General features: G+C 47.3%; 2 protein-coding genes across 2 annotated transcripts in view; both read right to left on the minus strand.

The window, feature by feature from the left end:
• Positions 1 to 1,023: 1,023 nt before the first annotated feature.
• Positions 1,024 to 36,979, minus strand: Hadh (hydroxyacyl-CoA dehydrogenase). The gene is made up of 8 exons (XM_038310755.1): positions 36,779 to 36,979; positions 19,258 to 19,386; positions 18,758 to 18,915; positions 15,907 to 16,033; positions 12,400 to 12,489; positions 9,456 to 9,528; positions 2,973 to 3,089; positions 1,024 to 1,839 (listed from the first exon to the last, which is right to left on the minus strand). Exons 1-8 carry the CDS (start codon positions 36,905 to 36,907, stop codon positions 1,721 to 1,723), a joined length of 942 nt encoding a protein of 313 aa, XP_038166683.1. The 5' UTR covers positions 36,908 to 36,979; the 3' UTR covers positions 1,024 to 1,720.
• Positions 36,980 to 46,704: 9,725 nt separating this feature from the next.
• LOC119801007 (cytochrome P450 2U1) overlaps positions 46,705 to 58,957 on the minus strand; it is a 13,171-nt gene continuing 918 nt past the window's right edge. Inside the window, exons 2-5 of the mRNA XM_038311423.2 lie at positions 54,124 to 54,759; positions 51,625 to 51,786; positions 50,152 to 50,319; positions 46,705 to 49,162 (exon numbers count right to left, since the gene is read on the minus strand). Of these exons, the coding sequence (XP_038167351.1) occupies positions 48,984 to 49,162; positions 50,152 to 50,319; positions 51,625 to 51,786; positions 54,124 to 54,759 (1,145 nt within the window). The 3' untranslated portion in view covers positions 46,705 to 48,983. The remainder of the gene's footprint in view (positions 49,163 to 50,151; positions 50,320 to 51,624; positions 51,787 to 54,123; positions 54,760 to 58,957) is intronic.

Genomic DNA, 58,957 nt, shown 5'->3' on the forward strand with positions numbered 1-58,957 from the left:
TATAAAACGGCAAAGGGGTTCAGAGGCTGAGCCTTCTGAACATCTGGCAAGATCAAAGTGCATTTCAAAATGCCATCCAGAAACAGCGTGGCGTCTCTCCCCACCCTGGGAGCCGACGGTTGTACCACTGAGTTCTCTCTCTTTCCTGAAACTTGGTGGTTAAGAGAGAGCTAGGCCATCTTCAGGACGAGTGCCCACATCCTCTACAGACTCTGGGTGACAAACTGAAGCCTGTGGGCCAGGGGTCACAGCAAAGGTCAAGAGCTAGCCTGGGAAGAAGCAGAACCCTGAGACCACAGGTGACCTAGAAACGGTGGGGGAGGGGAGAGAAGAATCAGAACGTCCCTCCTGGGTCCAGGCAATATATAATAGCATCAGACAAGTTCTAGTGTGTTGGTAAGCACAGATGTATATATGTGTGCGTTTTCTCACTTTGTGACACACTCAAATTGTTTTAAATTAATAAATTCCCTCTTATCAATCATGAAATAGGAAAGAAACTCAGCCAAAAATATCCTGACAGAACCATGGCCTGAGACAACAAGCACCTCCACCTGTTTGGGGGAACAGACTGCCCGAAAGTTTACAGTCATGATTTCCAGATTTATTCTTTTGTATTTGTCATCAAAAAAATCCAGATCCAACCCGGACTCTGCTACTAAACATCTGATGACCTTAGACATGAAAGGTCACTCACTTAAGCTCTGCTCAGGAAGCCACTGGACCTCGGGGCTCCTGATGTCTTCCCACACTCTATCATGGAAGACACTCTGTCAGGCCAATGATTAAAAGAATCTTATGTTATGTTATTTTACTTTGTTGGCAAAGAAGAAACAGATGTTCTTTTTTTAAAAAAAAAAAAAAACCCACTCATTGTACCCTTATTTCTGTTTTACCGCTAAGAAACGTGGAAGGGCCAGGCACGGGCCAGATTCAAATACTCTGCTGTTCCTCCCACGCTGCCACTTCAGTACCGGCCAGAGGCCGGAGAAGAGGGGCCCCGTTTTATAATTATTTAAGCAGTTTATGATTTTAAGTTATATAGGTTTATTTATTTCCGTTCCCATTTTTACAGAGTAAAAGATCGCATTTTAATAGAGTCAATTCCTAGGCACTTGGGAGCACTGATTTCTCATGAGCAAACAAGAGGGACAGACAGCGATGGATAAGGTTTGGATGGCCACGAGGATAGGCCTTTCCCTGGACACCAAGCTCACGTGTGCTTGCCTGCCACCCCAGGAACCCTGTCCAGATGAGAAGTAAACAAAGGCAGAACATGTTCTCCATGCCCAGAATGTAGGCTAAGGCTTGAGGCTGCTGCAGACTGCAAGGGTACCCAGGCAGACAAGGCCCTTACATGCACCGGTAGGCACAATGGCTCTTATCCCCTGGGCTCAACACCCATAAACTTGGCATATTCACTTTCAGAAGACCTGAGTGAATGAGTCTAATTAATGCTTTTACAAAAAAATAGCAAGGTTCAGAAAAATGATGCTCGCTCTAAGGCACAGAAAAACACACAGAAGCGAAAAGACTAAAGCAGAGAACTAGATCTCAGTGGAGGAATCTTATTACTGCAACTAGTCAAACGATTACTTCAAAGAGACTGCAAGGGAGGGCCCATTGAGCAGCCCATGGCGAGCCTCGCCACCACCGCCCAGAGTGCGCTTGTCCTTGTCCCGTGGCTGGCTGGGGGTGCTGCCGAGGGACTCCTGAAGTATCACTTGTATTTGTAAAATCCTTCTCCGCTCTTCTTGCCCAGCTTCTTCTGGGCCACCAGATTATTCATGGAAGAACTGGGCTGAAACAGGGGGTTCGCTGGGTCCATTTCATGCCACCCTGTTGAGAGTAAGGACAAGGGCTTACTTTGTTCGGGCAGTCTCAGGGCATGCCTGGGGCACAGATATGGGCCAGGCAGGCCATCGTGGCAGAGATAAAAGGCAACCTTTGCCGGCACAGCCAACACTGATCCTAAAGCGGGCACGCCACTATTTACCCGTGCTGCTAGAAGCCTGGCTCCATTGCAGGGTGCCTTGTTCCCAGGACTTCCTCCACACCAAGGCAAATGCCCACAAGCACAGATTGAATCTCCCACTAACTGGCTGGCTTCCCAAGTGGGAGAGTTAGTGCTCCAGATCCCTGTTACATCCTGCGTTCTACGCCCACTGGAGCACACAATCTCACACATTCTCAGATTTCCCCTGTCAACATCTAAGACCCTCTCCTCCCTGATATTTAAAGGGGTTTGGTGAAAGGCTGGAGCAGTCTGCTCCATTCGACTTCAGAAGCTCAGCCAGGTTAGTAATGATTTTTATGCTGTCTTCCAAACCACTCGCCTTTAAAAACCGTCTGAATGGCTTGACTTCAATGGTGGTCACACAAATCAGCTCACTGATAGCACGGCACAGTGTACCACTGGCAACATCCTGTGTGAATCTCTAGCTTGCTGCTACGGCTGAACTCGCTTTGCTCCCCCAAAGGCTGAGGATTCCCAGGGTGGCAGTGCGGAAAACGGTGGAATCTTCTTCAAGAGCTGGGTCCTGAGAAGGCACTCATGAGACTCCACCCACCCAAGTGCAGTTATAATTTTCTCAGGAGTGAGCCAAATCTAGTGACTAGATTCCTTCTTGAGAGAGTGGACCATTACAAACCAGGGTCATCCTGTACCCTCACCATAGCCCTTTCTGCACATAGCTGTTTTACTTTGTAGCCTCTGCCATGTTGTGACAGAGCCAGGAGCATCTTGTCACTTGGAGCATCTCCAGCTATCAGAGCCACACAACTCTTTTCCTTTATAAAGTATCCTATCCTCAGGCATTTGGTTAGAATAACACAAAACGGCCTAGGGAAAGCAGGACTTTGAATGTCTTAAGAACCCTTGCAACTTTTTCTTTATTAACATTACAACTTAGAGTTCTAAGAGACGATTTCGACCCAGTTTTTAAGACGAAAGAAAAGGTTTTCATTCCTACCATCCAAGATGAACTTAGTAGTATCCAGGCCAACGTAGTCAAGAAGTTCAAATGGCCCCATGGGGTAGCCAGCTCCCAACTTCATGGCCGTATCAATATCCTCCTTAGATGCATCACCTGCAGAGAAAGGGCAGCCCTGAGTCACCACCACCTCTCCTCACCTCTCCCCAGGCCTGGGCTGTCCAGAATCACTGGGATCATATAGACGCACACACTCAGAAAATCACTGGGATTGTATAGACGCACACACTCAGAAAATCACTGGGATCATACAGACGCACAGACTCAAAATCACTAGGATCGTACAGACACACACATTCAGAAAATGTCCAGAAGTCTGTGTTTCTGGGGTGGGTAAGACTGCCACATGCCACATGTCACAAGCTTTTCAAGCCATCTGCAGCAGATGAGGACACCTCTAGACCCTGCTGCCCAGTCCACGGAGTGAACAGCCCAGCCCTGGGAACACTGGCTCCCTAACAGCGTGGGACTTCCCGAGTCCAGAGTCATTCACAAAAACGTCATTTGATATTAGAGTCGTCTTTTGTAAATGTGGGTCTCAAACACACACACATGCACACACAAACATATATATATATATATATACGTACACACACCCATACACACATACATTCGCACACACAAACTTGCACATGCACAATATGCTTAGGCTTCTGTTTATGTGTTACATGTATATTTTTTAACTTCCTTTGTTTACAAATAACCATTCTTCTGGGCCTATGTTCACACAGTCAAGGCAACGGTTTAAAGAAAGCCTAAACAGCTAGAAACACGACGTGCCGTTTGTTCTGCAAATCTGAGGACGGTTTTCAAAATCATGCTAAGTTGGCAGAAGTGTTTAGGTACTTCTCTAGAATGCTGAGTTCCTTCCTGCTCTTCTAAGAAACACAACAGCTCTCCCATGAGCCTTGGAAACTGGAATTAGTCTTGTGTCTAGAGTTCATCAGGCTGTCCTTGAATATGGGTCTGGCTAACTAACGTCAGGGAAGGTGGAGCCACTGGGCTGTGTGGATTAGCCAAAGACGAGGGTTCTGAGCCGTTTCCTTAGAATTCTCCCTATACCGTCCTGCCGAAGGTCACAAGATGTCTTTGCGGAGAATAACCATGCTTTCTGCCTCCAAAATCAGAAACCGGAATCACCTGTATTACATGGCTGTCTATCTAGAATTTTGTTTAAAGCATAAAGTAGTGGCCGTTAATATGAGCGCTGAATGAAGGGCTAAAACAGTGTATTCCACACCTAGACATGACAGAGGTCTCAACTGGGGCCCTCTTCCTCAACAATAAATACTTCCAAATCTAACACCACATTTTTCAAAGCTCTAAAATAATGCCAGAGGATGTCAGTGCAATCTAAGGTGATTGCAGCGCCAGGCACAGTGGCTCATGCCTGTAATGGCAGCAGCTGGGAAGTTGAGGGAAGAGAATAGTGAGCTCCAGGACAGCCTGGACTGCCAAGTGGGACCCTATAAACACACAGAGAGACATACACAAACACACAGACACACGCATGCAGAAGAAAATCCATGTGATTATTTTCTTTGAGTGATATTAAGTGCTTGGTATAATCTTATACTAGCATAATCCTAGTACTAGTACAATCCTAATTAGGATTGGAGGGATGCTGGGGAGTTGACTCTGTGGTTAAAAGAAATCGTTCTTGCCCAGGACCCAGGTTCAATTCCCAGCACCCACACGACAGCTCAAAACCAGGCACACACATGGTGTACAGGCATACATGCAGGGAAAACACTCTATCATTTAAAAAAGAAATTAAAAAAATAGAATAAATACAGTCCTCCCCTCTACCAACTGAGCTATCCAAGGGCAGCACAAGGAAGAAGGCTGTTTACCTCGTGGACACCCAGCGGACTCTGGGTGGGCTGCTCCTTAGTGTAATCTCAATACAACAATTCTAACCTTACACAAACTGCTCTGATGTGCTCGAGAAATAAAAAGGAAGCACTCCGAATCATTTAGGGAGCCCAGCCTCTCCCCCCCCCACACACACACATACAGAAAAATATAAGTAGAGGCATCTGAGAAATCAGGCTTTGAATTTTACGCCGTAGGAAAGCAAAAATCGCCATACACTTATGAATCTCATCAGGTGGTCTCACACAGCCCATCCTCCCTCCGGGTCCCATGGCAGGGTGGGGAGTCAAACCCAGAGCCTCAAGCCTGCTGAGCAACCACTCTAGCAGTGCGCTCTATTTCCAGCCCTGCTTTACTCTATGTTTGTATCTGTTACCTACTGGGTTCTCGACACTTGCAGAGACAACGGCAAAGCAAGTTAGTGGTGATGTAATGGAGGAGGAGAGGGGGCAAACTCAATGCAGCATCTGAACCAGCTCCACAGCCCTCCCTCCGCCCGAGGCCCAGGTTCCAAATAGAGCTGGACCGACACCCTAGACGGACACTACAGCGCATGCGCAGAGGACACGGGTCGGCGCAAGTAGCTGGGCTCTGACTCCGCAGCTCACATATGCACTGTTCAGGATGCGAACACTGAGGTGCTACAGTTGCATTCAGGTGCCAGAAGTAACACCCTGTCAGGCTCCTGCCCCAGGACGCCTTCCTGCATGCTGTGCCCTGGGCCAATCAATAAGCCTCACTTTACCTTCAGGCCTCAGCCTCTTCCTTCGGGCTTCTGTTCAGATGGGGCCAATCAGAGCCTCGCCCTACAGTGCCTGGAACAGTAGCTGCAGGACTGGGAGCCAGGGCACCTCTCACCCAGTCAGGGCCTAATCAATGACTCATTTATATAGGTGGTGTCCCCTCAAAAGAATGCACATGCCCGGGGGACAGACATCTAACAGCAGCTAACTTAACCTAAAGCCATTTAATCACACCCAAGTGCCCTAAAGGCAAGGCTATAATTCCCAAGGCAGACCCTCACTTGAGGATTATTGCTCTGTTTCCAAAATTACAGAAAGCATAAAGCACTGTTAAAAAAAAAATCAGTAAACATCTACAAAGTTAACAGAATTCTAAAAAAAAAAAAAAAATCTGTCTTAAGTAAATCAGAGTAAATAGGCAAAGAGAAAAAAGACAGAAAAGCAATATATACAATATGTATATACCAAGGGGTCACGAATGACGTATTTAGATCAGTAATTCCTAAACTCTTGTAGAGTCCAGTACTTGAAGAGAACCTGATGCTCCTTACACACACACACACACACCACACATACACATGCACACAAACACACCACATACACACACAAACACATAACACACCACACACACATACACACACAAACACATACACACCACACACACATACACACCACACACATATACACACAAACATACCACACACACACACACACACACACACACCACACAAAACTCTGCTTCACTCTTTCTGGCTCCCGTGACTATGGGGTTCTTACCTCAGGATAATGAGGAGACTCCTCCTCAGAGAACTCCCCAAACCTGGATGGGTGGAGGGCTGGGCCTGAAGACTAAAACCAGGGACCTGATGCCACAGCTAAGTTGGTCTCTGACTCTCTGGCACCACCTGCCGGCCAGTTTCAACATTACAAGTCTTAGCTGTATACAAGTTACCAGAGTACTTGAGCCACGGTGAGGCAGGAGTGTGGCAGTGGCGATTTTGTAGGGCACCCTACGGTGGCTAGAGGGTAAGCTCATGACATCACATCCCTCCTAAGAGAAACTAACCACATGCCCTTGTCACCCTGTTGGAGCTGAGGGGGCACATGACAGGGACTGCAGGTTCCCAAGCCGCTCTGACCCTCAGAGTTGGGACTCTGTGCCCATCTGGCCTCCACCAGTCTGAAGGAACACACAACACACAACTGTGAAAGAAATGGCAAAGGCTGTTAGAGGTCAGAGGTCAGAAATGCAGTGAGCCTCCATGAGGTTCTTTCTACACAGGATGTGAGAAGTGGTGGGCATTCATGGTATATCGGCAGCTGCTCAGTTCTCTGAAGCCTCGACTAAACAGTATCCCATATGTCCCGGTTCAGGCGCTCCTTCAAAACAGCATTCACCAACCTTCAGACACACAGACACACACACACACACAGAGTGCACCAATAGCACAGGACAGAAACATTCTCCCCGAGCTAGGAAACAAAGCCAGAGCAGAGTCAGAGGCCAGGCCCCAGCAGGGTGCATGGACAGAAACAGGGAACAGTGTCTTCCCACTTTCTTAGCAATATAACACTTTCTCAGCAAGCAGGGCCGAGGAGACAGGCCTAAGAAAGGCATGTAGTAACGTAACCAGGGTAGCTGCCTGGCTGAGCCGAGCCCCATTATAGGGGCCTGGCAGGATGGGGCTGGGAGAGGAAGGAAACAGTGATGACAGGGTGGCACCAAGGTGACAAATGACAAGCAAGAGTGGGAGGATCTAGATGCGTCAGTGAAAACGCAGAGCTGTGGATAAAGGCCAGGGTCTCGGAGCGCATCTAAGCACACATTGGCGTTGGCCAGGTGAGTAGCCAAAGGAACACTAGAAGAGGCCTGGAGTCCAGAGCCCAGTGTGAAGCTGCAAACCTGGACCCACATGACACTTAGCAGCTCCAGGAATGAACAGATGTTCTGCCATGAGATCCAGCCACAAAGAAAGAGGCTGCAGGACCAGTAATGACAGGCCACCCAGAGAAGCACCAGGAGCAAACCAAAAGCAGCCCGGGAGCCAGGTCCTGCCTTTCCTGGTGCGACACAGTGGTGGCTAGAAATGGTGAGGGGCAGCGGAGGGCAGAACAGGGTCTTTAACATAGCATCCGACACTTGGCACATGGGAGTGGTATCAAAGAGTGGGGTGTTTTCAGAGAAAAGAAAAAAACACCACGAGAAGGTGCTACATTCTAACATTACATTTATTAGAGGGAAAAAAAAAACCCACAAATGTCTTTCAAGGTAAGCCAAAATGCCACATACTTTCTTTGAGGTGTAATTAGGCTCATTTGTTGAAGATAAACATAGAAGTGTTGGTTTGATCTTGGAGTAAAATGTAGGCAACGGCTCCCAGAAAGCACGGAGGCCAGTTTAATATTTAAAGCCGGTTTTGAGGAGGCAAGTGTGCTTTCATCTGCTCGGAAGAGCTGGTGTGAATGGTTTGTTTGGGAAACGGCATTCTTGAGAGAGCGTAGAGCTTTCGTAAATGACGTCACTCAAGTAAACGATAGCACTTGTGTTTTACCCATCCCTACAGCTTTCTGGCTTGCACGGGAGACATCACACACTTTCCTTCTCAGAAACGGGAAAGAAGTCAGGCAGTAGGGGTATGCATCCATCCTAGCCATAGACCATGTCCTGAGGCTACAGCAGACAAAGTCATTGTCTGTCAACAAGAAGTGGACACTTCAGGCCCAGGTGATGGCTCAGCAGGTAAAGGTGCTCGGCACGGTGCTAGGCGCGGTGACTCACACAGCTAATCCCAGCACTCGGGAGGCAGAGGCAGGTGGAGCTCTGAGAGTTCAAGACAAGCCTGGTCTATAGAGCAAGTTCCAGGATGAGGAGGGCTGTTACACAGAGAAACCCTGTTCTCAAGTCACGCGCACGCACACACAGAGTGTGCTTGCCATGTAAGCCTGGAGACCGGAATTTGATCCCCAGAATTGCATAAAGATAGGAGAGAACTGACCCTACCAAGTTGTCTTCTAATCTCCATACATACAACATGGCATGACATGCAGGCATGCACACACCACACACACATACAAACAATTGTTTTTAAAAGACGGGGACACTTTAGATCATTCATGAGGTGCAAGGCAGGGCTTCATGACATTTTTCAATAAGGACATTGTCCCTACCACGCATCAATTCTATCATTGTCCCATCTCCTGTCAAACAGCCACAGGTTTTCTACATTAAACAACTTTAAACAACTAGTCTGGTTATTTTTCCATTACTAACTCACTATTTGTAGTACTTAGTGTGCATGGGTGTGTGTGTCTGTGTGTGCATAACATGTACCATGAATATGAATGCATGTGTATGAGTATATGCAAATGTGTGTATGTGTGTGTCTACTTGAGTGTGTGTGACATGGATCATGCATGCATGTGGTGTGTATGTGTGTATGTGGAGTGTGTATAACAAGCATCACGCATGCATGTATGCACAGGTTGAGAAGAGGGCTGGGGCTGGAGTTACATGTGGGTGTGAGCTGCTCGACACGGTTGCTGGGAATCCATTTGCAAGTCATTTCTCCCTCTCCCCCCAAGCAGTAAACTTTTAACTAAATGTGGTGATCAAGGATCTAGATCTGCACTGTCTATGCCATTGCCGCAGTCTGGACTGGAGGCTCACAGGGGGGTCTGTGCCTTGGGAAACCCAGTGGCAAATGTACTAGGGCCAGGGCAAAGCTGAGCTTAGTCCTGCAGATTGAGAAAGCAGAGACCCCCCCCTTCCCAGGTTCCCCGTAGCCCAAGCCTTCCTGCACACAGACTGAGACCCGAGGGCCTTAGCCTGGCCTGGGACAGGTACCTCGCTCGTGCAGCCTGACGGCTTCTATGAGGTATGGCACCAAGAGACGGTTCACAATAAATCCAGGAGTGTCCTGTTGCAGGGGAGAGAGGGAGACAAGTGACTTCATTAAACTTTACATTCTGTCTAGGGTAGACCACTTCTTACCCTGGAGTAGCTGCCCACGTTCATGCCTTTCACATTTCCAAACGCGCTAAGAAGCTCCTTCATCCATCTCCTACAGCAACATCCCCTCTTCCACCCTCCACTCCCCTCTCAGGAATCCCTCCATTCTTAAACACCCCTCCGAAAAGCAGCATTCCCCAGCTTCCCCAGAGCCGCCCGGGGCAGCTCCGTGTGTCTCAGAGACAACCCGACTGCACACTACACAAACTGACCATCACGGCAAGAGGGTCCAAGGGCCCTTTCACCTCGGCACACCAACAGCAAGGCCTGCGCTGTCTCCTCTGGGTGGGGATGCCCAGCAGTTCCAGCCACTTAGCCAAGACTGTACTAGTGACACTGTGCTGTTCGCAGACAAAATATGCCCTTCAGCATCACATCAGGTTTTCTGAGGAGCTCGGCACTAAGTACCCGAGAGCAGGAAGCATAGCGCGCGCGCGTGCGCGCGCGCACGCACACACACACACACACACACACACACACACACACGCTGAGCGAGCATGCAGCCTGCATGGCAACCTGCTCCAGCTGAAAGTTAGTTTTTTCCTCCAGCAAGGGCGCCAAAGAGCCGTCCTAAGCTGGTCTACACTTCTTTATACAAAAGCTAGAAGGGATTTAAAAAGCGTGTTGTAATAAACGCATAAACCAGTAAGGCCACTGTATTTTCAAGTATTACTGTAGGTCCCCTAGCATTCCCAGAAACACGGAACATGCTGCACAGCTTTAGAATGGCTATGACTGCCCTGGGTGTTAGGGCTTTCTCAGCTACACCTTACAGGGCCACTGTACGTATGCCATCTGTCCCTAATGGGAACATTTGGTCGCACCGCACATAACTGTATCTGTCTTTAACAAAAGCATTTGTGATCCTTGTCCTATGTGACGGCCATATATTGTAACGCCATCTATTGGAAACCCCGCCTCAAAAGCTTGAATAACTGTCCCACAAAGGCTCTCAGAAGGTCTCAGGAGGTCATACACAGAGGAGAATCCCAGCCTGTGAACTTCTACACCACCCTACCCCAGTCACTACCTTCTTATGCTGAAACGCTTTCTCCTACAATTTCTGTTTTCTCTCTTTACTAGAGAATCAATAGTCGGAGAGTGCGAGCAAACATAATAGTCACTGGTGTGGCTATGAGACTAATTACTTTTCCTTCCTGACTGTAGACCAAGTACCCGAGTTGCCTCTTTGGCTTAGGAAGCCTATACTGCTGCAAGGCTTGTTCAGAGGACTAATGAAAACTTTGTTTTTGTTTTGTTCGTTTGTTTTTAATATAATACTGAGTTCAAAATTAGGAATATTTTAGAAAGCTAAAGTATGAGATGAGCCATAATGGTGAGAAATCATAGCCAAAAAACCTGACAACTGACTTATCAAATGCTGACCAGGGTTTGACACAACAGGAAGACTGTGACGTCATGAAGAAACAACACCCACACGGGTGGAAGCCAGGAAGAACTAAGGCAAAGGGAGACGCTGAGGTGACCTGGCCATCACGTCAGCAGGTGGCCTCATCTTCCCCAGAGCCTGGAGTGGCTGGCGGTGGTGGCACAGCACCATCTATAATCCTAGCACTTGGGAAGCAGAGGCAGGCAGAACTCTGTGAGTTCGAGGCCAGCCTGGTCTACAGAGCTAGTTCCAGGATAGCGAAAAAAACACAGAAAAATCTTGTCTCAAAAAAAAAAAAAAAAATCAAAGACAAAAAAACCAGCCGGTGATTGAGGGTGGGGTGATAAATGGAGGTCAAGTTGGCCTTCTTACAGGAAAGCCTTCACGTGCCACTGAGGAAGGCCTCCTTGATGTCCCTCTGCCATGTTCATCTCCTCCTGTCTGAGCACCCTGTGACTGTCTGCACCGGTCTTTCCAAAACCCAGGCCTTCGTTTTCTAGGGGGGGTTTGTGTCCACCAGACTGGACTTGATGTACAGGCCTCTGATTCCCAGGGCTCAGAAACGGCTGGAACCAATGGACCCACAGAAACTGTTTATAAACACAGCTGCTCATCAACAGGCAGGAGTCAGGGCCCAGACAGACTCCTGGGTCTTCTTTTTAACTGAAACCTGGGCTCCCCTCTCTCAGAATTCACATATGGTGGCATGGGGGGTGGCTTAGGGGTCGGTCACAGTCCGGCCCTTCCAGGACATGGAGAGACGTGCTGTCAGCAGTGGCCACGGCTCACACTGTCTATTAGCAGTATCTTCTAGCAGCACACCTGTAAAAAATCACCTCTCTTCCAGACTGTGTGCAGTCTGTCCCCAGGGGTCCATGTGTTGGTTCCCAGGAAACAGAGCTGACCATTTAAGAGATGGGCCCCAGAGACAGATACTCAGATCGCTGAAGGGCTTGGGCGCCAGAAGGGACCACTCTTTTCCTGAATGGAGTTCTTTCCACCGACCTGACCCGAGCATCTCTCCGACTTGGACAAAGATGTGTTTGTTCCTCCAGAATGATCTCTGACCACTGTGACTCCGCTTAGCCACGAGGTCTTCCCTAGAGCTCAATTGATCCTGGCTTGGTGCCCTGGAAGCTCTAGAACTGCAAGTAAATAACACTCCCCCGTCTGCAGAGGTGTGGAAGGATTTATACTGCTCACAAGTCTCCAGCCGTAGTGCTGCTCTTAGCCCAGGACCCACACTCGGAGGAGTCCTGCTGGGATGGTCTGAGAGAAAATGGCCCCCCAAAGGAGCGGCACTATTAGGAGGTGTGACTTTACTGGAGTGGGTGTGGACTTGTTACTATAGTAACAGAAAAATAAACAAAATCATTCCGCATACTTTACCTTGCAAGAAACAGGATGCTTTCCTATGGTTTTACAAAAGTCGATCAGAGATTCAAAAGTCTTCTGGCTAGTCATCGGTGTTTTAATGACCTGGAAACACAAAGAACACAAAGCAGGGACTCAGGACTGGAGAGTCAGAGAAGCAGTGGACCAGCTCAACGCCACTGAACCAAAGGCTCTATCTACACCGGTGACAAAAAACATCTTTAGTTTTTATGCCAGTAGGCGTCTCAAGCCAGAAGCAAACATCCGTGCAAGACACTGGGGTCTGCAGAATGCACAAACCCAGTGGTTAAAATTCAAGTGTGTGTTGCTGGGTGGGGGTAAGGGAGTCTTTCAGGTACTGTGATCCAGGTGTCTTAGAGTTGAATTCCAGCTGTACCGCTTTACTGAATTTGGCATGGGACCCTGGGCACGTTTCTTGAAACTGCAATGGCATTTAAACCACTCTGTCTGCATCAAGGAAGCTGAGGTTAGAAAGAGTAGGCAGGGGTGAAGTGCCAAGCATGGCACCTGGTAGAAGGAAGGGCCAAGGAGATACCAGCTCTGCTTCCTGTCATTGCTAATGGGTACAGGACGGAAAATCATGTGGAGTGGGTGGGGGCTTTGGTGAGAGGAGGTGGTGGCTGTCCTTAAGGTTCTTCTGCTGACGATGACGGGTGACACACCCAAAGCACGGCCATCTGGATCTCCAGATGACTGTCTATTTCGCGGTGCCACCCGCTGCCACACGGATGCCCCAGCTCCCAGGCCCTGCACTTCAAGAGGGTTCATCGGGGAGGAGAGCTTTCATTTTAACCAGTAGGACCCCAAAGGCTGGGGCTGACAGACCACCTGACCTTCCCTTTAGGGCACACACACAGCTGCTACAGCACTGGAATCCAGAAGAGGTGGCACCATGCATAACACCTCAAATTATAGCTCTCGGAGTCAGTTGTGGGGAGTTAGATTTGTGTAAATGGAGAGCCCAACGTGAATTACACACACCACATATGCACACAAGTTTGTTTTTGTTTTGTTTTTCTGAGACAGCGTTTCTCTATAGCTTTGGAGCTTGTCCTGGAACTAGCTCGTGTAGATCAGGCTGGCCTCAAACTCACAGAGATCCACCTGCCTCTGCCTCCCGAGTATTGGGTTAAAGGCGTGTGCCACCAGCACCCGGCTGTACATAAGTATTTTCAATGGCAGTTAAGAACTTCAATTAGAGTCATAATGAGGAGCCTAGCTCCTCCAGTAGACCCTTGCAGGTGTCTCCATCCCTTCGGTGAAATGAGAATCAAGATACTGGATGTGTCCCCTGTAAGAAGACAATCGGATCTGGCTAAAGGAGCTAAGTCTGTGCGGGGATGAAAGGAGCTACATGAAAACCACCAAGAGATGGAGACAAAGACAAAATGGACCAGAAACTCCTGTGAACCGAGATCTTCAAACTATTTCTGAGGGAGCCTGGAGGGAGCCCATGCCAGCCTTGGATCTTCAAGGTAAGCTGCTAGCTTAAAGGGGTCAGCGGCTGAGGTCTGGGAGTTTTGTAAGCATGGGGAGTGCACATGATCCTTCCTGCATCCACCATCCATCAACACAGATAATACACAGCCCCTCCCCACCCAGCACAAGTCCCGCCCCCAGGGAAGGGAAGGGCTCCTTGGCTCACCAACAGCACACAAAAATCCTCGCCTGGAGAGGGGAGCTGGGCAGTAAGCCCCACACCTAGCTGAGAAACAAAGGGCAGCTGGGAGCTGCTGGGAGCTGGGGAGTAGGTTTGCTTTAAGGGTGTGGCCCCTGGTAAGTCAATTATGTTCCAATGGGAAGCCACACCCCAATGAGGACACAGAATTTGAAGGATGGGGAGGGGAGCTGGGCCTGGAAGAATTGTGGGGTGGGAGGTTGGGCAGTGGGGAATGTGATTTAAATCCATCATCTGAAATTCTCAGAGAACTAATAAAAAGGAATAAACAAGCTATACATATTCAAGAGAATGGGACACTTTCATAGACTACTTTCTAGAAAATGATAACACTTGCTAAGTACTATCTGTTACCCAAGACCCTACATCTCTCAAGACACAATGTGAAAGATGCTTGCTCTTTACAGGAACTCGACAGAATGTACTACCTGCAGGCCGGAAACCCACGAAACCTAGAACCTACACTCCACGAATCACTAGGCGCCAAAATGAACACCCCCCGCTCCACCACTTTCTGCAGAAGGGTGGATGGCATCTTCTACTTCCCATGATTTCCCACACATCTTCTTTTCACCGCTCACTTCCTTTTCTAAAAATCGAATTTGCATTATGTGTTTAGATGTTCTGACTGCACATATGCGCCACGTGCATGCCTGGCGCCCACAAAGGTCAAAGACGGTGTTAGAGCCCTTGGGACTGGAATTACGGAGCTGCGGGCTGCTATGTGTGTCCTGGGAATCGAACCCAGGCCCTTTGGAAGTGCAGCCAGTACTCCTATCCACCGAAACATCTCTCCTGCCCATGGTGAATTCTTTAATACCACACTAGAAGAATAGAGGAACAATGTCCGGATAGGAAAGTTCCCGCCGCAGGGAGATCGGACATGCCACTCAGAAAAAAGAAATCATGGATATAGAGCAGCCAGAACAGATAAAACATGCTCACGTGGGGATCAGCAGTGAGGGAGACAAGAGGCAAAGGGCTGGGCGAGAAGGCAGCCATGAACAACTCCCAGAGAGGCCCCGCCAGTGTCTGGAGGTTTTCCTGGCTCCACATGGCAGCATCCCCCACACTTCGCACGGTAATAACTCCACAGCCTCAGACCAAATGCTGCTTTAATAGCGGTCGTCCCGGAGACCCTGTAATTAACCCCTTTAAAGGGCAAGCTGCCACACTTCAAGTGCAAATTGTCTGCCGTGACTCCATTTCCCAGCGAGTGAGCAGAAGCCGTCCAAACAGGAACACTGGGCAAGCGCTGGGCAAGCCCTGCCTGGCCCTGCCTTCTCCCTCTCGCCTCTGAGGTCAGGAGGCTCAAGGCTGCAGGAAGCTGCTTTTAATAGGCTCTGATCTCAGCGTGGAGATGTGACTCACCTGAGACAATACTAAAAGGACGGCTGCATGGGACCAGGATTCACACCAGGGGTGACACACATCATGTCGGACAAGACCTGCATCTCCAGCATGAGCAAGCTGACCTCAGCAAGACAGCACGAAGGCGAATAGATCTCGCCTCTCTCGTCTTGTCAGGGACCCTTAGTGCCCCTCTCTCTGTCTGATGCCCCTATCAGCAACGTCACTGGAGACCCAAGCAAGTCAGTAACAAACCTAGGATCATAAAGTAGAGGAGTCTCCCAAGATAGCAGGTGTTGCTTCCTTCTTTGGTCCTGAAGAGGACAAATTGTGGCAACAGCAATACCAAGGGGTGACCGTCCAGGTTCCTGTGAAATTCTGTACAACCTAATGCCCAGTGGGAGGGCAGGCAACTAGGAAACAGGACTGTAATAGCCAGAGAGCAAAACACAGAGGACCAGACGCCCACTGACCTCCACAAGCTTCATCATGGGGACCGGGTTGAAGAAATGGAGGCCAGCAAAACGGTCTTGCCGGGTAGTGGCATTGGCCATGCTTGTGATCTGCAGAGAAGAGGTGTTGCTGGCAAAGATGGTGTGTCTGTGGAGAGAGAAAACAGAGGAGAAGCAGAATGAGTCCCACGGGTGCCCATGGGTGCCCACGGTCCGAACTGTGGCACCGCATCCTCCCAGGGCACAGCCAGGCACTGCAGATCTGCTGGACCACCCTGCTGAGGAGGGCCGTCAGAAGGCACATCACCACACAGTGGCTGGAAGCCAGTGATTGCCCAGCCTGGTCTACAGAGCAAGTTCTAGGACAGACAGGGCAGCACAGAGAAATCCTGTCTCAAACAAACAAACAAACAAAAAAAAAACAAGACAAAACAAAACCTGTGTTTGCAATTGCAATTAACTTACCAGCTCATATGCATGACCTTCATCAGGCTTTTCTGAAATTTTAGAAACTAAAGTTCTCTTATCTACATATTTCAGTTTTCAGGAGATGTAAGAGAAAGAGGGGAGAAGCAATTAAGAAAGACCTACTCAGCCTAACACAATGAAGTGATCAGACTCATGAGAAAATGGAAGGATGGCCCAGACATTTAGACCAGACCATAAAATCTGTACACACTCCTCAGAAAAAAGTGGCTGAGTACACAGGAGCACAGGACAGTCCCCTCTAGGGAAAACCCTTCACTTTATCATTAGATGAGACTTAAAATGAAAACATACTGCGATGAGCATGCTCAGAGGGAATTTTACTCACACAGAAAACCTGGGAAAGGGTGTATGTGTGCACTACACAAGACACATGTTCACAGTACTGTGCTTACAGGCCATCCTGAAAAGGCACTTCTATTTATTTAATATGCAAAGAATCTTAACTTATAAATCTCAACTTAAAAATTCCATACTGCTCCTTCTCAAAATTTAATTCAAAATTTAATAATTTAATTATTAAAGAATAGAGTGGAGAGCAAATACTCCAGCTGGATGGCTTGGCTTTCCTGCAGCGCCACCTTGTGGATGACTCGCAAAACAGCAGGACGACCTTTAGCCCAGTTGGGTCTGGTCTTAATACCCAAGGAGAGTGGCCCTTTCCGATCTGATTATCGGGGGAGGGGGGTGTCCTGACTATCTAAAGTGATACTGTCTATCCAAATTCAGGGGCAGGCAAGAAGAAAGCATCTGGGGAAGAAAGAAATCAGAACTTTGGAAAAGAGAGGAGGGTAAGGGAGAGGCCAGCCTGGGAGTGGTCACCTACACTTGCAATCCTAGCTCAGGGGTGGCTGAGGCAGGAGGATTGTGAGGTAGAGGCTGTCGTCTTGGACTTGTGAAGACGCTGTCTTGGCATTGTGAGTAAGCAGCTAAGGGATGAGGCTCTCTGAGGTCTCAGGTCAGGCGAGCCTCCTTTCAAGGAACTGGCAGGTGTACCTTTCTCCACCTCCACGGATGGCCAGCTACTTAAAAGCTAAGGTAGCACTGGGAAGGTCTTCTCAATTTTCTATCTCAAGAACCTTAAATCACAGGTTGTAAACCTCAGGACATCCCAAGGTCAGATGGAGAAGGAAGTGGTGCCCTTCCGCCCTTCCCGTCCCTCCATGGACACCAGGGGGCTTTTCGCTGCCAAGGAGCAACCTTGCAGCAAGGCCAAACTGCTTAAGGAGAACAGCGAAAGGCATCTTCGCCAGGCTCCTCTCTGACTTGAGAGCCAAGCCCAGGACCGGAAGTTGTCATGTGTTTCTGCCATGCTAAACGGACACAATCAGCAGCATGCTACACAGAAGACAAGACAGAACCAGGGCCTCTCCACCACCAAGACATACAGCCCAGCGAGTCAATACGCAGGAGATTCTCTTTAGTCATGGATTACCTGTGTTTCCCTGAGAATTACTTTTGCATCTAACCTTACTCCACCTTCAGGTCTAACGAAGAAGAGAGAAGTATAGTTAAGAAGGCCGCAAGTCAAGCACATGTCAGTTAATTGGTCAGCTGTCATAACTGCCAAAAGCTAAGAGTCAAACATAACTGGAGGCCCTAGATTGTGACCCTAGACTGTTGTCACCTGGGCACAATCTTACTAACACCAGAGACCCCCACAAGCCTGGAAACTCCTTTATGACCCGGACGTGGCTGTCTTTTCTCTGCTATCCTCACGGGAACCTGGTGGATTCGATGTCCACTTAATGCCCCTAAAAGGGTTGTAACTAACCCCAAATAAAACTGGAAACAGGAGTGTTGAAGACTGATTGCACAAATTGAAGGCAGAGTGCCTCCAATTAAACCATTCTGGCCGGAATCCGAGGCCTTATCGGTGCTGGCCGCCAGGGGGCAGCACAACCACATTGGTGACTTCATTGACTCCCCACTGGAAACTTTACCCTCTCTGAGGAGTGGATGGGGTAGGAGGGGAGAAGGTGGAGGGAGCGGAAGGAAGGAAGGGAGTGGGAACTGGGACTGGTATGTAAAATGAGAAAAAATTGTTTTTTAAAAGATAAAAAAAAAATCTTAAAAAAAAAAAAAAAAAAAAACATGCTGCCTGGTAACTGGTGCCTTCTAGACTCCCACAGCCCTGGAAGGAGTCCCGTTTCTTCTATTCGCAAGTCACACAAAGGTCTGCGCCCCCTAGCGGTTACAGGAAACACTAAGGCAACTAGACACCCCCCCCCCACCCCGCCCCTCCTTCTTCGGACAAAGAAGGGAACCCAGCGGTTCTTCCCCAAGAGGTGCTGGGGAACAGAGAGCTGGGTCTGCTGTCGGAGCCGGAAGTTCAAGAACCAGGGCTGGGGCTTTCCGAATCCAAGCAGGAGGTTCGGTCACGTACTCGGCAGCGAACTTGTCCAGCCGCTGGAACAGCTCATTCTTCAACTTCAGATTCTCCACGACAGCCTCCACCACCAGGTCCGTGCTGTGCACGATGGAGGCTGCATCGGTGCTGGTGGAGAGGCAGCTCAGGGTCTTCGCCACGTACTCGTCGCCAGCCTAGGCAGACAAGAGGGGGAAGAGCGCATTCACTGGGCCCTGCCGGCCATGGTCTTGGGTGACCCCTGCAAATGGGTTCTTTGACGCCCCCCCCCCAGAGAGTCACAACTCACAGGTTGAGAAGCACTGCATTAGCCCCTCCCTAGCAGCAAAATGGTTGACTCCTGCGTTCTAATCAGCCCCAATGGAATGTTTAGTGGCGTATTACATAGGTTTAAACAGGTATAAGTTTTACACAATTAGCCACAAGCACACACGGTACGGTGAAGCCCAGCCCATGCACCCCCCCCCAAAGGTGGAGCCGTCAGAGGACTGGTCTTAGGGACACTTATAAGTACTTACCTTAGGGTTTTCTGCGAACTTCTTCTTTGCCATTCTTTTCAGACTGTCCTCAATTCCCTTCTTGGATTTTGCCAGGATGTCCTCTGTTTGGTCCACCAATACTACCGTATGGCCAGTTGCTGCAGCCACCTAATGAAAAAAAGAGTTTAAAGAAAAAAAGAAGAGTCAGCTTCAATATTCCATGTGACTTCTACCACCTGTACTTCTTGCCTGGCATGGTCCTAAACCACACAACAGATTCTCACAAGACGCAGAAGTGGGGTGTGAAGGCCACAGAAGGCCCTTTCCTATAGAACCCGTTGTTCCAAGAAGGAGCTTGCATTTTCTCCTTAGAGCTGAAGATTGGGTACAGTTCCACCCAATTTAGGGACTCTGCCCCCCTTTGTTCCCTTTGTTTCCTGTTCTGCAGCCCTTAAATAGGAAGTAGGTGAAACTTAAAATTCTAATCACCAAGCCAAAAAAGAGACTGTCCCCAAGAGCTATTTAATGACAAGATACAAAAGGGAGAAAAGTCTATGAAACCCAGTTTACAGGGGTTGGGATTCCCGATTTCCTGCCTTCTCCATTCCCCCTGGGTGGGTAAAGTCCCCCCAGCCAAACGTGGGTATATTGAGCAAAGCTAACCAGTTAACAACCAACCAGCTTGGTTTATACACTGTCAGCGTCAAATCGACCCCTTTAAACAGGTTGCCAAAAGCTTGGGCGAGGACCATAGTCCTGCTCTTTAACAAACTTCCTGCTAGTTTGTCTAAGACACCGGTCATTGACTCACCTACATACAAGTGCAAGTCAATCAAATCAGCATAGGAGCAGAAGGACACACCTAGCCTACCGCAGACATGATGTGACAGCTAGCACCGATGAGAGGCCCCTTGGGACCCACAGTACTCACTAGAGCCCTGACCTTAAGACCCATGGACATTGGTGGTGTGGAAAGAGGGGTGGACTGCCCAAGAAGTAAGGCAAAAATGGCAAGTCTTAAACCACTGTCATCGTGGAAGATTCTTGAAGTCAATCAAAGCAGAAAATAAAGACGGAAAGGAACAGAAATAAATGAGCAGCATGTAAAGGGAAACAGGTTCAAATCCCAAAGCAAGCTGTCCAATGCAAAATCAAGATTGAAAGGCAGGTTTCATAATACCATGACATCCGGGGTTTCTCCCAGGCAGCTGTACAGGTCTGAGCCTGCATGGCCTGTGGGCTGCTTCAGCCACCCAATGCCTGAGGGCCACAGAATGAAAAAAACGTTGTTGAGACTCAAGGAATGACAGATCAAGACAAAGGGGACAAGAAGGATGCGTCATCTTGATAAAAGACAGACATACAGTGAGCTCAGCTGTCAGAGTAAAGCCAAACTCTTTTCCAAAGCAGAACACCCATGGACCCAGCCCAGCTTCTCTCCAGGAAGCCAACAAGTCGAATCCTGCACAAATCAGTCTCCAATTCAGTAAGTTCAAGGTGAATGGGCAGGGCAAATTTAGTCACAGTATACAAAGGAGCTGATACAGTACCAGGTCTGCCTTCAGGAAAGCTGCTCGCGAAGCTGACCCTGGGCTCACATCTGAAACTTGGGTGTAGAGCGAGTTCCCTCCATCCTCTGACAAAGCAGCTTATGCTACTGCAGGCTCTCCCGAGACAGTGCAATTTGGAACATGCCAGATAGCAGGTGATATTATGTCCATCATCCAGTAAAAACCGTGGGTACCAAGTCTCTAGCTAGTACCTCTCTCGACACCCTTTACACTTTGTGCCACATCTTGCTGCTGAGGGAACTGCACGTGTCCAATGTAACTGCGATGGGGGAGGGGAGAACCTTGCAAGCTCTTGCCTGATAAGTGACATACCCCAGTGGCCCTTCCTCTTTGCCACTAGTACTTTATACCCTTTGTGGTAGCAAATTGCCACCAGGAGAATGACAGTATGTGGGTCCTGTGGTCCCTTCTCTAGTATGGAAAGGGCTAGTAGAGAAACTTTAACCGAAATGAATAAATTTTAAGTTCCTGGTTGGGCCAGGCAGGTACCTGAACTGCTCTGTGTTTGGCAGTTGTGATAAGTCACTTGACTTTGACAGACAGGAGTGACGGCCACCAATGCAAAGCAGGGACAAATAAGCGGCTGCCTTGGGGACCTTTTGCTCTTGTCTTGACTCCTCTGAAATACAATCCCAATGGCATTTGAAACAAGTGGTTTTCATAGTTTCTCTGGACTTCTGCCCTTGATCATTCCTCGAGGTGACCAAACAGGATCCCTGGGCTCCTACCCACCTGCATCCCAATCCAATGTCCCCTCTTCATCTCCGTCAGGAAACTGCCCAGGTCTTTCCAGCTCTTAGAGTTGAGTGGATTAAATACTTATGGCACAAGATAGTGCCAAGCTGATGGGAATGGCGACAAAGAGCAATGGTGGCGAAAGCCTCCTACATGGGGAGTTTATAATCTCATTTGTGAATGCGTCAAACCACCCACAGTGAAGCCTCCAGCGTACCAGTGCACCCACAATGGCCCAGCACCCAGAGAACAAGCACCCACAATGGCTCAGCACCCAGAGAGCAAGCACCCACAATGGCCTAGCACCCAGGGAACAAGTACCCACAATGGCCCAGTACCCCAGAGTAAGCACCCACAACAGCCCAGAACCCACCTCTGGCTGATGTCACCTAGCACTTTTTGTTGGGTTTCAGATGAGTCGTGCCAGCTTCACATCTTTAAGCAGAGCAAAGGAAACCTACGGGTGCTGTGCAGGCAACTGGCCAAACGCAGCTGTTCAATCATGGGGAAACTACATCTCCAGGCAGTGTTCCAGGAGAGTGAAATACGACACGCATGTTACATGATCATGTCAGGGTGACTCTGTGTAAATCACTGCTTATGTCTCACTGATTCAGAAGACCCAGGAGACACTGACTGATACCAAGACCAACGCCATCTAAATGCTCAGGTTCCATACAGTCCCTTCCAACAACAGAAGGGCCCTAGAGACACAGGCCAGCAGCTACTTGAGGGCATCATCATGTCTTAATCTACCTTTGCAAACTTCAAAGCCAGGTCCATAAACAACACATGGCCTGGTACACACCACATGCTTCATACAATATCCACGGGATTGGGAGACCAGTGCTCCCTGCTTCCACCACTCCCCTCCACCCAGGCTTCATCATGCACCAGTGGGAAATAAGCCAGAGATTTACAGAGTCACTCCGACGTGATCATGGCACCTCTCACTGGTGAGTCAGTCTAAAGGGGTCACTGCAGAAATGGATGCTGGAGCTAGCAGTCTGGCTCGTGGCCCAGCGAAATCCAGAAAAGCTCCATGATTCTCGCTGCAGACTAGCCTGACCCACTCAGGCAACTTAAATACGGCTAAGCCGCCAAGACCTCCAGAGAGCCAGCATGCTTCTTCCTGAATTACTGGTGGACTTGTGGGATTTTTTTTTTTTTTTGTATAAACCATTGGATGTAACATTCCACACCTACTCTCAACCAACAGAAAAACATAAATCTTTTTAAAAGGAGAAAAAATGTAACAAGAACTGGAAGGGGCGTGTACTGAGAACCTGCTGAGCGCCAGGATCGAGGCTGCATTTTCCCAAGACTATTTCTGACTAACCCAACAGGTTTGGTGAAGCAAATGAGATCCATTTAGCAAAAGATGCCATCAATACAAAAGAGGCTAAGCCTTGCCCACAACTACTCAGTTAAGCCATGAAGCCAGGATTAAGTTCTGAGTCTGCTTGGCTCCAGGACGTGTCTTCCAGTAATCAGAGGCACACATGACATTTTGACTATCTGCTAAAATAATCAGCTTTCAAAATACAATCGTTACAAAATAGCATTTATAGAATGGAAACTACATTTATATTCTCTTTCAACTCAAGAAAGAGAATAGTAACTGTTACAGGCTTGATTACAATACCACCACTGAAAGTCCTGCTAAGTAACAAATCAGTTTCCCCCACTGATGTTCTGATACATGTTAACAGTTCCTATGAAACTAACCTTGCTGTTCCATTTGATACATGAAGACAATGGAAACTTACAGAGAGTTGTATAGAGTTTTTCCTCTGAGATTAAAACATTGCACCTGCCTGATGGTGGTGGCACAACCCTTTAAACCCAGCACTTGCGAGGCAGAGGCAGGCAGGTCTCTGTGAGTTTGAGGTCAGCCTGCTCTACAGAGAGGGTGCATCCTGCAGGAGGAGGCTCCTTAAGCAGGAAGGTAAACAACTCAAAACAGCTTCAGGATGTCCCTGAAACTGACCAAATTCTCTAGACCCTTTCCTGCCAGAGTAAGCAATAAAAGCCGAGAGCCCCTCCTCAGACTCAACAAAGTCAAACTGAGGAGACTTCCAGGCAAGCCGAACTGCACAAGAAGACTCAGCTGCCTGGAAGAAGCAGAAACCAGCTGAGCTGCCTGGAAGAGGTTCAGACCAGCAGCAGCACCTGGAAAGGGCACTCTCCAACCTGCTGAACTGACTGCTGTCTATGCAGTGTGCTCCAGGTTCCTAACCTTGTGAGCAGTCACCCATGCTGGGGTGGGCTCTGGTGATGCAGCTATCTTTTGAGTCATTTCTGCTCCTGTAAGAAACCCCTCACCCATATCCCTGTAAGTAACCTCAATAAAACCCACGGTTCACCAAGTTGGACTTTGGTAGTATCTGTACTTTGGTCCGTCCTGGTCTCCCTGTCTGGAATGAGCAGATGTGGGTGTTGCATCTCCCCAGGAAAAGTTGCCACACAACCCAGAAATTAATTAGAACAATAAGTCTACAATTATATGGCTTCAATCAAACATAATTATGACAATGTAACACTGTGCTAGGCTGGGAAGCTCAGTTCTATGGACCAAAAGTGCTTACAAACTCATCATCACATGCCTGTGACTGCCCATCCTCCCACTTTTTCTCAACCTTTACAAAATGTCACTGAAAGAGGGGCTGTGACTTTACAGGGTACAAATAATATTATGCATGCAAAGGTAGAAAGGATACTGATGTCTCAGATCTCCTGATTGCTGAAAACACACCCCCATATCATACAGAACACACAACGTTTAATTCCAGAATCATTGATTGAAAAATTATAAAATCTCTGGGTTTCCCCCACCCCACCAAAAAAAAAAAAAAAAAAAAAAAAAAAAAAAAAAAAAAAAAAAAAGCCTGAAGATCAAAGTTCAAGAAACATTGTGTATTAGCCACCTCTCATGCTGCTGCGATGAAAGCCACTTAAGGGAAGAAGGGCTTATTCTGGAGAAGTCACAGTAGGATGTTGAGGCAGCTGCTGCGTCCTAGTCAGGAAGCAGAGAGTAGCAAATGAAAAGTGGTCAACCCGCTTTCTCCTTTCTATGCAGTTCTCAAACCAAGCCTAAGGAATGGTGCCACCCACTTGATGGTGGGCCTCCCACCATAATCAACCTATCGTGATAACTCCCCGATGGTGGGTCTCCCACCAAAATGAACCTATCATGATAGCTCCCCACAGGCATGGCCAGAGGCTCCCAGGTGATTCTTCCTTCCTTTCTTTTTTGGGGGGGAGGGGTTTTTCAAGATAGGGTTTCTCTGTCTGTCTTGGATAGGCAATCTGTAGACCAGGCTGGCCTCAAACTCACAGATATCCATTTGCCTCTGCCTCCCAAGTGTGCCACCACCACCAGCAACTCTTTCTTAACAGTTGATCTCCTGCTGTGGTGGTTTGAAGGAGAATGTCCCTCATAGGCTCATATATTTGAACATTTGGGTCACAGCTGGTGGTGCTGTTTTTGGAGGTTTAAGAGGTGTGGTCTTGTTGGAGGAAGTATATCACTGGAGGTGGGCTTTGGAACTTAAAGCGGTCAGGACAAGTCAACAGCAAGCCATGGACTGGGAAGGAGCGCATGGGGCCCTACCCATCTGTGCTGAACGATTGGCTGTGGAAGAGAGGTCATTATCATCAATGCCTGTTCTTCACTGGTGAGTCTGCCAGGCTCTGCTGCATAATTCCATGTTCATAATCACTCACATGGCCCTGGTTACACTCAGTGGGTCACAAAAGAAAGTAAAAAGGCATGAACATGGGAGAGGGAACTGGGGGCGGAGGGATTGAAATGGGTGGAAAGGAGATAAGAGAGGGTAGGGGAGCTAACAATAACCAAGTGCAAGAGCAAACTTAAACAATGAAGAAATAGATATGACCCAGGCAGTTAAAAGTTATCAAAACTTACACTCATAGGCTCTGCCCACACATGGCCCCATTTGCAATAGAGAGAAATGAAAATAAAGATGAAATATCAAGTCATAACTTCAGGAGGTTACCCAAGTGCACACTGCGCTTGAGCCCTCCCACGGATGGAATCCCACAGCGGGAGTTGCCGCACCATGGAATGGAGCAAGTCCACTCTTACAGTTCTAAGGGAATTTCTCAGGGTCTTACGTTTTCACTGTGTCCAATATGCATAACACACAACATCTGTGTGAACTGATGTTATCAGTGGGCTTCTGGCCACCGGCAGGCTCTTAGCTGAGCTTTGCAAGACTCAAATACCCAAGAAGCTGGAAATCCAATGCAGTGGTGATGGGCGGGCTTAGTATGTGTGTGACCCTGGGTTTAATATTCAGGACCAAAAGCGTGTGTGTGTCTCTGTGTATGTATGTGCACGCACACACACATGCATGCACCTGTGTGTTGTTATTTTGTTTAAAGTAATTAGACCAGGGATTTGAGAGATGGTTCAGTGGTGCGTGCTTGCTGTTCTTGTAAAGGACCTGAATATGGCCCCAGCTCCCTCTACTGTCCCGCTACAGGAACTGCAGATAATTGGCTACTGTCGTCTGTGTTCAGCTTTGGCCCCAATGAGTGGCATAGGAAGGGAAAGACCAGAAGATTATGGGAATGCATTCATTAGACAAAAGTCTTCTGCAGGAGGGGGTCCATCTCTATAGAACAGAACGTTATGAAGTGAGTGTGGCTCTCTCTTGCTTCTCTCCTGGTTGAATCCACCTTCCCTCCCACACTCTCACATGGGTTGAAGCAGGAAAAAACCTTCACCAGATCTGGCTGCCTGCCCCGGGACATTCCAACAGACAGAATAAGGAGTTTCGCAAACCACTTTTCTTTAGAGGAATAGAGAACACATTGAGACAGTGGCAGATTCCCAATAGTTAATCCATGTTCATCCTTCACTGTCACATTTCATGTGAAGGTGGGAGAAAAGGGTGGACCTTAAACAATGACTGCAAAGTCGGTATACAAGGGAAAGCCGACTGGTAAAAGGGAAGGCTAGAAAACCCCATGTTAGCCCAACAAAATGTGGCCACTGGTGAGGGTTCACAGGCACTCATGGCTGATGACGACTTACCTCCAGCTCACTACAGCACTAAAATACCCATTCTTATTAAGATACTAAGTATGCATAAGATACTACTCAGACATGCAATGCATAAAACCATATGTAGAACTACATATAACAGAGCATGCATGAGAAAGACTGCACAGTGTAAGTGACCCAAATAGTCCATGCTATGCAAATGACCCAAAAAGCCCAGGCTGTGTGAGATAAAGGTCCCCACAGTGAAGCCATTGGAGCTGCTGTACTTTCTGCTCTGAAAAGACTGCTTCCTTGGAAGTAAGTATGTTGGTGTTAACGTATTTTCTTTGCTTGTCCTAGGACACTAGAACCTTCCAGAAGTGCCAGTGACCTCAACATCTACCAATGTCAATGTCTGCATAGATGAAGTGGGCAATGGGATTTCCACTCTGAAGCTGCAAACTTCTCGTGTGCCTCCTCTGGGCCCTGAATTGACTCTCTTTAAACAAAGGTTTCCTTCAAGGCCACTTTCAATCTTCTCCTGGCTCTACAGCCCTTCCTTCTGAAATGCCAATCACTCCTATGATTCCAACCATCCCTGACACCGACGTGTTCTATCCTTTGCTGTCAACATCTTACCCCTAAAGCCAGCTCTCTTTAACATGGCTGGTACCACTGTTCTGCGGAGCAGAATTTCCTCACAGTACTTTTCCTTTAACCCCATCTTTAATTTTCCTTCCCCCCTTTTAAAAAGTGTATATGATATAGTGTATATGCATTTTCAAGTGCATGAGTGCGTGTGTGTATGCATGCATCAGTGTGTGTGTGTGTGTGTGTGTGTGTGTGTGTGTTATGCACACACGAAAAGGCCCTAGCCTGACATGTGGTATATTCGGTGATTGCTCTCCACCTTTTATACTAAATCTGGCTCTCTTGTTTAACCTGCAGCTCCCTGTCTGGACTGATCTGGCTCGCCAACTTGCTGGCGGGACCACTGGAACTGCAGGTGAGCTGTCGCACACCTGAATTTTATATGAATTCTAGGGATCCCAACTTTGGTCACGACATTTGCACAGGAAGCACTTTACCCACTAAGTGGCCTCTCCGGTCATCTTTAATTTTTATCCAACAGTTTCGTTCATTACTAAAAAGCCAGTTCAAATGCTAACCTCTCCATGAAGTCTCTCAACCGGTATCTTTTGTTTCAAAACCCGATAGCCAGGTGTTTACTGCTCATCTGATACTACTTTACACCAAAGCAAGCTGTTTCAGATGGGTTCTTAATGTGTCTGCTTTAATGTTTAAAATCTCTAAACTGATTCGGTCTTTTCTTTAAGGCATGTTCAAGCTCAAACACTTCAGAGCAGGGTAACCTGAGCCCACATTTTTCCTGAGTCACACAGCACTTCCACCTTCCCCAAATCTGCACCCAGCATTCCTCTACCAGACCTGTTCTTTCCCATCGCTGCAGCTGGAGGGGCGGGGGGACTCCAGTTCATGCTTCACAGCCCAGCATATAGGCCAAACCTCCTTTAACGAAGCTCCTCCCTGTGCTGAGAAGAGGAAATCGCCTCACCGTGCCTCTTCTGATGTACAGAAGCAGCAGATCATCTATGGGAACTACTGCAGGAGAAAAATCACAGTCGAGCGCCGAGCCAGCGAGCCAACGGCTCTCAGTGGCCGCTCGGTTACACGACGGCACCTCCAACCCCAGAATCTGAACATGAAATGGCAAGGTTGTTTTGGGATTTTTGTTTGTTTTCTCACTAAAACTTTCAATTTTGGTCAATAGGCAGGAGAAATTCCAGCTGTGACAGATGAGTGATAAATTAAAATCCGAGGAGTTGGCCAACAATACTTTTGATATTGCGGGGATTATTGGAGGGCCACTGCATCATCCGCTCCAGGTTGTGAAGTCACTGTCACCACAAACACAGCCCTGGGTAGTACAGGCACACCCCTATCCACAGGACAACTGGAATTTCCAGTAGCTGTAAATTTCATATATACAGAGCTATACATACCATCTGTCTTCACGCGCGCGCACACACACACACACATCCCTTTTTCTTTATCATTAGAAGGTACATTCTCTTGTCACAGTATCATTTTAACTGCCTAGATGTTTCCCCGGGGAGATTCTCCTTTGAGAAGTACACACCATGCTCTCAGTGGAATCTACTTTCTTCCTCGATGCCGCTGACTCTTCACCCTTGCATTTTAAATCTATATTTAACAGTCTTCACAAACTAAAACTTTGTTCCAAAAAATAGAAACACAAGTTTCCTTGGGCTAAGGATATAGCCAGCAGTCTTAGATTCGACCTCAGCCCTAGCCCACTCTTCATCAAAAAGCAAAGCAAAGCAAAGCAATTATTTTTATTATTTTTATTTATGCGTTTGTGTGCCTGCCTGCTTGTCTGTTTGTTCACCATATGCATTCCGGTGCCTGCAGAAGCCAGAAGATTGTGTGGGAGCTAGGGTTATATAGCTGGTTATGAACCGCTCGATGTGGGAACCTCAGTCCCTTGCAAGAGCACCAAGTGCTGTTAGCCACTGATCCATCTCTCCAGCCCTCAAAAATGAAAATTTAAAAAGAACTGTAACATATTACTGGGCTATTCAAACTCCCATCTGTGTGAGCGCATCAAGGGCAGAGTGGGCCGCCAGTCGGTAGCCTTCTTATGATTAGCCATTCCTACCTGTATTTCTTCCTCAGCAGACAATGGGTCCCGCCGGAGCAACAGCCACATCTTACCTGCCACCCAGCCTAGTGCCCCCCAGCACAGAGAGACTTCCGAATAATAACAGCACATCTGCTTTTCCAAAATCTTATTTTGTAAATTATTTTAGAAACGAGTGTTTAAGAAACCATAACTGCTTTTTGTTATTAGAAAACCTTTACCTCAAACCTTACAAGACTCTCCATGTGTTTTAGAATTGCGAGAAATCACATTGCTGGCATGAGAACAGTCAGAAACGAGACAGGAGTTAAGGGCAGGAGCTAGTCCGGTGGGCAGAGGGTGGCCTTTCCACCCCTGAGGGCTGGAATGCAGGTGGGAGGGCAACCGCAGAGCAAGCATCGTGTGCCGCCTAAAGAGAAACCCAAGTTCTTTATGCCCTTTGACCGCCACGCCTGTGATTTCCAAATGGACTGTGTTTAGTTCACTCTAGTCTAACCGGTCAATGTGTCATGTCCCGTTTTCCAAAGGAACCCTGCTGTTTGTGCCTGTCTGGCCGGCACACAGACCCAGCGATTCCTCCCATCGTGCGGAGAACCAAGACACCTGAGTTTCTTCACTACTATACAGAGATCAACAAAGCTTTTACCGACTGGGGTTACAGATCACCTGGCACGGTGGCTGACCGCAGCACCTTTCAAATGTTTTTAGCCATGAACCCCTCTTCCCTAGAAAAGCTTACGACTGACCAGTAACCAAACCAAAGATCAGAGAAGAGGAGAGTCCACTAGGAACCTCGTGGGTCTGCTAAAGTCCTCCTGAGAGCACACTACAAAAATCCCCAAGTGTTGTGTCCATTAGAAGGAGCTATGGCTGGGGGCTGGAGAGATGGCTCAGCGGTTAAGAGCACTGGCGGTTCTTCCAGAGGACCTGGGTTCAATTCCCAGCACCCACATGGCAGCTTGCAACTGCCAATAACTCTACCTCCAGGGGATCTGAAACCCTCACAGAATACCAATGCACATAAAGTAAAAATAAATAATCCATTAAAAAAAAAAAGAGCAATGGCTAAGTGCCCTGCAGAATCAAACCTTTAAACTTGGGTGTCCGATTTAGAGTGACCGCACAGGACAGAAAGCTAGAAGGGGCCCATGAGAGAAGAGAGGAAAAGAGAGGAGGCAGGATACATGTGAGATGAAAGCAGAGGTGGGGGAAGTACTGGGCATTGGAAGTCTAAGTGGGGATGGGGTCAGGGAGAAGGGAGAAAGGAGAGGTGGGGGAAGGGAGAAAGGAGAGGTGGGGGAAGGGAGAAAGGAGAGGTGGGGGAAGGGAGAAAGGAGAGGTGGGGAGGAAGGTTGACTAAGAAACTGATGATGTATGGAAGCCCGACAGAAACCCACTACCTTGTAAACTAATTTAAAAAAAAAAAAAAAAACTAGCCGGGCGGTGGTGGCGCAGGCCTTTAATCCCAGCACTCGGGAGGCAGAGGCAGGCGGATCTCTGTGAGTTCGAGACCAGCCTGGTCTACAAGAGCTAGGTCCAGGACAGGCTCTAGAAACTACAGGGAAACCCTGTCTCGAAAAATCAAAAAAAAAAAAAAAACTAAAGGATTTTGAACAGAGGTACCCTGCATGGGTGCACAATACTGTGCCCAAAAGACATAGGTTATTAAATGAAACTCAGTGCCAGGTGTGGAATACCGCCTTACAAGCTACGGCTGCAACAGCCGAACAACACAAGCTGTTGTCATGGTTCTTGGTTGCCAGCCATAACTAAGACGCTATTGCTGAAGCCACAGCTCACTTTGGTTGTAGGACATGGAGAGATGAAGCTGAATGTGGCCTAAAGTCTTCCTTCTGGTTGTCTAATTTTCACAGGACCAGAAAGAAGGTGCTGTGCTAGTTACCAGGAGAGGAAAGTCATCAGCGGGCTCCCCTAGACCTACGTGCCACAGTAGACCCACCTGACAAGAGGTGTCGCCTGGCACAATTGCGGAATGACTGCTATGGGGACAAACAACTGCTTTATGATCTGACCTGAGATCTGCTCTACCAGAGGGGACTCATGCCTGGTACTGTAAACCTGGACAAAAGCCTCTGGCCGGTCGCAGGCCCTAGAGGAAGGTCTGCTGACTGGACTTCTCATCAGCAACCTTCTGATGTGCTGTGTATGCACACAATTAGTGCCGCTCTCAACGGTGGCCAGGGAAACTTCTCCTCTCGGTTAATACCGACTGATATCTGGTGCTGAGTAGAAGTATTGGCTAAGCGTTCAACCCTAAATAGGACATTAATATTGACCCCCCCCCCCCGACACACACACATACACAAGGCTTGGGGAACACGGTAGGGTGAACTGGAAGAAAGGGAGTACTGGTATTTCCTGAACCCAACGTGGTTACTACATTCATGAGCGTCTATCAGCTACAGTTACCTGCATAAGATCAAGCCAGAAAATATTCCAGCGTGGTTGAGTGATGAAATCATGGGGCTCCATACCCATGGCGGAGGAGCTATTGGCAATTGATGGCTACTGGGGAAGGGAGAGGCATTTTTCTTCAGGAATGTGGTCGCTCGTAGGTTGCCTGAGCTCAGCTGGATAGTCTCACACCCATGTGCACACCAGCAGCACTGAATGTATTTAGTAGGCTATTCAAAGAGAAGAGGCTGTAAAAGCAGGAGAGGGATCTGGGGGAGGGAGGCCCAAAATATATCGTGTACATGTATGAAATTATCAAAAATCAATGAAAATGAAAATAACAGCTATGTATTCATCAAAACTGTACACATGGAAATGTAGAAGAATTCTTACGTATTGTTGGTGGAAGGCAAAATAATACCATTCGAGATCCCTCAAAAACTTAAAAATGGTATTTCTGGAGAATCAGTAGTTTCAGTTTTAGGATAGATGCTTGGGGGATTAAAAACAGATAAAGCCACCAGATCTCCTTGGGAGGTAGCTTAAGGTATCTCCTGATAGTTGCATAATTACATTAATGAGGGGTAGGATTCAGAAAACAAATTAAGGCAACAGGGAAGATGGCTCAGCAGGTAGTGGAGCTTGTGGCCAGACCTGACAATCTGAGTTCAAACCTCCAGGACCCATTTGGCGTAGAGAGAAAATTAACTCCTCCAGATTTTTCCTGGCCTCTGTATGTATTTCCTGGCAAGTGCATGCGTGTATATGTACACGCACAGTCTCTCTCTCTCTCTTTCTCTCTCTCTCTCTCTCTCTCTCTCTCTCTCTCTCTCTCTCTCTCTCACACACACACACACACACACACACACAAATGTGAGAAAGCCACTTTAAGAAAAGGATTTCAGTATCTGGGGTGCAAGCATAGCACCAGGACTCGGGCTTCCTGAGTTACAGAATGGCACTACCTGGGATCCTGACTGTGTAGAAAGGATGGGGCTGGGAGTGCAGAGTAAACCACAGGAGAAGCCAGGCCATTTTTGGTTTTGGTTTTTTTTTTTTTCCATTATTTTTACAGTGTTGTAATAAACAAGACTTTTCTTGTTTCTTGGTGACTGCTGTTTAAGCCACTGAGAACTCTTGCCTTATATTACAGTGGCCTGTATATTCACTGTAAGACACTGAGGTCAAACTATCTGGAAAGCACGCGCACGCGCGCGCGCACACACACACACAACTATTTGAAGGCTGTGTCCTCAGCTCCATGACTTTCCTGGTCCCGTTGGAAAGCAGGCTCGGCCAAGGAGGAAGTATTTTTAGACAAGGGTCCCTCAGAGCTGTAAAAATAGGCCCAGTGAATAGCACACTTGTCAAAGACCCTAGTACTCCGGCCAAAGGACCAAGCAACTATGCCAGGCAGAAGCATGCCAGATTTGTGTATGATGTGTTTTGCAAACGCATCCTAATATTTGAATCAGGATCTCTGAAGCACAACTTACACAGTAAATCCAAGAGAGAAGCATCAACTGGCGCAATACCGGTCTCTCGGCATACTCAGCACATCTCCAGCGAACATCTCTCGGAACCCTACACCAGGAGGGCTGTACTTCATCCACACCTCAGTCTATTCTCCAACTCTCAGTGTCATAAAATTACCATCATATCCGACTTCTGACTGCTTCCCGATCCTAGCACAAATATTCAAAGGCAGGCGCTGTCCTCTAATTTCCAGAGGTTCACCGTGGCGTGTGCATGTATGTGTGTGTGCGTGTGTGTGTGTGTGTGTGTGTGTGTGTGTGTGTTTGCGCGCGCGCTATAATATCCATGAAAAGATCAGAGGATTACTTTTGGGAGTTGGTTCTCTCCTACCGTGTTTCATACTCCAGACTAGCCAGTCCTTGAGCTTCCTGTCTTCACCTCCTATCTCGCCTGGAGGAATGCTGGGATTAGTCACACAGCTTCATCCCGGAGCTACTAGCCAGCTCATCTTTGGACAGTTGAAAATTTCACACATGCTCAAACACGCACACACACAACACACACACACACACACACACACACACGCACACACACGCATGCGCGCCATACACGCATACAAGCACACAAGCGACACAACTTTGGGGGCTTTCTTTGTTTTTGGTTTTTCGAGACAGGGTTTCTCTGTAGCTTTTTTAGAGCCTGTCCTGGAACTAGCTCTTGTAGACCAGGCTGGCCTCGAACTCACAGAGATCCGCCTGCCTCTGCCTCCCGAGTGCTGGGATTAAAGGCCTGCGCCACCACCGACCGGCTGGGGGCTTTCTTTGGTAAGATGAATTTAATCCTAATCTCCACCAGCTCAAACTCCCACCCCCAAAGTGTAAGACACTAAACACACTGAGCCAGGAAATGTCCCTCAGACACTATTCCCAGGCAGTGCAGTCATTTAATGAAGGGTGTGAGCTTTCTGGACTCTTATAAAAACAGCCTAAGTAAAGCTTCGAAAGGGCTCTTCTCTCAACCTGAGAAACACTGAGCTTTCAACTTCCTCCTTCTTTCTTGACATAGAAAAAGGCAATCTGTCTCCACTCAAAGTTCATTTAATGCTATGAGCCTCTTTGCCCGCCTAAGCATCTGGCTGAAGACTAATCGGCAGTCAGAACCAAACCAGAAGCATACAAGAGGCAAACACATAAAACAGGTCAATGTTCTTAAATACTAATCTGCAGTCTAAGAGGTTTCTTTCCCCCTTAATTTAAAAACAAACAAACAAATGGAAGGCAATGTAGACACTCTTAGAAAGTACATACGCACTAATGGCCTGTGCTCTGGCCAAATGTAGCTCAGCCTGGAACCCCATTTGTCTAAAATTACTTAACCGTTTGATAAATGCATCGGGGGCATAAAAATTTATTTACACCTTTTTCCATATCATTCAGCACAAACTGGAGCACATCAATTAGTTAAAACCATAAACAGAACTGCCACTCGACTTGAGCCGCTTCACAGAGAATTGGAGAGAAACGGGAGCCAAATGTGACGGGCAATGATAACCTAGATGCTAATTTGTGCTTGTACTTCTATGGCATCGCTCAGGTGGAATAATGAAATGAAAGGCACTGTCCTGCTCAGCAGTCCCTGAGCAAACCACAGTGCCAGCTGGCATCTGTGCCAGGAAACAAGCAAGATGACACAGGAAGCAGGGATCAATGTTTCTTGTCTAAACCCAGTGAGCCTCCCTCAGCATCCACGCTAAGGAACAAAAGTGGAAATGGGGACCAAATGGGACGGGATGACTGCAATGACAGCTAAGTGTGCGCTAATTCCCTTGCTCCTTTTCCATGTTGCTACAAAGCCAACTTGACTTTGCATACTTGGCCTACTCTGGAGAAACTAAAGTGCGGAGATAAAGCAACTTCCATGTTAGCACCACTGTGCAGACCATCCGACTCCCTTTGCTCAACACATCAATTAATATTTAACCACCCCTGGCACTAGAGGCAAAAAAAAGATTTATTACCCTGTACCAAAAAACTGTCCATTGTGGATTGTTTTTTTTTCCCCAAAAAAGAAGGGGATGGCACAACCTAGAACTGCTTACTACAAGGTCATGTATAAGAAAATAGACCAGCTAAACCACTGGAAACATAGTAGAGACACTACACAGGAAGGCAATTTTCCCTGCAGGCCCAGAGCTGTCACCTAAAGCGACCTGGAGGAAGTGCTGTTCCTTATGAATGCCTGCTATGTAGACTTTGGGTCTTTGTTACTTTTTTTTAATTCAAAAAGTTCTGCGAGGAGGTAAGCAGCTTTTCCTCTTCCCTCTGAAGGCTCCGTATATGCTCCCTGGTCCAGCTACTCAAGGATTTAATTCACAGGTCTATGATTCCTAACCATGTCAGTCACTTTCTTTCCTCTCTTCAGGTTCTAGCATCTTACCCACGTGATTTTAAGGGCTTCCTGTGCGGGTCCTCAGGTAAAACACAATTTTTCTTTAGTCAATGATGGGCACAGCATCCACAGAACACAGCAACCTGCATTTGTACAAAAGCTGTGTAACGCTTTCTAGTTAGTTTATAATCCACAAGTGTTTCTAGGTCCTTCCCTACATTGTTACTGGAGGAATAAAACCCTATTATCTTATTACTAAGATGTTGTTAAACATTTCCTAAAGGATACATTTTTTTTTTTTTTGGACCTGGACTGCCAATCTCCTCCTCACAGCCTGGAGAAGTTTGGGTGGTACACAGGGATATTTACGTACAGACTAGCTAGCAATACTTTCTCCAGTTCAGTCATGTATTGCTTAAACAAACAAACATAATTTAGAAGAAAATTGCAATCAAGTTAACTAACATGTTTAAAGCAAGCATGCAAGTATGCATTTGGATACTGACCCTCCTGAATTAAAATTAGGTAAGCATACTACCCTCCATTGCCACAAAACTCAAGCTGCAAAGCCTAAAAAGGTAAGAATGTAACAGCGAGGACATAGTTCTCCAAGGTGTGTAGAAAGGCAACCATTAACAGAAAAGGTACTGCGCGGATTATGGTATCCAAACTGCATTTGATCCTGAACTATCCCTTAGCTGGCACCAGGCCAAGTCCTACAGAAGCCGATCAGAGATTAGGGACTTTCCAGGGCCCTCTGCATTTATCTCTGTCTCCCATTCTCATGGGGTTCAGAGCTGGGCAGGCACACAGATTTCTGCACCCAGGGCACTAGGTCAAAGGTCAAAGTTGCCTGGCCCAGCACCGGGCAGAGACCCAGCAACTCCACAAACTTCCACTAGGTGACTTTCCAAACTGTTACAAAAGTGAAGGCCAATGAAATATGGGAGGGGAAAGGCAGAACACTTGGAAAGAAAACTGCCCAGACAACAACCAGATAAATACTTTTTAAATAAAGAAAATTAAAAGAAATCGCAACAGACTCCTGTCTGCGCCCGGGGGTGGGCAAACACTCTGCAACTCTACACACAGAACTTTGCACAACCTATTTCAGCGTGCACGCGTGTAGTAGCGCTCTCTACCGAGCCTTCTCCGGCCCGGGGACAGCATGCACAGAAGAATCGGACCAAAAGCTATGGATCTGGGACAGGGGCGCATGCCGCGCCTTCTGGGCCGGTTTCGAACGACTTCCACGACACCCGGGGCGCGCGACCCGCTCACCTGCGCGATGCCCGCCCCCATCAGCCCGCCGCCGATGACCGTCACATGCTTGATCAGGATCTTTTTGGCCGCAGCGGCCGCGGAGGAGGAGGACATGGAGCGCACGAACTGCCTGGTCACAAACGCCATGGTGCAGCGGAGCAGAAGAGAACCAGCAGCTAAGACGGCGCAAGAGGCCCTAGCACTGCGCGGAGGAGGGCGGGGGAGATTACGTAGGAGGCGGGGCCTAGTGCGCGCCCCACCCACCAGCTTGACAGACTGCAGGTCCTTCCCGGAGGGCGGAGCCAAGACCTAGGACCAGGCACAGGCTGAGCAAGAGACCTCTTGTGGTTGCCGTCGCAACTTTGTGTTCTGATTGAGTTGTGATCGGGAGCCTTGCTTAGGGTGAGAAAGGTAACCGCGGCTACAAAACACAGGAAAGGAACGCCTGGAAATCGACCAACCTCCTGCCAATCACTGCGCTACTGACACGGAATTGCTGTTGACTTCTAGATCTTCATGGGCCGGGGGTGGGGAGGGGCACTCACCATCCGCCCCTCCCTCTCACTGGAAGAAAGCCTGTGTTAATCCTGTGTGAACTGAAGCTCCCTGGAAAAGCCTCCCCTGTGTCTTACACGCTGCAGAGCAGAACTGACTTCCTGTCTGGGGAGAGATGGAGTGTTGGGGATAGGGTCAAAGTTCTCCCCAGCTGCTTGTAGTTACCCATGTCTAAGTTACATAGAACTTTAAAAATGTGTTGCTCAGCAAGTCTCTCACTCCCACCAGTCCAACACTAAGATAGTGGGTTTTATTTGTATGTTTGTTTTAGGCGAAAAAAAAAAAAACAGGAAACAGTCTGTTGCTCTGCCACGACCTGTCTGGCCAGGGTCTGCACCAACGTTCTGGGTAAACCTATGAAGTTATGACCTTATTCGTCCTGTAGCTAAATTTAGGTAACCTTCTTTTGCAGTGAAGCTTGTCTTCAGAACTGCTTCCACGCTTGTTCCCTGCCGCGGGCTCTTTCACGTAGCTGCAAAGAATCTCTCATGCATTCCCTTTGGAGCAAGGGCTGTGTTTTGCGTTGACCCTTTCAATCTTATTTTTATATTTAATTCTTCAAAATAAGCCAAGGCCATTGAGTGCTGCATTCCGGTGAAATCAAAAACTTGCGGGACTAGAAACGGAAGTGCAAGGCTACCCTCAGAACCCGCACAGCTGGAAAACTGAGTAAGTTTTTGAAGAAAGAGAAATGTGAAGCGGCAGCGTGAGGATGCAAGAAGGAAGGGGAGGGCTCTATGGCTAGACATACTGGAGGAAGCTTGATGAGCCGGGTCTCAACTTAGTTTTCATTTAGAAGTCATAGTCAATGAAAGGCTAATTATAATCCAAGTCGGTGCTATGACAATGTAGTTTTCTCTTCCTTCTGTCCTTCTCTCTTCAGTGTATGTCTGTGCTCTATGCACATGCAATATTCAAGGAGGTCAGAAGAGGGCATCAGATCCCCTAAATCAAGAGTTAACAGGCTGCTGTGAGCCGCCATGTGGGTGCTGAGAATCAGACTCCGCTCCTTTGGATGAGCAGTCAGGGCTCTTAACCACTGAGCCATCTCTCCCGTCCTACAGTACATTCACAGATGATATTTGTGTTATACCACATGGACCTCATGCCTGACATATAGCCCGTTTCAGATCTCTGCTTGCTTTTCCTTAGGAAAGAAAGGTAAATGTTTCTTAGTCCATTTGTGCAGCTAGAAGAAAATCCTCAAATTTCTCCTGGAACCAAGAAAACTCCAAGTCAGGGTATTATAAAATTCTATATCTAATGTGGATACTTTGGGCTCAAGCATGGTTCCTTGTAACCTCAGATAGTTGAGGAAGCTGACATTGACTCTTGATGGTCAAGTTGAAGGAATCTGGAAGCAACTATTAAATGGAACCTCTCTGGAAGGGTCCTGTGGGGGCATTTCCAAGAAGGGTTACTGAGGGGAGAAGATGTCCTACTGGAGTGGACAGTACCTTTGACTGGTGGGGGTGAGGTGCTCACTAGATATAAAGAGATCTGAGAAAAACTTAGAATGTTTACCTGCCTGCCTTCTCCTCTTGCTGGCGAATGCCTCTTTCCAGCAAAGCTACTGCTGTCAGAACCACTGAGCAACTCTCAAGCCCCAGTCATGCAAGCAGGTCTAATTAATCCCATCTCATGACATGCATTACTGTCGGTTCTGGTTCTTTAGAGCAGTGGTTCTCAACTTGTGGGTCGCTACTCCTTCTGATTCCAAAAATAGGCCGGGCGGTGGTGGTGCACGCCTTTAATCCCAGCACTTGGGAGAGGTAGGTGGATCTCTGAGTTCGAGGCCAGCCTGGTCTACAAGAGCTAGTTCCAGGACAGGCTCTAGAAACTACAGGGAAACCCTGTCTCAAAAAAAAAAATATTTACATTATGATTCGTAACAGTAGCAAAATTGCAGTTATTAAGTAGCAATGAAAAAAATTATGGTTGGGAGATCACCACAACATGAACTGTATTGAAGGGTTGCAGCATTAGGAACGTCGAGGGCCACTACTCTAAAGGGAGCTAGCTCCCTGGGGCTCTTTTCTAAATCACCAACCCACTCATCTCACAAAGACCCTCGGCCAATGTTCCTCCATTAGGTTTCAGTACGTGCATTAGAAGAGGACGCAAACACTATTGCAGCGGCAGCATCCCCAGTGATCCTCAAGGCCAAGGCCGTCTGCCGTAAACAAATGGCTGCCGAGCACCGCGCCCCCGTGTCTGTGTTCGGTGTGCTGGCACCCAGTTCGCGAGATTCGGGCAAGGGGCTGGATGCTAAAATACACAGACAGACAGCAACACGGGTCACCCTTGAATTCCCCAAGAATGCCCCCTTTATTGTGTTCAGGGGCAGATTATATAGAGATAGCCACACCCCAGCCAAACCCACCAGAAACCACTCTCCTGCCATCAGGAACTCCTGAAGGTCTCGTGCTCAGCACCTGTAGGCACTCAGATCGGGGATTACAAGAAATTCAGGATCTGGGGTCTCACTGCTCCCAACATCTCCCCCCCTAAATTTTTTTATAGTGTGACCATATCAGACTCGGGACTTTTAGGAGTGGCTTTGCCATGACCCCAGGAGCAGTCAGAAACCACTCCTCCTTCAGCAGTCCCCTAAATAACATACCCCAGCTGCCATACCCCCGTGGCACATTCATTCTTGTCAGCTGAGTGCATGGAAGACACTTTCTCGCTCGTGCACCTCTTTGGCTTCCCTAGCAGCCCAGCTGATCCTGCTTCTGCTAAGTGACCATATGCCGCATTCTCATGGGTTGTCTGTTCTTACACAGGATTTAAAGATGAATGCCCATGGCAACAGGCGTTAAGATTGCCAGCAGTAGGGTCCCCAGTCACCACTGGACCCAGCCTCCCATTTGGGCTATGGTATTCAACCATCCCTTTGGTTAAACAGTACAATCTGGTGTGCTAGTTGTGACATTTCAACGGTTATTCAAGTAACCATTGAGTTGTTTACCACATAGGAGGCATTAGTAATATTAACAGATGTGAACTAGACATTTGTTGTACTAGCCATAAGTCCACCTGCTCCTACAATAGGGCAGTCTGTTTTAAATTCGCTCTGCCGCAGACTCTTCGGCATGCAGAGCCTAGAACTGCCACTGCCTTTTCCTGGCCCCGCTGCTGTGTTCTCAGGCAGCCCAGTGGGGTCTGTGCTCCAGCTTGTCTCAGCTCCAGCACTTCTTGTTGCGTTTGCTGATACTTCTGGCACTGCTGTGGCATCCGCCAGGCTAGGCACCAACTGAGTTGAAGCAATGTGCCTTCCACCACAGCCACCTAGCAAAGCTCTGCTTCAGCTGCCTTCTAGCCCCAGCTGCATTCGTTCTGGGTCCAAACTAGCGCATGGAGTGAAGGGGAACTTAGGAAAGTAGGCTTGCTGCTCTGCAACCACTGAAGGGGCCCCACTTAAATCTTTTGGGGAATTTGGGCGTTGTCAATCTGTCTGGCTACTTCCTGCTGAGCAGGGACGCTGCATTCTTGGGGGTATTTACTGCAACATTTCAGGAGGTCTCAGTGAATCCAACCACATGAATCTCAAATAAATCCTTAGGTTCTCATCCTCTGTGGAGACAAAAGCAGAACCTCTTTTCCAAAGCATCAAACCCTTAAGCCCACACTTTAAAGTCAAAATACCTTTCTTAGCAGTTCCTAGAATCAAATGTCTTTCTCCAGTCCAGAACACAAAAGACAACACAATATATCATACATCTGTACACATTTGTCTTTTTAGGCTATATACATTCTATCTTTTCCCAATATATACGGCCCCTCCGGCTGGGGACAACCCTGTTCGTTTACCCCTCTTTCTCGGTTGACTTCCACTTGCCAAACCTAGCAAAGGACATCAGGATTAACACATATACCCCAATCCACCCTCACCTTCTGAGGGCGACCTCTCAGTGTTCCCTAGTTCCCGAATCTCAGCTGGGACCTCCAATTGCCGATATCTCAGTGGGAACCTCCAATTGCCGCGCACCGTGCACCCGTGTCTGCGCTCTGTGTGCTTTTACCCAGTTACCGAGCTTTGGTCAAGGGGCTGGAGGTTAAAATACACAAACACATACAGACAGAGACACGGGTCATCCTTGAATTCCCCAAGAATGCCCCCTTTATTGTGTTCAGGGGCAGATTATATAGAGATAGCCACGCCCCAGCCAAACCCACCAGAAACCACTCTCCTGCCATCAGGAACTCTTGAAGGTCTCGTGCTCAGAGCAGCTGTAGGCACTCAGATCAGGAGATTACAAGAAATTCAGGATTTGGGGTCTCACTGCTCCCAACAGTGCAAGGCCAGCCTGGGCTACACGGCAAGATCCTGTCTCAAAAAACACACCCTCTCAGCCGGGCGGTGGTGGTGCACGCCTTTAATCCCAGCACTCAGGAGGCAGAGGCAGGCGGATCTCTGTGAGTTCGAGACCAGCCTGGTCTACAAGAGCTAGTTCCAGGATAGGCTTCAAAGCTACAGAGAAACCCTGTCTCGAAAAACTAAAAAAAAAAAAAAAAAAAAAAACCACACACACACCCTCTCCAATGGCACAAAGGAAAGTACAGCCGCAGGGCTGATTCTGGAGTCCTGCACATGACACCACGTGGGCCACGTGACCGCGATCACATGCTCTCCCTTTGTGTTGATTCCACACCAGTCAAAAGAACCGGTCTGAGAAGAAAAAAACAAAAACTTTCATTGATTTTACACTGAACTCCATCCAGTTTAGTCTTGAGGCGCAAGATCACCTCTGGCCTCTTCTTCCTTGGTGCCAGCCAGAGGGCAGTTACAATGGAATCATTCTTTGCTACTGTAGCCAGCCTTTTCTCAAGTGTGGCCTAGAACATTTGAGAGCAATGATAGCGATTTCTGTAGACCTTCACTTGCTCCTTCTTCGGGATGGTAGTGGGATTGTCCTTCCTTTCTTTCTGCAGAACGAGCGAGGCACTAGTACTAGCAAACAGGACCCTGGTTGCTTTGTCAAAGAAAGGACCAGGCACAGATAAATAGGTAAGTGATGGTGGCTTCTATGTTGGTGCCGTGATGGATAATTGTAGTACTTCGAACATGGTTAGCAAAGCATCATGGTTTGGGACTGAGGAGATGGCTCTGGGGAAACTGTTAGCTATGCAAGCATGAGGACTTGAGTTCATCTTACATAGGATCCCTCCCACCTATGTTAAAATCTAGGTATGACTGTGTGTGCCTATGATCATAGTCCAGGAAGAGGCAGAGACGGGAAGACCCCAAGAACTCGATGGGCCATCAGTCCAGCCAACTGGTGGGCTCCAGCTTCAGTGAGAGACACACAGAGTAAAGCAAAGAGAGAGAGTAATAGGAAGCATTATTCTGCATCAACATGTGGGCCCCTCATGTGTACACGTGGGTGTGGCTTCTCATACATCACGTGGGCATACCCACATATACCCCCATACACACAAAGGCAGCATTATTTGACAGCCTGCCCAGTGGGCTCAAAGAATAGCAAAAGCAGGTAGTAGGCCCAGTGCCCTACCAAAGTGGTGATGGCTGGGCAGAGAGCTGGGCAGACAGCCTTCCCTTGGCACATACACAGACGGGCAGGATTTGGTAACAACCAAGAGCATTGATGGTTGTGTATGGGGGCATTCACTGAACAAGTTGTAATTTTCCTTTGGTTTATGGCTTCTGGGAATGAATGGGAATTATATTGTCGTTCTTTTAGGTTTCCTCTATCAGGAACTAAAGAGTTGTGGCTCCTTGGAGTGGCACAGCAGCAGAGCCCAGGACAGCTGATCGCAGGTTCACTTACTGAAGAACCCATGATGAATGACATTGCCTGAGATTTCACGAACAAAAGGGTCGAAATCAGTTTGTGGCCATAGTCCTCTGCTTGCACATCCCACGGAAAACATCCTTCCTACGGCAGACAGGTCAGCCAAGATTTCTAAGAACACTACCGGATAATTTTTACAAGTATTTCTTCAACATGACTGACTTCAAATAAGTGTCTCAAATTTTCTTATGCCAGCTGTTGCCCTTGAGCCAGCCACTTGGAAAACCTTTCTCTCCATCCCAAAGCACAGTGACATTTATTTCCAACTTGCAAGTAAAAATTAAAGTTAAAAAAGTCTAAAACATTGTTCTTTCGGGAACAAAGTGATTTAATAATAATAATTTTTAAAAGAACACTTAAAATGAATGTTTACAGAAAATGCTGGGTCAGCAAAATGACATGTGTGGTTAGGTCGATGCAGTCTGGATTAAACGCTTCGGGCCCTTGTGTATCTAACCTGTGGATGTGGCTGGGGATTTGTCCGTCAGGATTTTCCTAGTCTACAGCAAGTGGGACATCCGAATTGCTGAGAATGGGCTGCTCCCAGCCGGCTATCTCTAGCACATTTGCTCGAGAAGATACAAATAAATCACCAAGTAGGCCAGCGAGGATGGTGCAATGTGAATTCTTTATCACCCAAAGGGGAAAGGACCTGTGGACTCTGCCTTCGCAAATGAAACTCTGAATTTGTTTTCTTAGGGTTTCCACGGACCAAGTTTTATGCTTCTAAAGTGAACCATTAACTCAGTCTTCTGAACTACAGCAGTAACTAAATAGTCATCTTTCTGAGCCATTTTTATTGATTTTCATTCTTCGGCATTTATTCCGTGTGTGCAGACATACCATGGCTCACACATGGAGATCTTGTGACAACTTACAGAAGCTGGTTCTCTCCAGGACCAGCCATGATCAGTCATGTAGGAGAGATCAAACTCCAGAATCAAACTCAGGGTGTCAGGTTTGATAACAAGACTCTCTGCCCTCGGAGTCCTCTTGCTGGCCCTGGAGCAATTTCTACATACTCCCGTATGTTAAATGGTTGCACATGGAAGCAGCCAACACACATTCAGCCCTTTAATACGTTCGCCATTGTTCTAGGTGCTTCAGGTGAGTTAATTTATTAAATCCTCGTGATAATCCCATGCGGTAGAATTCTTTCATACACAGGGAAGCTGAAGCCTGGATAAAGGAATTTAGCCACTGTTGAACAGAAACTAGTAGAAGGAGAAACCAACCCTCTATACTTATTTCAAGATCTCCACATACACACTATGGCATGCTGGTGACTGCATTTACCCTCCTCCCTACAGTAATAATAACAAAATAACTGGATAATATATTTAAAGTTACCGCAGTGGGAGTTGGAAGATGGCTCATTTGGTAAAGTTTCTTCTGTACCTATATTTGGAGCCAGAGATTATTATTGTTTTAGTCCTTTATATTTGCTTACATAACTTCTTTCTTTTAAAGAACATAGCATACAACACCAGGATGGACTTAAGTTTTCCCCAGTGACAGATAATATTTTAGACTAAGAAAAACGAAGTGCTCTGATTCTGAACAAAAGAATTTTAACTTAACCTAGGCTTAGCTTCTCATCAGAACCGAGGCATGGAGGTAACCATCACTTCACAGATTCTGTAAAGAGACAATGTAGATAACACGTGTTATGTTTCCTTGCACCAAGTACGGTAAAACAAAGAGGTAAGTGTGGAAATGTAGGCCAGTGCTATTTCCTAGCAACTAGCATGTACAAGGCCCTCAGTTCAATTCCCAATCCCTAGCATAGGAATGCTATAACACAGCATAGAGGGAGAAGAGGGAGAGAGGGGGAAGAAGGCAGAGAGACAGAGAAGAGGAGGAGAAAGGAGGAGGAGAAGGAAGTGGAAGAGGAGGAGAAGGAGAAAGAGGAAGAGAAGGAGGAAGAGGATGAGGAGGAGGAGGACTTTTTTCTCTCCCTGGATAAGTGAGTTGGATGGCAAGCTTGATCCGAGTTAGAAAGTATTACTTGGAGCAACTGCCTTTTAAAAGAAAGTCACTTAACAAAATACCTACAGACTATCAAGGCCTAAGGATATTCTCTATGTTCATTATGAACAGATATTCTCTATATTAATTATTCTCTATATTAATTATGTGTCAAGAGTTTACTTGACACATACTGCACACTCAGGAGTGTGGATTCATTCTGGGTAAGAAAAATAAGGTTTGGTCAAGGAAGACCCCCTGAAAAATCTCCAGTGGGAACAGATGGCCCAGATGATCCAATGTTTCAGAACACCTCTGTAGCAGTTTCCTCTGAGTTCTGCATCCACAACAGCTTCAAGGCTGCTGGCTGAGATGATCCAGCCTCACAGAATACTCCAGTCAGGATTTGACCATAATCTTACATTTTCTTTGGGTCCCCATAAGATTATCAGTACCCTCAATCAGCAGGAAGTAGCCTAGAGAACTATATCCACATTCCCAAATAAAACGAATTGTTGATGCTTGTCTTTGTTTAGGGTGTTGGTTACAAGTTGTTATGGATAATGGTCAGGAAAAAAAAGCTAAACAAAGGAGATTAGATTCAGAGTTCTTGTTTTGAAAAGAAAATAAAAGGGGGGGGGGAATGCTGTGGAATAATGCTCCTGTACACGGTAAAGATCTGTCACTCATATTGGTTTAATAAAACACTGATTGGCCAGTAACCAGGCAGGAAGTATGGGCAGGGAAACCAAACTAGGAGAATTCTGGGAAGAGGAATGGCAGAGACACAGTCATCATCCAGAAACAAAGGAGGCAGATGAGAATGCCTTACTGAGAAAAGGTACCAAGCCACATGGCTAAACATAAATAAGAATTATGGGTTAATTTATGTTTTAAGAGGTAGTTAATAATAAGCCCAAACAATAGGCCAGACAATTTATAATTAATATAAGCCTGTGTGTTTATTTGGAAGTGAATGGCTGTGGGGCTGGGTAGGACAGAAACTTCTGCCTACACAGCATTGTAGACGTGCATACACCATTCATCTCAGTCAACAGACACAACAATATTGTTGATATCACTAGTTAATCTCTAGAGACACACACCAAGAATTTGCCACAACAGGTTTACACAAGATACAGCCTTCTCTAATCTGTGTAGGGGTTTGGTGTGAGACATAAGAAAATTTGGCTCAGCAGTTAAAAGTACTTGCTTTTACAGGGGACCCAGGTTCAGTTCCCAGCACCCACATGGCAGTTCACAAATATCTGTAACCCCAGTCCCAGGGGACGACATCTTCTCGCCCCCGTGGACACTAAGCATGTGTGCAGTGCACAGATGCACATCAGGCAAAATTTTCACACAATCAAATAAATTACAGAAAAAGTGTTTTGCCGGGACATCTTTCTATACCAGGTCCTCTGAGGGAATATTTTAAAATAAGTTACCCTCTTATCTAAAGGCCAGGTTTGTACTACATTGTGCCCCCCGCCCGGCCTTGAGGTCTGTTTCCTCTTCCTTTTTGACTAACATTTGGTAAAAACAACAAAAATTGCTAAGCAACTAAAAATAAGCAAACAAACCAGACATGACACCGTGTCCTTAAAAATTAAAGGTTTAATAAGAGCGCCATCAAAGATAAGGTCTAGACCTTGTTAGACCCCGAAAACTAAAGTCATTTTCACATTTCAGATGAATCGGGAAGTGCATAAAATATCGGTAGATTCGGGAAAAGCACAGTTCCTCTGTGGCAAAGTGTATAAAGGGAATCTCGGAGCGCTGCCGCGGGAGGCACGGTATTAAACTGGATAAACACAGGACCCTGACGTCATCTCCTAGAAGGCAGAAGTCTTTTTCAAGTACGATATGAAGTCTTTGGTTAGGAGGTCGAGAAATTCACATGAGTCGAGGAGTAAGGACCATGCGGGTGTCAAATCAGGACAAGCTATCCTGGTCAAGGTGCAGCGTGCCCAACCGCGTGCCATTTTGTCCATGCGGTGTGCAGCCCCACTCCGCCCCTCCACACTCAGTGTGCTGACCTAAAATCAGTCCTCGGGGCACTTAAAGATCAGCCTGCACTTCTTGTACCTATTTTAAAAGTGCTTATAACTTATAAAAAGGAAAACATTATGGTGGAGAATATAAAGAATGAAGAATCAAAAATTAATCAATACTCAGTTATACAATATTCCACCTTTCCCTTTTTACTTGTAGGTTTTTATTCAGCAGCTGGCATTTTGCCCCTCGGTAAGCATTTGGGGGTCTGCCTGGGTACCTGGGCAAGAAGGCTGTGGGAAGATGCTGGAAGCCTTCATTCTGTATTAGGTTTTAGTGGCTAAGGCATCGTTCTACATTTGCCTAATATGGTTACTTCAAATGATACAAAAAGCCTAGTAAATGTTTAAACACTGGCTTAAACAGGTAGGGCAAAATTACACTGCAATTTAAAACTATCCTAAAGGACAGCAATAAACATACACAGAGATGGGCTCTCCCCTCAAGCACCTTCCCTAACTCACTCCCAAGTTGCCTGGGCATCTGCCAAAAATAAGGCACGGGGAGGCAGAGGCAGCAGTGTGGAGCCTGGCCTCAGGAGGTCCACTGGGATAAAGAGGGACATGGTAACCGAGGACGCAGCTTCAGGACCACGTGGGGTCAATACTGAGAAGGGCTCAGAAAATGCTTTCCAGTCACAAGTCAAGTGAGTTAGAGACCAGTGAAGGTGTTTTTGTAATCACGGGCCTTAGCACTGCAAAGCCTCAGCTCCCTTGGCGTGAGGATTACACATAAAGAAAACACTCATACGGTGCCTCTCTAAGAAACGCTCACATCATCACGGTTCCTTCCACAGTGCTGTGGGAGACCCGAGGGAAGGGCCAGACTCGGGTACGCTGAGCTGCACTCTGTTCACTGTAACGGATGGCTTTGTCCCGCTCACCCTCACCCCTAGCAGCAGGAGGCCACAGTCATCCACACTGTCATAACGCCGGTCCCACATTTTCTCGCGGTCCCTGGAAGGGTCATTAGAGGCCACCCTATGAAGAAATGGCTTCTCATCGTGGAGAGTATTCAAGTTAGTCACACTATGGCTGGTAACACAACAGGAGAGGAGGGTTCAGAATCATCTGAATGAGAAATCGTTTTTTGATCAATCCCACAATTCCATGACTCGGTTTCCTAGCCCAGCATCCAGAGCCCAGGTCAAGGCAGAGCTGCCCATCTGCTGGGCAGAAGGGACCTGGGCTGTGAACCAGGCTCTCAGCTTCTGTGGTTACAGACAGCGGACACATAGGTAGACAATGACATCATGAGAATGATTCTCTTTTTCCGCATCGTATGGGGCAAGGGGACATTTCATCCTAACTTTATAAAAAGTAAAGAACCCAGCCCTAAGCCCAAAAGATACTCCTAAGACAAGCCCAAGGAAAATGACGTAGGCCCTAGGCAAAGAAAAAGAAAAAAATTAAAAAGAAAAACTTCTACCTCAATATAACCTAGGCCTGCATCCCTTTCTGACCAAGTGTCCATGCTGAACTCACTTCCATGTGAGGACCCTAGAAGGCCTGGAGGCAGATCTACTCCCCAACTGTCCAGCGTTTGCTAAGAGCAGAGATGCCATGAGAAAGTTCATTACCCTCATTTTACCGTGGGATGATGGGGGCTGAGATGAGATCTGCTCCTGATGGAATCTGCACAACTAGATCCATCATCCATGCGTCCCATTGGGCAGGAGGCATCCGTGGTGCAGCGCCCAGCCCCTCCAGGGCTCTCGTCTAGAGCCTCTCTTGGCTGTGCTGAGTCGCTGGGCCCACGCTCAATGGCACAGAAGACTGTCTAGGACACGGATTTGGCTGTTGTCCCCTCCTCTCTTCTCAGGGGCACCTTCATCTCTTTGAGACAGTTACATTAAATGGATGGGGGGCTAGCGTCAGACCGAATCTTCCAGTCATGATGGGCTTCTCAGAACCCGCGGGTAGGGCAAAGGTGAAGCTCTGCATCAGGCTCACGAACATCAGGAACAACTCCATCTTTGCCAGCTGCTCTCCCATACACACCCGCTTCCCTAAAAGTGAGATCGGAGAAGGGGCGGTTATGATACAGCCCTGTGCATTTGTAGCAGGTGTCTGACCTGAGTCGGTGGAGTTTTAAAGTAAAATTGCCACACCAACCACAGTCTGCTTCAGTTGATCTACGCACACAGGCGTTCACCACTGTGTTCCTAGCCACGGATCCCATGCGGGAGTCACCCTGCCGCTCACCTTCCCTGTCACCTGGAGGACTAAGAGGGAAATCAGATGAAAGTTTCTAGAACCTTTCATTTCCACAGAAAGGACTTTGTGTGCCTGAATCCAGGAACCTAAAGAAAGACCTGAGGGTAGAGAAGCTCTCACACAAACCTAGGAGACTAGGGCCTGTTTGTTCTCAGGCCTATGACATGGGAGAGACACTTGCTGACACCGGAGCCCTGACAACCAAGACCTGACAACCCGAATTCAATTCCTGGGGCCCCATAGTGGGAGAGAGCTGGCTATTTCAAGTTGTCCTTTGGTGTGTGCTGGGACATTTGTCTCCCTCCCCACCACATGCATGCACACACGCACACGCGCGCACACACACACATAAAATAAGCGAATAAAATATAATTTTAAAAAGTTGTGCTTAACTTTTCCAATAGTCCGTTAACTTCCCATTCTTCTCGGGCCCCAAAGAGCCTAAGCAGCCCGGGAAGGAAGATTTCTAGTCGTAAAGATTAAGCCCAACTCCCTCCTCCTTTCTTCTTTCTCTCCTGGGGATGGAAGCGAGGGGCTCAGACAGGCAAGGCAGAGCGAGCACTCCGCCACTGAGTCACATCTGTCTGTTCTCTACTTTCACTTTTTTTTTTTTGAAGAAAAAAAGTTGGGTCAGCAAAACAACTCAGTAGGCACGACACAACTTCTGCAAGTTGTCTTCTGTTTGCTACACCTACATATATACACCTCAGACATGCACGCACGCACACACACACACACACACACACACGATGATGAAGTTAAAAACCAAGGTTTAACTGACCTATCCCAAAAGGAATAAAAGTTTCTCTTTTCAGAAGTTGTCCCTGGTCATCCAGAAATCGATCAGGACAGAAGTCATCTGGCTTCTCCCAAATGGCCGGGTCTCTGTGCACTGACCACAGGTTGGGAATGACCACCGTGCCTTTAGGAATAGTGTATCCTTGGAGGACTACAGACAACAAACGGAAGTCAGAGCCACGCTCTCACTATTCATTTTCTTCAACATCACTGTTTCAAGAGTGAAACTATTTATCGACTTAACACTGTAATCGGCAGAGACCAAGTTCTGAGGTTCTTGAGGGGAGACAGAAGATCTGATCAACCAGCACATTCTCTGTCTGAGATCGGAGGGGCGGGGCTAGGTGCTGAATCAAGTCAGACCCTATGAGCCAAGTCAGGCCATAAAAACTTAAAATCAAGAAAAAACACTAATAGGACATTCATGTAAGCTTTCCCCATGATTTATATACTCTTAAGATCCACTCAGAATGTGTCTAAATCAGGGTTACTATTACCATAATGGAATATAGTATGACCAAAGCAACCTGCGGATCGAGACCCCTTGGGGGGTGTGTCAAATGACCCTTTCACAGTGGTTGCCTAAGACCATCAGAAATATCAGACTTTACGATTCATGACAGTAGCAAAATTACAGTTATGACGTAGCAATGAAAATAATCTTACGGCTGAGGTCACCACAACATGAGGAACTGTAATAAAGGGTCACCACATGAGGAAGGTTGGGAACCTCTGCCCTTCGGCCGATATTCTGGAAGCATTTTTTAAATTCAGGTTGCCCCTCTCGGATGACCGTAGCTTGTGTCAGGCTGACATAAAACTACGCAGCAGAGTGGAAGAGCTTACAGGCCTATCTGGCCACTCGACAACATGATGGGGAGGGGACACTATGAAAAAAGATCTGCAGGCAGCTCGACTCCCACGATCGCCAGCTGCAGGCCGACCAAGACCCCACAGGGGCTGGGTACTACACTGGGTCTAATTTGCCTACTGGGCTGTCTCGAGACACCTTAAACTCTGTCCTCCCCAACAACCTGTCTCCGCCTCTCTGAAACTGAGCCACCCCTGAAGTCCCAATTCTCCTGCTGCAACTTCCCTGGGACTACAGGTGGGTGGTGCCCTTTGTTATAATGGGGAGGGTCAGACTGGGACATTCTGGTTTTTAAATAAGTATACTTTGGTTGCAGAATTTTTAAAAAACAAAGTGAGCTAATTTGGGAACAACTAGAGAGGGGCCCCTGTCAACTCCAGAATGGCTTCTGCCCAAACAGCTGATGTGAAGAATGACATTGTTTTGCTAGTGCAAATACACGGGCACCCGGGGCCAGGGGGCTCCTGGTAATGACTACAGGGCCTGCACCAATGATGATGGTTAAGGGTCACAACAATCTCTGGATCTCCCAGCTGTGAGCACACCCCTCCCCACATTCTGCAGGCCCTCAGGCTCCTAACTTGCCTGTTTTCTCTGAAGTCATATGAGGAATGGCGAGGGGCACAGCCATGGACAACCTCTGCACCTCCATGATGGTGGCTTCTGTGTATGGCATCTGGGCCTTGTCTGTGAGGGAAGGAAGGCGGTCACAACCAATGACCCTTTCAATTTCTTCATGGACCTTTTCTATGCAAAAAGAAAAAGAACAGAGCACACATAAGCCTGGGAGACCTGAGTCAGCAATGTTATGCGAACTTTACCCAGCAAGGGATCAGTGGCCAATGATGACCTCATTCAGGACTGGGAGGGACAAGAAGCCATTGGGGGTGGGGCTCTGCAGAACAGAGTGGGCAAAAGAAACAGCATTCCGGCCTCAGAGGCACCCAGCATTAAACTCTCACGTGACCATGTGACTCTCTAAGCTGTAACAGTATGTGAAAGTCCAAAATATACAAGGAACCCTACCCGTGGGTCTGCCATAGTTGAGGGCATCCCGCAAAACCCTGTGGTTGCAGGTCTGTTCCCCACAGTGGTGTCATTAAGAGGGAGGACCTCCTGGGAGGATTTAGGTCTAGGGGGTACAAGCCTGGAACTTCCTTCCTTGTCATCTGCATTTGCCCAGAGGAAAGTCCCCTCCGCAATGCACTGCCTTAGCACAGTTCCCCTGGCAACAGAGTCAACAGGCCACAGACTGAATCTTCAAAACCACAAGCTGAAATAAGACTCTCTTGTCCGCTGATTAGCAACCCCACTTGGTTGCAGCACTGAAAAGCTGGCTAACGTGGGTTCATAAATGTGTACTCCTCACCAACCTGGACTCTGGAGACTCAAAAGCTTTATATAATAACAAAGCTACTGTCTTAAGCAACTAAGTTTGGGAATAAGATGTTGCTTAGCAATAGCTAGTCAAAACAGGGAGCCACGACGACTATGGCAGGAAAAACATGGACCCTTGAAGAAGTTCACAATTCCACCTCCTGGGGCTTTGACACCTTCCATGGTGTCTTGGTCCCTTTTCAGGCTCTGTAACAGAAAACCTGGAGCTGGGTGCTTTATAAAGAAACACTGAGCTCACAGTTCTGGAAGACCCAAGCCCAAGAACAGCAGCCTCTCTTTGGTTACCAGCAGCTAGCATGGTGCGAGCATGTGCAAGGGAGTGGCCATATGGCAACTAGGAATCCCGAGGGACTCAGGGGCCAAGGCTGCTACTTTTGTAATTACCTGCTCTCACGGGAACTAACTAGGGCCCCGTAAGAACTACATTAGCCTGCTGGAGGATGCAAGAGAATGCGCGGGGAAAGGATTCAGCCGTGCTTTTTCAGGTCTTCCTTCACATACTTGACTCCTCAAAAACCTTGGTCTCCAAGCTAAGCTTTCTCAAGTTCCTGCGACTAACTACCTCGCTCTAGGTATCTCAAGGTTCTACCTCCTCAATATGACACCACCGAGGACCAAACTTCTAGCACATAAACCTCCATGGGATACCTTCAAATCATAGCCCACTGATAGCACGTAGCAGAAGGGGCTAGACTGAGCCAACTAAATTAAAGGTATAGACATGGAGAACACATCCTGAGCTGTTCAGTGTATCCCCATCCAAGTACAGCTATACTCCATGGAATAATACTTCAGTCAATCACAGACCAGATACACAAGTGTGGTCCTATAAGGTTATACTGCCTGGTGACACTATGGTGACCTTAGTTTAAGTGTACTCTGTAATGGCAGCATCATCTCCTAATGCCACAGTCTCAGTACACGAACCCATTACTAAGTAGCACAGGTTTTAAAATCAGATCATCTCCCCCCAGTCAAATTTAAGTCAGGAGATGTGAACCTGGAAGCAGGGTCAGAGCGCTGTGGCTTTGGGGGCTCTGAAGACAAAGGACCACAATCAAACAAGCTGGAAAGAAATAGGGAATGAATTTTCCTCTAGGGCCTCCAGAGGGCCACAACAGCCCCGTCTTTAGCCCAGGGAAGCACACACCATACTTCTGATATAACTTAGAACAAATGCAGGTGTGTTCAGGTGACTAGCTTTGTAGTGACAGCTGAGGTAGAAACCAACACACCATGCGCCCCTACTCATCCAGGATTAGCTGCCACTGCCACTGCCACTGCCACTTGCTGTCACTGGGTGGGTGTGGGAGGACCAGCTGTGACTTTCACTGACTTTTTGGGGCTTGTGTTGTCCATTTTCAAAGCAAGCTGAAAAGGCGCAGATGACCATGAGCACTAGCTTATCCCTACAACACCCCACGTCTCCAACGCTCCTCCACTCTCAGAGATTTCACGGGGAACTGGACTGTGGAGATTGAAGCAGGGTTGAGCGAGCCACGGCACTAGTCTTTCTAGACACTTGAGCCTTCACTGTTCACGTCTTAAGCTTCCTATAAAACGCAAGTGTTTACTTTGTTTTCCAGCCTGGGAACGTGAGGGCCCAAAGCCAGCGGATCACAGAGGTTGCTACCTGGTTTAAATTACCTGCCTTTACCCTGAGGAAAGAACAAATCTATCAATTACTTTGCACGTCTGGGTTCACTGACATATACAGCAGGCACCAAAGCAAAGAGTTGGTTGTGGTGTCGGTGCCAGCAACGAAGAGGTCCCCAATGATGTAGAACAGGTAATCCTCATTAAAGCTAGTGCTGCTGCCGGCTCTCCGCTCCTCCTCCATGTGCAGAAGGTACATGTCTATGAAGTCCTGAGGGTTGCTGGCATCGAGAGACTCCTGGTGCTCTTTGATGATGTTTTTAAGGAAGCAGGTGATGTCCCTTTCGATCTGCCTTAGTTCCTTCCATGGCCCAAAGGGAAGGTAGTAAAACCAGGAGCAGATGTTGATCAGGAAGATCTGGCTGTGCAAGCAGATTTCTAAGCCTCGAGACATGAAATCCAGCACCTTCTTAAACTCCTTGTTTGTGTAGTCGAAGCGCTGGCCGAAGCACAGAGAACAGATGATGTTAGAGACGGCATTGCTGATGATGGGGAAGGGGCTGAAGGGGGTGTCTCCGTGTTTCTGCATTTCCTCTTTTACATACTTGAACTCCTCAATAATCTTGGGCTCCAGGCTAAGCTTTCCCAAACCAAAATGACGAAGCGTCGAGTGTGAGAATTTCCTCTGCTGTTTCCAGATCGCGCCATAGTGTGCGAACACAATTCCTGCCAAGGACGGAGAGGAAGGTGAGAGCAGGGCCTGTGAAGGGCAAGCAGGACCTGCCAAGGGGTGTATTCTGTATTTTCAAGTCTCTCAGCCAAAAGACAACCAATCAGGTTTCATTCTAAAGACATTTGTTTCCAATAAACGCTGAGTGTAAATTAGGGTCACTGGCTAAAAAAGTTATTTATTGATTTATTGTAACTTCTGGTAAAATGAAAAGCAATGAGTTTTTATGCCTAAAATTACTGTGCATTTAAATATCTTTCTATGTCACAACAGAAGATTCAGGCTTAAAAAAAAACCTTTCAAACCAAAAACACCCGTACTTGCAGCAGGCTTTCTTTTGTACCATCAACCAGCTCCCAAATCATGACACGGAGACATGTTCTTGATTATGAATGCTCAGCCTTATCTTATGCTTGTCCCACTAGCTCTTAGAACTCACCTCAACCTGTTTCTCTTCATCGACATTTTGCTTTGGGGCTTTTTACCTTTCTTTCATTTCGTAGGTCCTATCCCATGTTTGGCTGGCTGGAGGCTGGCTGGTTGGCTGGTCCCAGGTACCTCTCTTTCTCCTCCCCTCCCCTCCCCTCCCCTCCTCTCCCCTCCCCTCCCCTCCCCTCTCTTTTCCAGTCCTTTATCATCTTAGCCAGAGTTCCTTCCTGTGGGGAACAGATGGAATCCTGAACAAATGTGCGTTGCTGACGTGAGCAAGGCCACGTTAAGGACTCCAATGCCTCAGACTAAGGAACAGTAAAGACCTAAAACAGTACCACAAGCTAGGACCAAGTGTTGAAACGCATGAGTCCATGGGGGACAGTCCACATTCAAACCAACACCAAGTTCTGAGTCCTTAGCATGTGGTGTGCTGTAGATGGAACACCGTCCTTGTTCTGGTGTTGAGTTCTTAAAGTGCCTCTGTAACGTGTCTTTCAAGAGTGCAGGTTTATCTCAGTAGTACAGTGCAGAACTGCCATACACAGAGTCCTGGGTTCAATCCCCAGCAATGGGAAAAGAGAAGCATTTCAATATAAACATCTATGTAGACAAATGCATGGTTGAATATGGACATCCTCCAAATTTAACAGACATCACTAAGGGTAAATTGATGAGCCATAAAATATGGATATCTTCATATGAATAGACACTGTCATATGCCTGTTCTAAGTAGACTCAGAATGGAGCAAAAATACATCTACAAGGCTATGAATATCTGTGTTAAGCAGTTGCTATCACTCGATACTTGCAATTTCCTGTTTTTTTGCCACTAGAGCACTGAAATGTATCTCCTGTGATTTCATTCGCATTTCTGTGACAGTGTGGGCTTCTTAGTTCACGATTCACAATTACTGTGTGGATATTTTCTTACTATATATTTTAAATGCATAATTAACCTTCATGTGATTTTTGATAAGTATAAGCTTTAAATTTAAAGACACCATGTGTAAATTTTTTAAAAATTATCTAATTTGTGTGTGTGTGTGTGCCATGTGTTTGTGCCCACAGAAGCCAGAGAGGGCATGGTTTCCAGGCAGTTACAGGTGGCTGTGAACTATCTGACACAGATGCTGGATCTGAACCCAGGACCTCTGAAAGAGCAGGAAGTGCTCCTAACCACTGAGCAATCTCTCCAGTCCACATGTATACATTTTTTTAAAGATAGGATGTCACTTAAACCTACACTAGTCTTGAAGTTGTGAAAAATCCTCCTGCCTCAACCTCCCAACTTAGAAACTATAGGTGTGTGTCACTGTGCCTGTCTAACAACCTTTTTCTTGTGATTTGTGCTCTGTGTTTTGTTTTAAAAACCCCTTTCTAGCAGGAATTTAGAAATACATCATCATCTTATAAAATTCTAAAACTTTGACTTTGAGAACAGATTTGCTTTTTAAAGATGTGTTTTTATTTTATGTCTATGCACGCTCTGCCTGAATGTATGTTTGTACACCATGTGTGTGCTTAGTGTCTACTGAGACCAGAGAAGGGTGTTGGAGTCACAGATGGCTCTAAACTGCCCTGTGGGTGCTGGGAACTGAACCCAGGTCCTTTGGAAGAGTAGCAAGTGCTCTTAATCACTCTTAATCACTGAGCCGTTTCTCTGGTGCCCAGATTTTGACTGTCATGTCTAATTTTCTATAATTTACCTATAAGTGAGGTATAAATACAAGTATGTTTTTAGTACAGACTGGGGGGAGTAACGTGTGTGGTCAGGTGCATGAGGAGACGAAAAGATGGCCTGAGTCCCCTCTTCTGTCACTTTCTGCCATAGTTCATTGACTCTCTCACTGCATCTGGAACCCATCACTAGGTTGGTGGCCTGTTGAGGGATATTTGAACGCACTCTGTGAAACCCACCCTCTGATTGATTTAATATAGAGATGAATGACCATGACCAACAGCTAGGCAGGAGAGGATAGGCAGGACTTGTGGAGAGAGACAAGAACTCTGGGAGGAATCTGAGGCACGGGGAATTAGCCAGAGAGAAGCCGAGGGAGTTGGATGTACAATATGGAGAGGTAACAAGCCATGTGGCAGAATATAAAAGGGTTAATTTAAGTTACAAAAGCTAGTTGGGAACAAAACCAAGCTAAATAAGCTCTCGTAATTAATAAGAAGTCTTCATCTCACTTGAGAACTGGCAGTCCAAAGAAAAGTCCTGCTACAATAGTCATAAAGCCAAAGTGATTCTCCTATCTCAGCATCTGGAACACAATTCCAAACACTGGTTCTGTTCACTGTGACCTATGGCTATAAAGTCAGGGAGTTGCCACTTAAATTGAATGAGCGGTGTAGAGAACATTGGAGGGCCAAGCCAAGATACATTGCTTTGTCTTCCTTCATGAGTGGCCAAATTACTTGGGTGTTCTTGATCTAAATTTCATCTAGAGTAAACTTCTAAAGACTCCTGTCTTAATCTAGAAGCATCTTGCACAGTGGCTGTCATAAGCCCTCCATCTTGAACCCATCTCTAGCCAAGAGGCAAACAAGATGCACTGTAAACCAGAATATTTGCCTTCTGTCTCCTGCAGAGGCTGGAGTGGTCTTAGGAACGAGAACTAAGTACACTTTCTATAGCACTCAAATTCTGCCTGTCTTAGCCCAGTGCTCACTTCTGTCTCCTTGTATTAAAGATGCCTCCAATTTCAGAGCCTTCCTGAGGCTCCATGGGGGCCGGGCGGGGGTAGGGAGAGGGTCCACAGGAAAGTTAGGAATCAGGGTGAGGGAGGGGATGTCAAAGTGTGAAATCATATACCACCCACCATCAAGTAAAGTGATGGCTTTAGTCTGTACTTCAGTGTCTAAAGACAGAATACAGGATTGGCAGATAGCTAAAGAGGAGAGATCAGCACCTCAGTGTCTGCAGAGGGAGATACACATGGAGTATGGGAACCAAGTTGAAACCATGGGGCACAGTCTTGAAATATCAGTGAAATAGCCACTGCCTCTCCCCTAATAGTCTTTTAAATTTAATCTCAGGCAAGATCTTAAGACGTGTACAGACAACAGCCACGTTCTTTGCGAAAACATTAGAGATGCTATGAAGCAACAAATCCGGTTCAACAGGCTCCTAGCTTGACTTCTGTTTTTGTTTGTTTGTTTTGTTTTGTTTTTCCAAGAGGTTTCTCTGTACAGCCAAGGCTGTTTTAGAACTTGCTTTGCAGACCAGGCTGGCCTTGAACTCACTGAAATCCACCCGCCTCTGCCTCCCAAGTGTTGGGATTGAAGGCGAGTACAACCACCTGGCTGGCTTCTGGACTTTCTTAAGGAAAAATATCTTGTTATACTTTTGCAAATTGAAAGTCATTGGATGGAGGGGCCTTGAAGTTGGTTCAAGACACCCCAAGACCAAGTTCTCAGAACAAAGGAAGACTTATTCACCCCAGAGGGACGGAGAGCAGAGAGAGATAAGGGATAGGAGATAGATGAAGAGGGAGAAGGTGATGGAACAAGGGAGAACGGGGCAAGGGAGAGGGGAAAGGATGTTTGTGGGAGAGTGATAAAGGAGTGTCTCTGGATAGAGAGGAGGAAGAGTTGGCCTGTAGGCAAATGGCAGTGTATACAGGTAAAAGGAAAAACCCAGTGTTAGGATGAGCTGGTTAATTTTGATTGGGCATATTAATTAAGGTGGCCAAAGGGGCTTTTGATTGCTGAACTTCAATACTTTGATAGCTGGAACTTCGTAGTCAGCCTCAGAAGAAA

This window comes from Arvicola amphibius, chromosome 14 (assembly GCF_903992535.2).
Source record: "Arvicola amphibius chromosome 14, mArvAmp1.2, whole genome shotgun sequence".
NCBI classification, from domain to species: domain Eukaryota; kingdom Metazoa; phylum Chordata; class Mammalia; order Rodentia; family Cricetidae; genus Arvicola; species Arvicola amphibius.

Bases quoted from the DNA above. Each gene is read 5' to 3' on its own strand.
- Hadh (XM_038310755.1), bottom strand. From the start codon at position 36,907: ATGGCGTTTGTGACCAGGCAGTTCGTGCGCTCCATGTCCTCCTCCTCC. The intron at 16,034-18,757 runs GTACGTGACCGA...CTCTCTCCACAG, and splicing joins CTGGACAAGTTCGCTGCCGA to ACACACCATCTTTGCCAGCA. The intron at 1,840-2,972 runs GTAGGAATGAAA...TACTCTCAACAG, and splicing joins TACTAAGTTCATCTTGGATG to GGTGGCATGAAATGGACCCA.